The 71,656-nt window shown below is 41.8% G+C and overlaps 3 protein-coding genes across 3 annotated transcripts; 1 reads left to right on the top strand and 2 right to left on the bottom strand.

The window, feature by feature from the left end:
• Window positions 1-40,943: 40,943 nt before the first annotated feature.
• TOPORS (TOP1 binding arginine/serine rich protein, E3 ubiquitin ligase) lies at window positions 40,944-53,994 on the bottom strand. The gene is made up of 3 exons (XM_007522882.3): window positions 53,856-53,994; window positions 52,168-52,365; window positions 40,944-44,355 (listed from the first exon to the last, which is right to left on the bottom strand). Exons 1-3 carry the CDS (start codon window positions 53,856-53,858, stop codon window positions 41,446-41,448), a joined length of 3,111 nt encoding a protein of 1,036 aa, XP_007522944.1. The 5' UTR covers window positions 53,859-53,994; the 3' UTR covers window positions 40,944-41,445.
• SMIM27 (small integral membrane protein 27) lies at window positions 53,769-55,038 on the top strand. Its single transcript, XM_060199292.1, has 2 exons — window positions 53,769-53,901; window positions 54,227-55,038. The coding sequence occupies exons 1-2, from the start codon at window positions 53,857-53,859 to the stop codon at window positions 54,347-54,349; spliced, it is 168 nt and encodes a 55-aa protein (XP_060055275.1). The 5' UTR covers window positions 53,769-53,856; the 3' UTR covers window positions 54,350-55,038.
• Window positions 54,934-64,397, bottom strand: NDUFB6 (NADH:ubiquinone oxidoreductase subunit B6). Its single transcript, XM_007522879.3, has 4 exons — window positions 64,098-64,397; window positions 60,760-60,852; window positions 58,440-58,484; window positions 54,934-55,111 (listed from the first exon to the last, which is right to left on the bottom strand). Exons 1-4 carry the CDS (start codon window positions 64,275-64,277, stop codon window positions 55,043-55,045), a joined length of 387 nt encoding a protein of 128 aa, XP_007522941.1. The 5' UTR covers window positions 64,278-64,397; the 3' UTR covers window positions 54,934-55,042.
• Between the last annotated feature and the right edge of the window lie 7,259 nt (window positions 64,398-71,656).

Raw genomic sequence — 71,656 nt, 5'->3', positions numbered from 1 at the left:
TTTTGGTCTTGCTTCTCTTGATGTGGTGGGTCACGCTGGTTGACTTACCTGATTTACCCACCTTAAACCCACCTTGAATCCCTGGGATAAATCCCACTTGGTCATGGTGAACAATTTTTTTAATATGTTGCTGTATCTGGTTGGCTAGAATTTTGTTCAATATTTTAGCATCTATGTTCATCAGAGATATTGGTCTATAGTTTTCTTTTTGGTTGTGTCCCTGTCTGCTTTTGGTATCAGAGTGATATTGGCTTCACAGAAGCTGGAAGGAAGTATTCCTGTGCCTTCAAACTTCTGGCAGACTTTTAAATAAATAAAAGTATTAGCTCTTCCTTGAAGGTTTTGTAGAATTCATTTGTAAAACCATCTGGTGGAGGACTTTTATTCTTGGGAAGGTTTTTGATAGCTATTTCAATTTCGTTAGTTGTGATGGGCCTGTTCATATTATTAGTTCCTCTTTATTTAATTTTGGAAGTTCTAAGGGATCTAGGAAATTGTCCATTTCTTCTAGGTTCTCTAGCTTGGTAGCATATAGGTGTTCATAGAAGCCTCACCTGATATGTTGAATTTCTACGGTGTCTGTTGTGATATCTTCTCTTTCATTTATAATACAATTTATTGGGTCTTCTCCCTTTTTTGTTTGTGAGTCTGGCTAAAGATTTACCGATCAATTTTGTTCACTCTTTTGAAGAACCATCATTTACTTTCACTGATCTTTTGTATGGTTTTCTTATTTTCAATGTTATTTATTTCTGCCCTAACTTTAGTTATTTCTGTCCTTATGGTTGCTTTAAGGTTCCTTTGTTCTGCTTCTTCTAGATCTTTAAGGTGTGCAATCAGGTTGTTTATTTGTGCTTTTTCTTGTTTCCTAATGTGTGCTTGTATGGCTATGAACTTCCCTCTCAGAACTGGTTTAGCTGTGTCCCAAATATTTTGAAAGCTTGTGTCTTAATTTTCATTGAACTCTGGAAACATTTTGATTTCTTCCTTTATTTCCTCTTTGTCCCAGTAGTTGTTAAGTAGTGTACTGTTGAGCTTTCACATTTTGGGACTATTACTAGCCTTATGTTTATTGTTAAGTGATAGTTTAATTCCACTGTATTCTGAGAAGATGCTTGGGATGATTTCAATGCTCTTGAATTTGCTGATGCTGTCTCTGTGACCTAATACATGGCCTATCCTTGAGAATGATCAATGTAGACTTGAGTAGAATGTGTATCGCAGTTTCTTGGGGTGAATAACTCTGAAAATGTCCAATAGTTCTAGTTTATCTATCTGATTATTTAGGTCCCTCATTTCTTTTTTTTATTATTATTTAAGAAAGGATTAATTAACAAAACCATAAGATAGGAGGGGTACAACTCCACACAATTCCCACCACCCAATCTCCATAACCCACCCCCTCCCCTGATAGCTTTCCCATTCTCTATCCCTCTGGGAGCATGGGCCCAGGTTAATTGTGGGTTGCAGAAGGTAGAAGGTCTGGCTTCTGTAATTGCTTCCCTGCTGAACATGAACGTTGACTGGTCGGTCCATACTCCCAGTCTGCCTCTCTCTTTCCCTAGTAGGGTGGGTCTCTGGGGAAGCTGAGCTCCAGGACACATTGGTGGGGTCTTCAATCCAGGGAAGCCTGGCCAGCATCCTGGTGGCATCTGGAACCTGGTGATTCAAAAGAGAGTTAACATACAAAACCAAACAAATTTTTTGAGCAATCATGGACCCAAAGCTTGGAACAGTGGAGAGGAAGTGTTAGGGAGGTACTCACTGCAAACTCTAGTGTACTTCTGCTTTCAGGTATATATTTTGCAGTAGTTTATGGATACGTGTGAACATAAGCTCTCTCTCACAGAAACTGGTGTATATCTAGGTTATGGGACTTTGTTAGAAAGTGAACCACCTGAGATGAAATTAGAGTGTACTATAAAAGGAAAGGTCTCACCCAAGTAATGAAGCTGAAGGGTTGTCATTCCACACGTGAAGTCTCTGGACACAGTCTGAGGTGAAGCATGTTGAGGTGGCAATCGCTGCGTTGGTTAGGTTGTGATCGGCAAATGCAATATTATTTGATATGGATTGGGAGAGGCATACGGGAAAGTGGGCCCTATCCAAGGGTTCCAGGACTGGGGGAAGTAGGGGCTCTATAGTGGAGATGTGAGTTTCCTGCTGTCTTAGGGTTCAAAAAGACAATCGATAGTTAATGTTATCATCACATTATTTGTTAATTGGGTTAACTTTGAAAAGTCCTTTTGTTATGGTTTGCTGTACAGTGCCCATTATCTTGTATATAGCTGTGCTATTGGATGCTTCTAATCTACTTGATCTAGGCTTTTGAAAGAGTCCGCATATCAAATACACAGCCTATATATTAAAAAGATTCAGTTTGTGTTTTGAAAAACCTTGAGACATACAATTGATTTTCCCCCTCTCATATTAATTAACTACTGATTTATATGTCTACATTTTGCTAGGAGTGTACATAAACATCATTCCCACCACCAAAAGACTGTGACCCATCCCTCCCACCCACTCCCACCCCCCACTGTCCCAGGAAGCTGCATGTCTACCTCTCACCACAGGGTTTTTACTTTGGTGCCCTACTTAAAATTTGATCAGATCCTGCTTTTAGTTTCCCTTTCAGATCTTCTTACTCAACTTCTATTGATGAGTGGGATCATCCCATACTCATCTTTATCTTTCTGACTTAGTTCATTTAACATAATTCCTTCTAGCTCTGTCCAAGATGGGTCAGAGAAGGTGGGTTCATTGTTCTTGATAGCTGTACCTCATTTCTTTATTGATTTTTTTTTTTGCCTGGATGATATGTCAAGTAGAGAGAGTGGGGTGTTGAAGTCCCCTACTATTACTGTGTAGCTGTTAACAAATTGTTGTAGTCCCTTCATTAGATATTTGATGTAGTTAGATGGCTTCTCATTGGGTACATAGAAGTTACTAATTGTTAAGTCCTCTTGATTGTCCACCCCATCTTTTAAAATTTTTTTTTATTTTAAAACTATTGTGTCAGATATGAGAATATCTATTCCTGTCCTTTTTGTGGGCCACTGGCTTGTATGATAGTTTTCCATCTTTTTACTTTGAGTTTGTGTTTGTCCTGTTGAGTTAGGTGGGTTTCCTGTAGACAGCATATTGTTGGGTTGTTTTCTGATCCAGTTTCCTACTCTGTGCCTTTTAATAGGTGAATTCAGGCCATTGACATTTATTGGTATCATAGACTGAAGATATTTTAATACTATTACTGTAGTTTTTTTTTTAGAGTGTTCTGATATATGGCATATTTATGGTGGTCTGACTGTTTATAAGAGACCTTTCAGAACTTCAGGACAGGCTTGGTGATAGTTGATTCTTTCAACTGTTGCTTGTCTGAGAAGGTTTTTATGCCTCCATCTAGTCTGAATGACAGTCTAGCAGGATACAGTAGTCTTGGATGAAAGGCTTTCTCATTGAGCACTCGATAGATATCTTGCCATTCTATTCTGGCCTGTAGTGTTTGTGTCAACAAGTCTGTTGCTAATCTTATGGGTTTTCCTCTGTAGGTGACTCTTTGTTTTTCTTTTGCAGCCTTCAGAATCCTTTAAAGATTTTATTTATTTATTTATTTATTTATTTATTTATGAGAAATGTAGGAGGAGATAAAAAGAACCAGACATCACTCTGGCACATTTACTGATGGGAATCAAACCCAGGACCCCATGCTTGAGAGTCCAAATCTTTATCATTGCACCACCTCCTGGACCACCAGGATCCTTTTTTTCATTCTTATTCCTTTCCATTCTAAATATGATGTGTCTTGGTGTCTTTAAGTCTGGGTTAATTCTGTTTGAAACCCTCTGGGCTTCTTGAACCTTTATGTCTTTTATGTTGCCTAAAGTAGGAAAGTTCTCAGCTATTATGTCCTGAAGAATGTTTACTTCTCCTCCCTCTCTTTCTTCCTCTGCTAAGTCAGTAATGTGTATGTTATTTCTTTTGAAGTAATCTTGTATGTCTTTGTTGTTGTTTTCAGTATCTCTTAATATCTTTTTGAGATTTCTTGCTTCTTTTTTAATTGTCTCTAATTCGTTCTCAATCTTTCTAATTCAGCCTCATTTATTCTATTCTCTCTCCCCTCTACTGTTTTCTGAAGTTCATCTATTTTGTTACCCTGTTCAGATACTGTTTTAGCTTGTTCAGCTAGTTATGTTCTTAGCTCAACTATTTCAGCTTTCAGCTCTCTAATAACCTTGAGATAATTAGTGTTTTCTTCCAGAGTCTCATTTGTTGTTTCTGCATTTCTGATGACAATTCTTTCAAACTCTTTACTATTTCCTTAACTAGTGTTTTGATATTGACCTTATTATTCTGTGCTTCACCCTTTGGGGGGCTTTTATTCTCCTGGTTCATTTCTCCAATGTTTCTCCTTGTTGGTTTAACCATTCTATATAATATGTTACGAGGTTCCTCTCTCAGTACTTTTCAAATTACTGATCACTCTTGCCTGGATTGACTTGTGTCTAAGCAAAGTACTTAAAGAGTTCACAGTTGTGGAAATTAACAGTTGTTTCAATATTATTTCAATCCCTGAGTTGGAGCATAGAGGCTGTTAAAAGCCTCTTTTGTTCTTTTTCTTCCCTGTAGGCAATGGGAACCTCAGGGCTTTTAAACTATAACTAAGCTTCTTAGCTTAATCCCTCACTCCTGACAAAAAGATAATGCAGGGTGGGGGAGAGATAGCACAGTAGTTGTGCAAAGAGACTCTCACATCCAAGGGTCCAAAACTCCAGGCTCAATTCAGCTTCTCTGCCAAGTCAGGCAGCACTACTGGGCCCTGTGAGTTTCTAAACAAGTCCCATTCATAGTCTGTAGGTTCTGAGGCAAATATTCACCATGTTCTCATTAGGAGAACAATGTGTAAAAGCTTCCACTATCCAGCCTGCTGCTAGGCCACTGAGGTGTAGCTCTTCTCCTGAGTTTCCTGGTCAGTTCTCTGCCTCCTGATGTCAGCACAGGGCCTCCAGACTGCTGCTCCAGCCTCTGAGGGCAGTAGCAATGGAGACTCTCAGCTGCATTTGGTGAGTCTTGGGGGAGTCTTCTCCTCCCTTCAGCAGTCTTTTTGTTGGTAAAACAGACTGAAGGTGGTGCCTTAACCAGTCAACTGCTGGACTGTTACCAGCCGCTCAATCTCTCCATAGGCTCCTCGCTGTCCATGAGCCACCCGTGTTTGCACTCACCGGTGATTTGGTGGGTTCCTGAAGTCGTTCTATTCCAGTCTTGTTGCGGTCCCAGGTGGTCTTCTTTGGTATTCCTAGTTGTCCCAGGAGTGTAGAGGAGAAAAACACAGCTGCTGTTGATCCATAGCCCCGCCTCTGGAAGTCTCCACATTTATTTTTGAATGTGTGTTTGTTTCCTGGAAACATATAATGGGTTGTGTTCTTTAATCCACTTAGCTGCTCTGAGTCATTTGACAGGTGAGTTTAGGCCATTCATATTTGGAGTAATTATTGATATAAATGGTTTACTTATATCCATTCTGGTCCTTGTTTTAGGGCTATTTTACGTTGTTGATTCCTTTCTTATTTGCTTCTGTCATTTTGTGTGGATGGATTCCTATGGTGATTTCTTCACTGATTTTGCTCTTACTTTGTTATTCTCTGTTCCTTGTTTTGTGTTGTGGCTACCATAAATGTAATAACTAGCATATTTTATCCTAAAGATAATTTTTTTAAGTCTTGGACTAACTCGTATTTGATAGTACTGTTCTGTCCGTTAATTCCCTCCCCTTTTCTATTTTGTCGTTCTTTCTTTTTGTTACGTTCTTAGTTCTATTCTACTGCTATTTACCTCAGTTAAACATGTAACCCTAAATGTTACACATGTACAAACTACTGTATTTTATTTTACTGTTGATTGTAAACCATTAGTCCCCCAACAAATTTTCTTAAATTTTTTTAAATATTTATTTTATTTATTTATTCCCTTTTGTTGCCCTTGTTGTTTTATTGTTGTAGCTATTATTGTTGTTGTCGTTGTTGGATAGAACAGAGAGAAATGGAGAGAGGAGGGGAAGACAGAGAGAGGGAGAGAAAGATAGACACCTGCAGACCTGCTTCACCACCTGTGAAGCGACTCCCCTGCAGGTGGGGAGCCGGGGGCTCGAACCGGGATCCTTACGCCGGTCCTTGTGCTTTGCGCCACCTGCGCTTAGCCCGCTGCGCTACAGCCCGACTCCCACAACAAATTTAAAAAAAATGTAACCCTTTGTTTCTTCTTTTCCCATGGGACCCTTTTCAGTGATTCCTCAAAGGTGGGGTTGATGGTGGCAAATTCCTTTAGCTTTTGAATATTTGAAAAGAATTTTACATCTCCCTCATATTTGAAGGACATCTTTGCAGGATAGAATATACATGACTGAAAGTTCTTATCTTTTAGTGTTTTCAATATGCCATTCCACTCTCTCCTTGCCTCTGGAATTTGTGAAGAGAAATCTGATGAGAGCCCATAACTTTACCTTTTTATGTTACTTCTTTCCTTTCCCTAACAGCTTGCAATATTCTTTACTTGTTCTTGAGGTTTAATGGTTTTATTATGATATGTCTTGGCGTTGGTCATTTTGCATTTAGGTATGTGGTGTATGCTCTGCTTTCAGGAAGTTTATACTCTGAGGATTGCTTACATGAGGAAAATTCTGTTATAATTTCCCTGAATATATCCTCTGCTCCCTTCACCCTGTCCTTTTCTGCTAGAATTTCTATCACTCTTACATTTGACCTTTTAATAAAGTCTGCTATTTCACAAAAGGTTGCTTCATTCTTTCCAAACCTTTCTCCTCCACCATCTTTAAATTGAAAGAGCAGGCTAATTGTACGTTCTAGTTTAGATGTTCTTTCCTCTGCCTGAATGAGTCTACTTCCAAGGTCTGTTACTTGAAGTTGTACTGTACTCAGAGTGTCTTTAACACTCTGCAATTCTATTTGAAGTTTTCTTTTCATGTTTCCTAACTGCTTAGTGAATTCTGATTGAAATTCTTCTTTTGTGCTTCTAATTTCTTGGAGAACTGTTTGGAGTTCTTCTTTTGTGTTTCCTAACTCCTTAAGAAATAGTCTTTCAATTTTTGAGTATGCTTCTCAATACTGTGCTTAGACTCTTGGAGAGACTTCATAATGAGTTCTCTATAGTCTTTCTCTGATAGTCCCTCTAGATCTAAATTTTCCTGAAGTCCTTCTGTCTCATTTCTGTCTTTTTGAGATGTCATGTTCTGAAGTTTGTTTTTACTATTTCTCTGCTATTTGTGCATTTATTTTGCTCCTTATTGCTGAGCCAATAGGTGTTGCTATTATTATAATTATAAGATTCCACTTAGTTTATATACTAGGTGGTTGGTGGGTTGGGGTTGGGGTTATGTTCTGTTACTCTCTTGAGCTGTTTTATACTTGATTGTGTATATATGGCTTCTCTGTGGAATTTCAGTCTGAATTCAAGCAACAGAGGTTTGCTACGAGGTGGCAGTGATGTTTGAAGAAGCCAGACTCAGTTTACCATAGGCCCTCAGCTGCTGCATATTGCCTCTTAGCTGCTACAATTTAACTTCATGTCTGCTTTAGTTTGGGGAGCAGACCAGACTGGTCTGACAAATCCCCTGCTGCTTGGGGTGTGAACCTGCCACAGGTTCAGCAGACTCTCACCCCCATATCCCTGACCCTGAGCCAAAGCTCAGAGGTTATCTCTTCTCATAGTCAGCAATGTGTGCAGACTTGAGGGATGTTGTTCAAAGGCAAAACAGTGCCATTTGTTGCTGGAGCTCCCAAACTCCATGTACTTGGTTTCAGTTCTGTGCCCCCTCTCACTCCAAGCTCACATACCAGCACTTGCCTGATTCCTCAGCTGTGGAAGTCCCAGCTGCATTTTAGTGAGGTTTGTGGATTCCATTGTTGTCAGTATTTGTTGTTCTAAGAATCTTTGCTATTCACTGTTAGTCCATAACCATACCTCCCAGAAGTCTCTCCCTCCTTTTCTCTCTCTCTATATATCTGTTTCCCACTTTCTATAAGAAAGAGAAATAAATATAGCCACCAGAAATGGTGGAATTAGAAAGAAATTCTTCCTGGAAGGAAGAATTCAAAATCCAGGTCACACAGATTCTCCCTGAGAAGTTCAAGGACACTGGATGAACACCTTTGCATTTTAAGAAGGTCACAGCAGCTTTAATCTGAAAAAGAATTGAAACTAGAGGCAAGGAAAGCCCTGGAAAGTTTTGCAACAAGCCACAGGAAGTAATGCTGATCCAAAGGTACTTTCCTCTAATGTTAGGTAATAAAGGACAAGGAAGGTAGTGCAAAGACAGTTATCCATCAAAAGGGAAGATGGAGAGCAAGATAATGTCTGAGCCTTTGTGAGGGTCCTGAGAGATAGGCCTTAGGGAGGATGGGGAGAGAGGCAGCTTGCTTACACTCTTACTCAATGAGCAAAGACTTAGATAGAAATCAGAACCTTGGGAGCTGGGCTGTAGCGCAGTGGGTTAAGGGAAGGTGGCACAAAGCGCAAGAACCAGCGGAAGGAACCCAGTTCGAGCCCCGGCTCCCCACCTTCAGGGGAGTCACTTCACAAGCGGTGAAGCAGGTCTGTAGGTGTCTATCTTTCTCTCCCTCTCTCTGTCTTCCCCTCCTCTCTCCATTTCTCTCTGTCCTATCCAACAACAATGACAACAATAATAACTACAACAATAAAACAACAAGGGCAACAAAAGGGAATAAATAAATTAATTAATTAAATGAATATTTTTTTTTAAAAAATCAGAGCCCTGAGACCTGGGTGACAAAAATATTCCTTTGAGAATCATGTTAAATGAGATAAGCCAGAAAGAGAAGGATGAATATGGGATGATCTCACTCAGAAGTTGAGAAATAACAACAGAAGGGAAAACACAAAGCACAGCCTGGACTGGGTTTGCTGTATTGCACCAAAGACAAGGAGTGTGGAAGAGGGGTGGGTTTACAGGTCCTAGCACACAATGGTGGAGGAGGATCTAGGCGAGGGGGGAGTGTTTTGCAGAAAACTGAGAAATTTTACACATGTATAAACAACTGTATTTACTGTTGACTGTAAACTATTAATTCCCCCCATAAAAAATTAAAAAGAAAAACTATTCCTTCTGATAGCACACATGTACATGTTTGCACTTGTACGTGCATGTGCGTGTGTGCATGTGTGTACATAAATACACACACACCATAGAGTCACACACTCTTCCGGGTTTCATCTTCCTCTCATAAATTCTCCACCAAAACCAAAGTAAGCCTGTTAGAAGAGGATCCAAACGGCCATTTTCTGCCTTTCTCTAATTTACACTTGCTTAAACACCTGACCCTCCCTGCTGAGAAGGCTAAAAACAAACCCACCTGAGATCTGCTGCTTCTTAGCCTCCTAGGCATCCTGCCCTGAGTGCCTCCGCCACCTGATGGCCAACTGTGGTAACTGCAGGCCGCCGCACAGTGCAAACAGCTGGCCCTTCTGGAGGCCTTTGCCGGCATCCATCAAGCCCAGAGGCTTTCAGCCTTCTCTCTTCAGGAGCCAGTGTCCTGCACCAACAGATGTAGACACAAGAGCCCTGAGGTATCAAGTGGCCTTTATGGCAAGTCAGCGAACCATAACTGGAAGTAATTGTGTCTGGGGAGGTGAAACCCAAAGGTAAAAGCTAGAAGAGGGATTATTGACAGTTTTTTTTATTGGCTTACACAATTAAATTATATTGACACATACATAGGCCATTAGTTTTTGTTTTGTAATCAGTTTAAAAAGTATATGTCCCATAAATAAATCCCATATACAGTCATCTGTTGATGGGCATTTATTCTGCTTCCACTTTTCTTAATTTTTTAGTCACCATTATTTATTTATTGAATAGTGACAGCCAGAAATTGAGAGGGAAGGGAGTGATAGAGAAGGAAAGAGATAGAGAGATAACCTGCAGCACTGCTTCACCACATGTGAAGCCTCTCCCCTGCAGGTGGAGACCAGGGGTTTGAACCTGAGTCCTTTTGCACTGTAATATCTGTGCTCAACAAGGTGTGCCACCACCCAGCCCCTCTGCTTCCACTCTGTGGCTATTGTGAATAATGCAGCTATGAACATAGGGGTGCATATGTCCCTTTGAATTTGTGTTTCAGTGTCTTTTGGATAAATGCTTAAGAGTGGTATTGTTGGATCACGGGTAGTTCCATGTTTATTTGTTTTGTTATTACCTTCTATAGAGGATCCACAAATTTGCACTCCCAATAATATAATACAATCATCTCTGGTGAGCTCATAGTGTGGTTTCTAGGTCAAAGGAGACTTCTCTTCTCCAGAAAGAACAACTGTTGATTCTGTCAGTTAAGTGGGTCCTGGGGAATATAAGGAAAGTCAGTTATCAATCTCATCGGAGCACTTTTCTACATGCTGGAGCCCTAGGATTAGAGTAGGAGACAGAGAGAGGTTGTGTTCTTTGCAGGCCTGACAGGCTATGAAACCTTAGACTAGACTCTTAGCTCCAACTTCCTGCCAGCTGCAAGCCCTAAGACTCTCTCTCTCTCTCTCTCTCTCTCTCTCTCTCTGCCTCTCTCTCTTATTTTTAAACTTTTTTTAATTTGATAGGACAGAAAGAAACTGAGAGGGGGAGAAGAGGGGGGAGAGAGACACCAGCATCAATGCTTCAGCACTCATGAAGCTTCACCCCTGCAGGTGGGGAGTGGGACGTTGAACCCAGGTTCTTGCACATGGTAACAGGTGCATTTAAGCAGGTAGGCCACCACTCTGCCTCTGGCCACAAGAGTGCTCCTGAGGAAGCCTGCTAGCTTCTACAGCTTTCTCTGAGTTCATAGTAGAGTCGCCTCTATCTGTTGTTCTTTCCTTCAGATTTCAAGACAGCTATCTCTCTTCCTCTCTCCCTCTATCTCTCTCCCTCTCCTCTCAATTTCTCTTTGTCATATCTAATTTATTTTAACAAAATGCCCATCAGGAGTGGTAGACTCATCATGCAGGCACCACCCCAGGGATAGCCCTGGTAGAAATTTTAAAAAATTATTTATTTTAAAAAAAGAAAAGAAAGCATTAACAGCCATCCAGTTTTGCGGGGAGTTGTTAAGATTTACTCTAGACACAGATCCTGTGAGGTATTTTTAAGGTTCCTATTCAGTTCTTCTCACAGGCCAAGGAAGCCCTAGAAAAAGAGGCAGTAGAAACTTGAAGTGAATTTTTAGCAAGATTAAATATAGATACCATTTTAACTAAGATTTCAATAGTTCTATTATAGCTTACCCTTATTGTCTAAAATGTTAATTATCTTGGCACTGAACTTGAGATCTCTGAACGTTCTTCTCGTACGCATTTCATGGTTATTAAATACCACAGTAGAAACATGAGCCCACAACAGTCATTATAAATACTCCCTTCACCACTGAATATTTACACACCCACAATTACATTGAATAATACATATAGGAGGGCTTGACTATTGAAAAAAAAAACACAACCATAAGAAATGCTTAAGACTAATGAGGAATATGAAAAAGACAATAAGAGAACTTGCATATACACATAACCAATCACCACAGGCCTGCATTTTGGCCACTATAATGTTATTAGTAATGATCAGGTCAAGGTCCTGGGGAAACATGAGAACATATGGTCTCTGAGAAATGTTATGCATGTACAAACTATTTTATTTACTGTCAACTGTAAAACACTAATTGCCCCAGTAAAGAAATGAAAAAAGGAAGAAAGGAAGGAAGGAAGGAAGGAAGGAAGGAAGGAAGGAAGGAAGGAAGGAAGGAAAAAAGAAAAAAAAACATATGGTCTACTGCAATAGCTGAAATCTCAGGTTCCTTGAGATGGCAAAACAGCCCACTTGGATAGTGTACTGCTTTGCCATGTGTGCAGCCCAGGTTCAAGTCCAAGCCCCACTGTATAGAAGGAAGCTTCAGTGTTGTAGTCTCTCTATCTCTCTCTCTCGCTCTCTCTCTCTCTCTCCCTCCCTCCCTCCCTCCCTCTCTCTCCCTCTCCCTCTCCCTCTCTCTCTCTGCCTTCTCTATCTCTAAAAACTTTTTTTTTTAAATCTCAGCTTCCTCACGAAATTATTTCATTCTTCCTGCTTCTCTTGTGGTTGACACCTTATCAAGTTCTTCCTTGTCAGAGAGTCAGAGCAGTTTTGACCTTAGGCATGGAAAGTACTTTTGAAGCTGGGTGGTGGCACACTCAGTTTAGTACACATGTTATCAGGCACAAAAACCCAGGTTCAAGACCCCGCTCCCCATTTGCAGGGAGAAGTTTCACCGGATGGTGAAGCAGTGCTGCAGGTGTCTAACTCCACCCCCCCCCCGCCATCTCAATTTCTGTCTCTATCCAATATATGAATAAGTTAATAAAAAATAAAAAAAGACCGAGAATATTAAAAGAAGAAAACACTTTTTTAGTAAAGACAAGACTCAAGCTATCATTTTCTAATCCAAGTATTTCAGTGGGATGATCAGAACAGCCAAAATGTTGTTGACCTCAAGTCTGAACACAGCACTTGAGATTATTAGAGACCTGCTGTTGCTCCCAGTTTTGAATGAGGACTCTGAGAGCTTGAGAGGCAGCACTATATAAATCAAAGAGTGAAGACTAAAGTATCAAGAGCATCTAGATGTGTAGGATGACAAGCTAGCTCTCTTGGATAGTGCACCTGGTTTGCCATGGGTATGACCCAGGTTTGAGCCCAGCCCCACTGCACTGAAGTAAATGTTGGTCTATGGCCACATCACCCTGAGCATACCCAATCCTGTCTGAGGGAAACTTTGATGTTATGATGTCTTTCTCTCTGCCTCTATTCCTGTCAGTTTTCTATCTAAAAACATTGCCCCGGGTCAGGTCCAAGTCCCCACTCCCCACCTGTAGGGGAGATGCTTCACAAACAGTAAAGTAATTCTGTAGGCGACTATCTTTCTCTCTCCCTCTTTATCTCCCTCTCACCTTTCAGTTTCTCTCTGTCCTATCTAATAAAAATAGAATTTTTTAAAGGAAAAAAAAAGACTACTGGAAGTGGTAGATTCATAGTGCCAGCACTTAGCCCCAGAGATAACCCTGGCAGCAAATAAATAAATAAATAAATAACCCAGAAGCAGTAAAGGTCCAGTGACAACAACCAAAGTCTAGATTTGAATCCCAGCTCACTGAAAGTACTTATGGAAATTACTTCTACTCTCTGTCAAATGAGGAAATTAATAAGGACCATCTTTCAGGGCTGAGTTAGTTCTATTGAGCTTCTGCACACATTTGCAACTCATGGTCTCTAGAATTCTTGCCACTTCCTTGTTATGCAGCAAAATACTGAGATGATTAAGGTCCAAGCGATTGCTTTGTGTCAGAAATCAGGAGCCCATCCATCACTTTTTGCACATTAATGTAAAGTCAACTTTCTTTAAAAAAAAAATATCTCTCCCCAGGACATATCCACCCTCCCCAGTTTGATTTTAAATGTGCACAAATTAAATCCAACATGCTTGGTTTCTTCCTTACTTCAAATCTTCCTCTGCCCAGGCTGGCCTTGGGAGCAGAGGATCCAGGCCTCAAGCTCAGCTGGATCCTTGCCCAGAAACCTTTGTATCCATTGCACAACTTCGCATTGTCTTGCCTTCTCTGTCATCAAGAACTAATTACCACACCATCTGGACAGAGGATTGAGTGAGATAAGGGACATTGTCTATAGAGGCTTCAAGCATTTATCTGTTAGATGGTTCTCTTTGGTCTCTAAAACAGAACCTGAACTCCTTGACCAACAGATGGTGACCTCATCCCCTCAACCCCCAATGAATGCATTGGCTTCTTTCTTTCTTTTCATTTCCTTCCTTCCATCCTTTTTTTTTTTTTTTTTTTTTTTTTTACAAGAGCATTGATCAGTTCTGGCTTATGGTGGTGTGGGGGATTTGAACCTGAGACATTGGAACATCAGGCTTGAGTCTCTTTGCATAACCATTACTCTTTCTTTCTTTCTCTCTCTTTCTCTCTCTCTCTCTCTCTCTCTCTCTCAGAGAAGTGCTCAACTTTGCCTGATGGTGCAGCAGGAAACTGTGTAAGTTCTCGTCGTTGGCAAAAGGGACCTGACAGAAAAAGTAAGGCCATGAATATTATCAACTAGGGCTTTATTCAGGAGCTCCAGGTCAAGGTAGAGAGAGGGGGTGAGGGGCATGAAGTCGCACCCAGGGTCAGGGGAGGGAGATTCTTATAGGGCAAAGAGATCAAGGAAGTTAGGTGAAAGTTCAGTGGGGATTTTCCAAGACATTAAGTCTGGTCTGTCTGTGATTTTACGAAACAGCTAGCCTCCCGCACGTATTCCAGGGATGAGCTGGGTTTGCTGGGTTCCACATACTTATGGCTGAGTATTTTTAGCCTCAAGCACCTTCAATGGTCAGGACCTCCCAGACCTTTCATTAAACACTCCCATAGATGTAATAATTTCTCTGCATATTTCTTTGGCTATTTCAGAAAAGCAATTTATCATCTGTTTGAAAATAGCCTTTACATTATCTCAGATAAAGAGATGTAATAAAGGTGGATACCTCAAAACTAATCACATTTCACATTTCCAGCACTCTGGAACAGTCAAGTAACAGAATCTCAACTGTGAGTAAGAAGACTTGAACGAACTTGAGTGGCCAAGGGCATCCTGAAAGGCCCGGAACCATCCATCCTCCTGAAGTTCCAACAGGTACAGGTACCTGAAAAAAAGTGAAGCTGCCTCCATTGTGCTCTTGTGGTTCTTCTCAACTTGAATACACTGCACCTTATCTACAAAGATAAGCAGAGTTGACTATTCAGACTGCAACTCACTGAAAGAAAAATCTGAAAAGGGTTGTCAGACCTTCTCAAGTGACAAAGGAATCTGGAATAAATCATATTAATGGAGGAACTGTAGGCAGGGAGAATCTCTCTGCTCACCCCCATTCTTTATCCACTCACTCCCCATGCCCGTCTGTGGACGTGTGGAAGTGTTTCCTATGTTAGGAACAGGCTCAAGGACAGTTCTTTAAAAAGGCCTTTTACCTGTCCATAAACCAGAGGAAAATATATACCTGAAAGCAGAAGTACACAAAAGTCTGCAAAGAGTACCCCCCCCAACACTTCATCTGCACTATTCCAGCCTTTAGGTCCATGATTGTTGAACAATTTGTTTGGCTTTGTATGTTAACTCTCTTTTCATCCACCAGGTTCCGGATGCCAGCATGATGCCAACCAGACTTCCCTGGACTGACAACCCCACCAATGTGTCCTGGAGCTCTGCTTCCCCAGAGACCCATCCTACTAGGGAAAGAGAGAGGCAGACTGGGAGTATGGACCGACCAGTCAACGCCCATGTTCAGTGGGGAAGCAATTACAGAAGCCAGACCTTCCACCTTCTGCATCCCACAAGGACCCTGGGTCCATGCTCCCAGAGGGATAGAGAATGGGAAAGCTATCAGGGGAGGGGATATAGAGACCAGGTGGTGGGAATTATGTGGAGTTGTCCCCTCCTATCCTACGGTTTTTTTAATGTCTCCTTTCTTAAATAAATAAATAAATAAATAAATAAATAAATGCCTTTCATGGAGGCTGGGCGGTGGTGCATTGGGTTAAGCTCATATGACGTGGGTCTGCAGGTGTCGATCTTTCTCTCCCCTTCTCTGTCTTTCCTCCTCTCTCTGTCCTTTCCAACAATGACAGCAATAACAACAATGACAACAATAACAACAACAATGGGCAACAAAAGGGAAAAAAATAACCTCCAGGGAGAGAAGTCAATGGCCTGAGTGGCATTGAAGCTTCTCTGCTGGATCAAACATCAGGCTGCTTTGCAGGAAGGAGTCCCAGCTGAGGCTGCACCTGAGCAGATCTTCACAGGACACAGGTGGGCTACGGAGTAGCAGCAGCTGTGTTTCTCTCCTCTCCTCTCCTGGGTCAACTAGGAATACCAAAGGAGACCACCTGGGACCGCAACAAGACAGGACTAGAACGACTTCAGGAACCCACCAAATTACTGGGTTATTGCCGGGGCTAGATGCCTGCACTAGAAGTCCACTGTCCTAAAGAACATTTAAAAATAATAATAATAATAATAACCTCCAGGAACAGTGGATTTGTAGTGCAGGCACCAAGTCCCAGAGATAACTCTGGAGGCACAAAAAAAAAAAAAGGCCTTTCTGGGGGTCAGGTGGTGGCACACCTGACCGAGCACACGCGTTATCACGCATAAGATCTAGAAAAAGCAAGTCTGCAGGTATCTACCTTTCTCTCTCCCTCTCTGACTGTCCCTCCCTTCTCAATTTCTCTCTGTCCTACCAAGTAAAATAGAAAGGAGAAGGAGGAGAAAAAGGAAAAAAAAAAAAGCTGCCAGGAGCGGGGGGTTCAAAGTGCTGGCACCAAGTCCCAGTGATAACACAAAGTTAAACTTGGACTGGACTTGGTAGATTGCACCAAAGCAGAACACTCAGGGGAGGTGGAGTCAGGTCGTAGTGCACCTGGATGGACGCACCATGTTACCATGTGCCCCTGGTCCCCACCAGCAGGGGCTGAGCTTTGCTAGTGGTGAAGCAGTGTTTCAGGTGTCTCTCTGTCTATCACCACTTCCCTCTCAACTTCTGTCTCTATCCAACAAATAAATAAAGATAATAATAAAAAATGAAAAGACTCTGAGGAAGGAGGGGAAAGGAAGAATGGGGCAGTGGAGGAGGGGCTTGGGTCCTGGTGCATGATCATGGAAAAGGACCCATGTTGAGGGTGCTTTTATTGCTACCAGGGTTATTGTCGGGTCTTGGTGCCTGCACAAATCCACAGCTCCTAGAGACAATTTTGTCCTTTTCTTTCTTTCTTTCTTTCTTTCTTTCTTTCTTTCTTTCCTTCTTTCTTTCTTTCTTTCTCCTTCTTCTCCTCCTCCTTCTCCATCTACTTCTTCTTCATCTTCTTCTTCTTCTCCTCCTCCTCCTCTTCATCCTCCTTCTTCTCCTCCTTCTTCTTCTCCTCCTTCTTTTCCTCCTTCTTCTCCTTCTCCTCCTCCTCCTCCTCCTCCTCCTCCTCCTCCTCCTCCTCCTCCTCCTCCTCCTCCTCCTCCTTCTTCTTCTTCTTCTTCTTCTTCTTCTTCTTCTTCTTCTTCTTCTCCTACTTGATAGGACAGACAGAAATTGGAAGAGTAGGGGAGGGTAGAGAAAGATCAAAAGAGACACCTGCAGCCCTGCTTCACTACTTATGAAGCTTCCACCAGCCCACCCCCTGCAGGTGTGGAGCAGGGGCTGGAAATTGAGTTTTTAACAGGGTGTGACACCACTCAGCCCACCCCCAGGGTGAGGGTTTTGCCGACAATTCTCACAGACAGGTGAAGGGATCGACTGGTGGAGCTCCTAGTTGGGAACATATGTTGCAGGGAGGTGAGAAATAGTACCCATGTTTCAACAACTGTACTGTAGACCATTAATTCTCCAATAAAATGATAGTAAAAAAAATAAACTATGGCAGAAAAGAGGGAGCAAGAGTTGCAAAGAGAAAGAAGCACAGTGAGGTCAGGTAGCAGGATACTAGTGGTCTGAACATACTAACTTGCTCCACTATCTCCACTTATCTGGGGGTGGGCATTTAATAATTTTCCATTTTCTTTCTATTGTTGATGGAAAGTATTTTTTTTAGTTTTTTTATTTATAGAAAAGAGACATTGACAAAACCATAGGATAAGAGGGGTACAACTCCACACAGTTCCCACCACCAGAACTCTGTATCCCATCCCCTCCCCTGATAGCTTTCCTATTCTTTAACCCTCTGGGAGTATGGACCTAGGGTCATTGTGGCATGCAGAAGGTGGAAGGTCTGGCTTCTGTAATTGCTTTCCCACTGAACATGGGCACTGACAGGTCGATCCATATTCTCAGCCTGCCTCTCTCTTTCCCTAGTGGGGAGGAACTCTGGGGAGGCGGAGTTCCATGACACATTAGTCGGGACATCTGCCCAGAGAAGTCAGGCTGGTATCATGGTAGCATCTGGAACCTGGTGGCTGAAAAAAGAGTTAACACATAAAGGCAAACAAGTTGTTGACTAATCATGAACCTAAAGGCTGGAGTAGTGCAGATGAAGAGTTGGGAGGGGGGTCTCCGTTCTGTAGATAGCTAGTAGGCATATTTTAGTTATATTCCAAAGGGCCTGTGGCTATACTAGTTGTTTTTTTTTTTTTTCCTGAGCCTGAAATCTGGTATGCAGGTAGAGATCCTAGTTATTGTCTAGGGAGGTGATATTATGGCTGGAAAAAGGACCAGAAAGCTGGATCAGGAAAGAGAGTAGCTCCCAAATATGGGAGAGGTGTATGAATATTATTGACTGTAAACCTCATCGATTTGATGTGATCTGGGGCCCATATTCAGCTTAGGAGCCTATGGAAGATGGGTCCTGATGCTGGGGCATCTTGGAATGTTCCTATTGATGACCACAGAATGTGAGGTCAGAAAGTAAATTCTAAGGAACTATGTCAGTAGTCTGGCTGGCTATTGTATTCTCAGAGATTAGAAGAGGATGTAGCCCATAACAGATACCCAACAAAGATATGTTGAATTACTCCAGGAAGAATAGAAGGAATGTCACATATCTTCAATTCTCTTCCATAGTCTGCCTTAGTAACAATATAATTAACCTTACTGAAGTGTAAATTTCAATAGTTTTTTTTTAAGTTGGGAACCTATAGACTTCTCTAATTTTAGTGCATTTTGTTACCCTAAAGCAGAATCTTGTACCCATGATAATCACACCCTGTTCCTTGGCCTCAGCTGACCACTACTTAAGTCTTTATGGATTTATCTATCCTGGCTACTTCATGTGAATGAAATCATGTAAGATCTCCTCTTCTTTTGAAAAACAAGATCAGAAGAGAAAACACAAGTAGAACCTAAACTGGAATTGGCATGTTGCACCAAAGTAAAAGACTCTGGGGTAGGTGGGGGGAGAATACAGATCCAAAAAGGATGACAGAGGACCTAGTGGGGGTTGTATTGTTATATGGAAAACTGAGAAATGTTATGCATGTACAAACTATTGTATTTACTGTTAAATGTAAAATATTAATTCATCAATAAAGAAATTTAAAAAAAAGATCTCCTCTTCTTGACTGGCATCTTGGATTTAGCATGCTGTTTTCAATAGTCAGTCATGTTTAATGTATCATTCACTCCTTTTTATTATTGAATTATTCCACTACACATGGCTAGGCCACAGTTTGTCTCTTCACTCATCAGGACACTTAATTTGTTTCCACATTTAAGAAATTGTTGAACATTCATGTGCATGTTGTTTTCTTTTGCATGAACACACATATTCATGAATACATCTTTCTCTTGAATATTCACCGAAGTGTGAGGGTGCCAGGTCATATGGTAACTGCATACTTAGCGCAGGAAGAGGCTGGGCAGTTACTATGCACAAGCACCTGAGTTCAAGCTTCCAGTCTCTATCTGGAGGGGGAAACATCTAGAGTAGTGAAGTAGTGCTGCAGGTGTCTGTCTATCTATCTTCCCCTCCCCCTCAATTTCTCTCTGTCTCTGTTCAATAAAAATGGTAATTATAATAAAATTTTAAAAATAAAGTTAAAAAAACACACTGTAAGAAACCATGAAACTGTCAAACAAAATTGACAGTTGTCACGAGACTGCACCATTTTACACTACAGCCACTGATTTATGATAGCTCCAACTTCTACACATCTTTGTCAACACATTATATTGTCTTTTTAATTTTAGCTATCTATATTAGTTTCCTGTGACTACAGCTATAAATCACAAATTGATCTGAGGAAATAACTTAGCAGTAAAGCAAACACCTCACATGTGAGGTGCTGGGTATGATCTATTATAAAAAAAAGTTAAAAGGGGAGTTGGGCAATGGTGCAATGGGTTAAGCGCAGGTGGCACAAAGTGCAAGGACCAGCGGAAGGATCCTGGTTTGAGCCCCCGACTCCCCACCTGCAGGGAGGGGAGTCGCTTTACAGGCAGTAAAGCAGGTCTGCAGGTGTCTATCTTTCTCTCCCGCTCTCTATCTTCCCCTCCTCTCTCCATTTCTCTCTGTCCTATCCAACAACAACAACATCAATGGCAACAATAACGACAACAAGGGCAACAAAACGGGAAAAAGTGGCCTCTAGGAGCAGTGCAGGCACTGAGCCCCATAAATAACCCTAGAGGCAAAAAAAAAAAAGGCTTCTGTCCACCTGCACAAGACCTTTATTCACCCAGGTACCTAAACACCCTCAGCCCAACCTCCTCCTAGTCTAGAGAATCCATCCACTTCTTACTCCTCTAGATTCTTTTTTGTCCTGTCTCTAGTTTTGCCACCCTCTCAGCTGTCTTGAAATCTTTGCATCTGCTATTCCTTCTCCTCCCAGTTTTGCATCTATTTAATTTTTAAGACGTTAGTTTTCACAAGAATCTCAAGGACCTGCGTAAGGATCCCGGTTCAAGACCCTGGCTCCCCCACCTGCAGAGGAGTCGCTTCACAAGTAGTGAAGCAGGTCTGCAGGTGTTTATCTTTCTCTCCCCCTCTCTGTTTCCCCCTCCTCTCTCCATTTCTCTCAGTCCTAATAATAATGACATCAATAAAAACAACAATAATAACAGTAACAATAAAACAAGAAGGGAAACAAAAGGGAAAATAAATACATTTTTTTTTAAGTTAGTTTTCTACAACACAAATCCAATCTAGTACTTCTTCAGTATGAATTTTCAGGGAATAGGTTGGGGGTAGATAGCATAATGGTTATGCAAAGAGACTCTCAGGCCCAAGGCTCCAAAGTCCCAAGTTCAGTCCCTCACACTACCATAAACCAGAGCTGAGCAGTGTTTTGGTAAAAAAGAAGAAGAAGGAGGAGCAGGAAGAGGAGGAAGAGAAGGAGAAGAAGAAGAGGAAGAAGAATAGAAGAAAAGAAAAAGAAAGAATTTTCAGGGAATACAGTCCAAAACTGCTCATGTCCCCTGTTCCACCTGCTTCTCAACTTTCATCTCTCTCAACTCCTCTCTCCTTCTCCATACTTTCACCACACTAATATTCTTTGGCTTGTTGGAACACACTATTATCTCTCACCCTGAACCTCTGCACATGACAGGGACTTTTACCTGCAACCTCGTTTGTCTCTTTCTAGCTAATTCTCACTCCTACTTTAGATTTCAGTTCAAATACTACACATCAGGAAAGCTTTAAGTATTCAAATAGCACTAACCATCAAAGAATTCATCTTCCTGGACTCTTAATTCAGTCATCTATTTGCCTTCCTAAGTACTTCATTTCTATTAGGGTGGCACCATTTTTTTTTAACATTTATTTATTTTCCCTTTTGTTGTACTTGTTTTATTGTTGTAGTTATTATTGTTGTCGTTATTGATGTCATCGTTGTTGGATAGGACAGAGAGAAATGGAGAAAGGAGGGGAAGACAGAGAGGGAGACAGAAAGATAGGCACCTGCAGACCTGCTTCACAGACTGTGAAGCGACCTCCCCTGCAGGTGATGAGCTGGGGACTCAAACCGGAAGCTTAATCAGTCCTTGCGCTTTGCACCATGTGCGCTACTGCCCTGCTGGGGCTCACCTGGGGTGGCTCCATCTAGGAGGTAAGCCACCAATCTTCCCTCACCAGCTCAAGGGCTCAGTGATTCAGAGAGGAAGACTCGGGGAGTATTTTGGTACAAACACTCATTTATTGGAAGGTGGATTTGGGTATATATAGAAAGTTAAACAAAGAACATTTTTCAAATACGTCAGAAATTACAGGCTTCTTAAAGGTCAGCTTGCCCCTATGGTAGGGGGCTGGTATGACAAGAATTGATGCAATACATAAAGGTCAAGACAATTATTCTCCATGATGCAGGCCAGTTAATTATACAAAAGCATTTGAGAGAAGCATAGGGGTTAAACCAGTAAGGTGAGCTAGAGAGAATAAAAACAAGGCTTGATGTAAATCATAGATATCAAAGATCACAAGGAAATAAGATTTTGGGGGTTTCTCTGTCTGGTGTTGGGGAGGTGTATGATAGAGTGTGTTCTCCTTTGTGATCAAAAGGTGAAGTGGATGTGTGAACTTTGAGTGACTATCATGAACTTTGAATGAACCTTAAAGCAGGCAGCCATGTGGCCTGCTGCTAGCAGGGAGAACTAAGTGTGAGAGGCCTGTAGGATTTCTGTGAGCTTGAGAGACGAACAATGAGAAACTGAGTCCGGGAGACTTTTCCCTCTTGGCTCATCTTTATGAGGAGAGAGACTAACAAGTTGGGTGTCTTTCCAGATCTCCATCCAAGGATGGGAGAGCTTCCCTAAGCTCTACCAAGCTTTCACATAGTCCCACACTGCCCAACTCCTGTGACACCATGTCTTTTCTTTAATGCTCTGAAAACACTTTATTACACAAATTACATTCAGATTCTGAAAATAGTGTTCTAACAGTGTAACCATCTAAAAATAAGACATCCCAAAAATGGCAAACACATTTCTTCCAAATGCTTTATGTTTACTTTCTTGCACAAATTCTTTTGTGTCAGTTTTAAAACACTGGATTTGACCATTTTCTCTGTCTGCCACATATAAAAGGTCCAAATGAGGTACAAGGGCCAAGCTGTGAGGAACATAGAACTGGCCAGGTTCGGGATTGTTCCCTGAAGACTCTTCTCCCCACTGGGTGATGAATATCCCACTAGGTGAAAACTGAACAATCCGACTGTTGCAGTAACCATCTGCCACATAGATCATTCCAGTATCTGGATCCACAGCTACATCAGTGGGTTGACAGAAGTGATTCTGACCACTGCCTGGTTGCATGCTCCTTCCCAGGACTAAGAGAGGGCCTTCTTTGCTGTTTGGGTCCAATTTGAACACCTGATGGAGAGCTACATCTGTGACCCAGTAATTTCCTTCTTTATCTATACTCAAGCCATGTGGCAAGTAAAACAAATTTTTCCCACTGGAATGTAGTACTGCAGCATTATTTGGATCTATGACAAGAATAGTGTCTTCCTCTATTGGCCCAAGTCCTCTTTGCTGGTAAACAAATTTGCTGTCAAAAGAGCATTGTTGTGGTTATTATTATCATTGTTATTGATGTCATTGTTGGATAGCTCAGAGAGAAATGGAGAGAGGAGGGGAAGACAGAGAAGGGAAGAGAAAGCTAAGACACCTGCAGACCTGCTTCCTGTGACACCATTTCTAACATGCTCACCACTGGGTCCTCAGTTTCTAACAAGGTGCTTCCTTTCAGGTAACATTTGTAGGACTGTGTGTTAATTACTACCGAAGTTTGCATAATGCCTGACAACTCAAGTTGGATGTTTATTAAAATAAGAATTTAAAGCTCTGAAGATAAGATCTCATTTGAGGTTATCGTCACAGTTTTATTTATTCCAAAAATTTGTATAAGGAAAGTTTTGTGTGGACTTCTTCCTCAAAATCTCAAGCTACGTTGGTCACTAGGATATTATTAGTAATACAATGTTTTTTATTTATTATTTTTTGCTACCAGAGTTAATACTGGGGTGTGATGCCTGCATAATGAATGTGCCACTCCCATTGACTCCCCCCACACACAGTTCTCCCCTTTATTTGATAAGACAGATAAATTGAAAAGGAAGTAGGAGATAGAGGAAGAAAATCTATAGCACAGCATCACTGCTCTTGAAGCTCCCCCCTAAGAGGGGACTTAAGGATTTGAACCGTACTGAATAACGTGTGTACTGAACGGGGTGCACCACCACCCAACCTCCGTATTATTATTCTGTCACTATTCTCTGAGAACATTCCCAGGGCTGAATGGCTTGGGGCTTTTACAGCCCTGGGAATCGTGCTTCTCATTAAACTTCCGTTATTTGTTTTAAAAGTCGGAAGACTTTAAGCCTTCAGTTATTTGGAAATCCACGATTATCTCAACTTCTGCGGTGCTCTGATAGCATTTTGTAATTATCTGTGTACCAGGATCCTCGCTAGTCCCTCGCACTCCTGAAGGCTCGGGTTGTAAAGCCTTTAAAAGAAAAGTTTGTATCTTACATCTGAATCTCTGATTTGCATTCATTGCACAGCCAGACACAGCAGCAGCAGTCACTACAAGTGAAAACACACGAAATGGACAGTGATTTGTTTCACCAGCTTTTTACCCTCCTAGATTTGCACCCCTAAGCAAGTCTATTTTAACCTCTCAGGGACTCGGTTTCCCCCTTTAAGTCCTCCACAGGGTTCCTCACACTCTGACACCCTCATTTTAGAAAGCTATGGAAATCTGATCAAATCTGGGCGTCCCCAGCAGGTTACCTGCACTGGTTAAAAGTAAAGATGGGGGTGTTGCTGGGGCAGGCAGAGGGTCACTCACCCCGCTAAGCCTGGGTGTCAAGTAGCTGAGGATGCAGGTGGGGTCCCACATCTTTTTGAGAAAGTGGCCGAAGGCCTGCAGGTTCCCCAGCTGCTAGGCCGGCATCCCTGTAGCCAGGCTCCCCACGATGAGCCTCCAGCACAGCTCCTAGGCCCTTAAAAGCCACGGGAGGAGGTTTCCAAGAAACTGGCCACATTGGGGAGGTGGTGCAGCTTAGGAAACAAAACTTTAGTGCGAAATACAAACTGCAACCAGTCAGGAGCAGAGGGCGGGGTGGGGTCCGTGCCGCGGAAGGGGTAGGGTCTCCGGTCCAGGGGTGCAGAGGGCAAGGGGGCAGGGAGGCAGGGGTGAAAGGTGGGGGGTAGGGGCGGCAAAGTGAAGACAAACCAGGGTCCAGCACCTATCACTGGGCTGCGGGAAGGTTTTCCTTCCTTTCTGGCTGAAATCTAATTTATTAGTCTTTTTTGTTCACTGGCTTTTATCTCGTCTCTTAAAAAATATTTTATTCAGTAATAAAAAACTAAGAAATTGTATCCATGTGTCAACAACTAACTCCCCCCCATAAAGTAATTTAGAAAAGTCAATCAGTAAATAACGAAAGAGAGAGGGAGGGAAAAAGGCATCACCCTGGCATATGTAATGGCAGGGATTGAATTCAGGAGTTCATGTTCAAGAATCCGCTGCACCACTTTCCAGACCACTGCTGCTTCCTCTTTAGTATGGTTGAATACACTAAGGGTGTGAGGCTAGTCTGAGTCTTTGCCTTTATAACTTTTTCATTTAGGTGTTAGATTATCTCAACTTTACTGTGATTGTGTGTATCAGAAATCTAGGTATTGTTTTCTTTTTATTTTGCCACACTTTAATGCAGATTCTTTCATTTCTTAAATCTTTTATTCTTCCTTAGCTTTTTGTAATATATATATATATATATATATATATATATATATATATACACTATATATGCGTAGGTCTACTTCTAACTCTATTGTCTAACTTTTTGTTTGTTTGTTTGTTTTCTCTTTTTTCATAGAAGGCAGGAGACAGTAGATAGAAAGAGGTGGGGAGAGAGAGAGAGGAAGAGAGAGAGAAAGAAGACATCTGCTCCACTACTTGTAAAACTTCCCCCTTGCAAACAGGAACTGGGGACTTGAACCCTGCTCCCCAAGCATGGTGAAGTATGAGCCCTAACAGGTGAGCCACTACCTGACCTCCATCTCTCTTCCCTGTTTATCTCTTTGCCAATAGAATAAAAATGCCACGATCTCCTCATTTCTGGTAAGCCCTGAAATCAGGTAGTGTGAGTCCTCCAATTTTATTCCCTTTTGTAAAGACTACAAAGGGTATCTGTGATCTTTTTGCTTTCATTTGGAATAAACTTGTCAATCCATATAATAGATCTGTGTGCTAATTAAATTGTTAGTGACAAGGAATCTCCGTGCCTCTCTTCCCATCTCCTGTCCACATTTGTGGGGACTTTGGAGCTGGAAATCACCCAGATCATGTTGGGGTGCACCTCAAAGCACTTTTCAGACTTTGCAGAGCACAGATGAGCTCCTGACTGGCTCAGGGTGTCCATAGCCTACCCTGGCCGAGGACTAGGCTCCAAGTATTTCCCCACTTTTTTCCCCACTAGAAGACTCCTTAGATCTAGTTTCTTGGGTGGGGAGAAAGGGGTTTGAATCTGAGCCCTCTGGTGCCTGGGGCATGACAGTCAAACAACATTGCTCTAGACCGTGCATCTATTTTCCACAGTGGAAGAATTTCGAGTATGGTTGTCAGCTTGCCCTTACATAAGTCCTTGCCCCTTTGGAAAAATCACCCATCATCAATACAGACTGGAAAGGAGTTGCTAGAATTGACTCCCCAACATTGGAAGTCAAACTTGAAAACAGACTAGGAAGTTCATATAATAATTTCTCCACTGTTAATCCAAGGAAGTCTTAGATAATGAGCATGTGCAAACGGATGCATTGCCTCTCCATAATAAAAGTCACAGAAATAAAGAAAAGCCCCTTTAAAACAAAATGTGTTGAAGGGAAGGCTTGCAGATATGCAGTTGAGTGTTATGTCGTCATCTGGTTTCTGCGGAGTAAAAGGCACCTCAGAATACTGCACAAAATCCAAACATTACCCAGAGCTATTCTTTAATATCCACACAAATTCATTTAAAAACACATTTAAAAAAAAGAGCAGCTCAGGCCAGGGAAATGGCCTAGTGGTTCATGCAAAAGACATTAGTGCAGTGGTCCAGGAGGTGGTGCAGTGGGTAAAGCACTGGACTCTCAAGCAGGAGGTCCTGAGTTCAATCCCTGGCAGCACATGTACCAGAGTGATGTCTGGTTCTTTCTCTCTCCTCCTATCTTCCTCAAAAATAAATAAATAAAATATTCAAAATATATTAGTGTAGGCTGGGGAGACAGCATAATGGTTATGCTAAAAAACTTTTATGCCTGAGACATCAAAGGTGCCAGGTTCAATCCCCCAGCACCACCATAAGCCAGAGCTGAGCAGTGCTCTGGTAAAGAAAAAAAAAGAAGAAGAAATTAAGAAAAGAAAAAGACATTAATGCCAGAGCATCATTGGGCACCATTTTAGCACTTAGCACCAGCATTATTAAAGAGATGGGGGGCAGGAGAGAGAGGGCAAAAACACTGGAGTGAGGGACCAGAGTAGAAGTCTTTGCCTTCTCTGTGTCCTTTAAAAAAGAAAGAATAAATGGGTAATCCAGCGGTAGCTCAGCGGGTTAAGCGCAGGTAGCACAAAGTGCAAGGACCAGCATCAGGATCCCGGTTCAAGCCCCCAGCTCCCCACTTGCAGGGGAGTCGCTTCACAAGCAGTGAATCAGGTCTTCATGTGTCTTTCTTTCTCCCTGTCTTCCCCTCCTCTCTCCATTTCTCTCTGTCCTATCCAACAACAAAGACATCATCAACAACAATAACTACAACAATAAAACAACAAGGGCAACAAAAGGGAAAATAAATAATAAAAAAATTTAAAAAGAAAGAAAGAGGGAGTCGAACTGTAGCGCAGTGGGTTAAGCGCAGGTGGCGCAAAGCACAAGGACCGGCATAAGGATCCCGGTTCGAGTCCCCTCGGCTCCCTACCTGCAGGGGAGTCGCTTCACAGGCAGTGAAGCAGGTCTGCAGGTGTCTATCTTTCTCTCCTCCTCTCTGTCTTCCCCTCCTCTCTCTATTTCTCTCTGTCCTATCCAACAACGACAACAACAATAACTACAATAATAAAACAACAAGGGCAACAAAAGGGAATAAATAAATAAATATTAAAAAAAAAGAATGAATGAATGAATGAATGAATGAATGAATGAATGAATGAATGAAAGCTTACACCATTCTCCGAGTTACTATGTGGGAGAGGAGGAAAGCTAGGAAATACTTTGGTGGGAGCTCAGCGTTGGCAGGAGTGTGCCCCTCAGGCTGGCCCTGAGGCACTGTGGTCACCTCTGAGTCTGAGTAGGGTTCATCAGAGACACTGAAATTGTAAATATGGGTTCCAGTCCTCCCCAGAGCATCTCCCCTTCCTACACTACTTTCTCGGTCTCTGTTGATTTAGAGGAACTGTTCTTATAGGTGGTGGTGGGAAAGAGAGTATTAGAGAAACAGAGACAGACACAGACATAGCAAAGGAAAGAGAGAAGCCAAAGCAGGACAGCAACGCCGTGGCAGGATCCCAGAGGCTTAGGCATGCAAGTCCTGCACTCTGCTGATTGAGCTCTTTCCTTACCACTCTCTACTTCTTAAAAGGAAGGAAAGTGTTAGAAAAGCTTAAAACCAAATGCTGCCATACACCACAAAAAAAGGAAAGGAAAGGAAAGGAAAGGAAAGGAAGGGAGAAAGAAAAGAAGGAAGGGAGAAAGAAAGAGTCAGGCGGTCGTGCAGCGGGTTAAGCACACATGGTGCGAAGCGCAAGGACGGGCATTAAGGATCCCGATTTGAGCCCCTGGCTCCCCACCTGCAGGGGAGTTGCTTCACAAGCGGTGAAGCAGGTCTGCAGGTGTCTGTCTTTCTCTCCTCCTCTCTGTCTTCCCCTCCTCTCTCCATTTCTCTCTGTCCTATCCAACAATTACAACATCAATAACAACAATAATAATAACTACAACAATAAAACAACCAGGGCAACAAAAGGGAATACATATTTTTAGTTTTTTTAAAAAAAGAGAGAGAAAGAAAGAGAGAGGAAGGAAGGAAGGAAGGAAGGAAGGAAGGAAGGAAGGAAGGAAGGAAAGAAGCAATCCAACTGACCCAGGATAAAGGATGTCCTTCTTTGGCTCCATAAGAAGGGAGGTTTACAGACACCCTGGACTTGGTGTTATGTCGCCCCTTGTGGACATGACATAAAATGCAGCTCAGGATAAAATACCTGAAATCCAAATGCATTAATACAAGTTACTCATTAACGCAGGTGAAAATTCATTGAAAGCAATAAAAAACAGAGCTGTCAGGGAAGGGGACATGGCATAATGGTTCATGCAGAGGACATTACTGTCTGAGGCGCAAAGAGTCTAGGTTCAATCCTTGGTGCCAGCAAAAGCCAGAGATGAGAAGTGTTCTAGTTAAAATAAATAAGTAAATTAATAACAACGAAAATAAGATGATAACGAAGAATAAAATAACATCAACAGTGGCAAGAGAGCATAAGTGGGTGTGTACTTATTGACTGAGGTGACATGGGAGTCACACTGAGAGAAGTCAGAGCAGAGAGTCTGTGGCAGGATCCCAGAGGCTCAGGCTGGCAAGTCTTATGCAATACAGTCAAACTGTTCCCTTGCTACTTTTTGATCCTTGGAAGGAAGGAAAGCTTCGGAAAAGGTGAAGGGGGTAGGTGGTGGCACACCCACAAGAGTGCACATACTACAGTGTGCAAGGACCCAGGTTCAAGCCTTCGGTCCCCACTTGTAGTTGGGGAGCTACATGAGTGGTAAAGCAGTGCTGTAGGTGTCTCTTACTCTCCATCTCAATCTCCCTCTTCCCTTTCAACTTCTCTGTCTCCATCCAAAATAAAGAAAGAAAAATAGTTTAAAGACTACCTCTCAGAAAGAAAGAAAGAAAAAAGACAGGGAAAAGGTGTAAGTCAATTGCTGGATTTCTAATAGAAAAATGTCTAACTGACCCAGAAAAAGAGTGAGGTTCCACTTCACCAGTGTGTCCTGGAGCCCCACCTCCCCAGAGCCCTAACCCACTAGGGAAAGATAGAAACAGGCTGGAGGTATGGATCAACCCGTCAATGCCAATGTCCAGTGGAGAAGTAATAACAGAAGCCAGAACTCCCACCTTTTGCACTCCATAAAGATCTTTGGTCCATACTCCCAGAGGGATAAAGAATAGGGAACCTTCCAATGGAGGGGATGGGGTATGGAACCCTGGTGGTGAGCATTGTGTGGAATTGTACTGCTCTTATCCCACATTTTGTCAATCATTATTAAATCACTAATAAAAAAAAGAGGCTCCTCTTAACTATAGAAATCTCTAGCACAGGGGGCCGGGCCGTGGAGCAGCGGGTTAAGCGCAGGTGGCAAGAAACGCAAGGACAGGAATAAGGATCCCGGTTCGAGCCCCCAGCTCCCCACCTGCAGGGGAGTTGCTTCACAGGTAGTGAAGCAGGTCTGCAGGTGTCTGTCTTTCTCTCCCCCTCTCTGTCTTCCCCTCCTCTCTCCCTTTCTCTCTGTCCTGTCCAACAACAGCAGCAGTAGCAACAACGTGGGAAAAAATGGCCGCCAGGTGCAGTGGATTCATAGCGCAGACGCCAAGCCCCAGCGATAACCCTGGAGGCACAAATAAATAAATAGGGAAAAAAAATTTTAAAAAATCTCTAGTACTTTGACACTGTTCAGATATCATAGCTGCTTTAGGCTACTGCATTAAATATTTATCTAGAGGGGAGAGTAATTATGAGAGAGGCCCAGATCAGGGTAAAGGTTTTGCCCTGAACCACACTCTGAACATCTTGTTTATATGTGCAGTGTTGTTCCCAACGGAACATCCGTGCCTATTTCATTCTTTCTTTCCATTTCCTCCTCCTTCATTTCCTCCTCCTCTTTTCCTCTTTCTTTCTTCCTTTTATTTTTTGTTTTTGTTTTTGTTACCAGAAACCCCAAAGTCATTTGTGTGAGAGGGTGAAGCGTCAGAAAATTTCTAACTTGGTGGTGTCCCGTCCCGCGGGACCTGCAACGTGGGTTAACCTAAGAGAGGGAGTGAGGACAAGGGAAGGAGGGAGAGGGAAGGGGACAGGACACGCCAGAGAAATGAGACAAGTCAGGATTCTGATCAAGTCTGTTTGTTAGCACCAAAGGTGCTGCTTTTAAAGCCAGGGCAAGGGGGGAGTTAGCAGTCGGGGACCATTGATTGAAGTGGTGTGCTGCCATGGTGATCATCATTATCTGGAAGGTCCTGGGTGATTAATGGGGAAGTGGAGTTGGGAGACAGAAACTTATCTCTTGAGCAAGGCCAGCTGTGAACAAAGACTCTAAGGAGTAGAAAAGCAGGAAATTATCTTATAAGCAAGGCCTTCTGTGAACAGAGACTCTGTGGCTGTGCCAATAGCAACCTTGAGGGCACATGTGGCTCCCCACAGGTGGTACTTACACAGGAATCCTGTTGAGCACTGAAAATTAGCATGAATATGTCTTGGGCTAGTCCTCAGACACTATGGTCACCTTGGATCCTTCGAAATCAGTCTAAGTGGGGATCCAGTTAGAGAATACTGAAATTACACACATGAATTCCCAGTCTATCTAGAGCACTTCCTACATAGCTTCCGGCACTAACTTTGCTGTCTATGTCGACTCATTTTACTTTAAGTATTGTCGACTCATTTACTATGTCGACTCATTTACTTTAAGACACAGAGATGAGAGATCAGAGCAGGACTGAATCACTTGTGCAGGTTGGCCATGGAAGCCCTGCACCCTACAGGCTGAGCTGTTTCCTTTTTCTGGAAGAGAATGAAGTTTTTCCAAGAGGTAAATGTCAAATGCAGCCGTGCCTCAAAGAAAAATGTCCAATAGACCCGGGAAAGGGGCGTGGCTCTATGGAAGGAAAGGCTTACAGGTACCTTGGATTTTGCCATTATGTCGCCGCCTTGTGGTTACACAGTAGAATACACTTCAGGATAGACTACTTGATGAAATCCAAAGGTAATACAAGTTACTAATGATTGTGTAAATTCAATGAAAAAGCAGTGGAAAACATAACTCGGACAGAGGTCGATGGCATAATGATTATACAAAAAGGCTCTCATGTCTGATGCTTCAAAATCCCAGGTTCAATCCCATACACCACCACAAGCCAGAGTTGAGCAGTGCTTTGGTAAGAAAAAAAATTAAAAGGAAGACACACACACACACACGACAAAGACAAAAGAGCACTGCTGGATGTGTATCAGTGAGAGTCACAATGGAGAAGCCATAGCAGGACTGTAGCACTTGTGGCAGGATCCCAGAGGCTCTACACTCCACTGGTTGTACTGTTTCCTTGCTATTTTCTAATTCTTGGAAGGAAGGAAAGCTTTAGAAAAGCTGAAAGCCCCTGGCCTTGCTGCAACCACTCTCAAAGGAAAGTGTCCAACTAACCCAGGGAAAAGTGAAGAATTAACAGACACCCAGGAGTTTGGTGTTATGCCTCCGCCTTGTGGACATAATGTAGAATGCAGCGTAGGACAGAATACTTGAAATCCAAGTGTAAATACAACTTGCTCTTTATATATGTGTAAATTCACTGAAAAGCAATTAAAAAACAGAGCATCTGGCTCTTGGGTGAAGGCATAGTGGTTCACGTAAAATAAATCTTTTCCTGGGGTTCAGAAATTATTGCCTGAGGTTCTGAAGGTCCAGGTTCAATCCCTGGCACTACCATAAGCAAGAGATGAGCAGTGTTCTTGTGAAAAGTAATAATTTAAGCAAAAGTAGATAACATAATCATTATGCAAAAGATTTCTATGCCTAAGCCTCTAAAATCCCAGATGCAATCCCCAGTACCACATAAGCCTGTGTTGTGTAGTGCTGTTGTAGAAAATAAAAGGAAAGAAAAATAAAAACAGTGGCAAAAGATCACAACCTACTTGTGCAGGTTTTGACTGATTAGAGACAGAGACAGACAGAAACAGTGTGTCAAATAGGGAGTAGCCAGAGCAGGACAGCAACAGCTGACAGAGGCTCAGGCATGCAAGTCCTGCACTCTGCTGGGTGATCTCTTTCCTTGCTAATCTCTAGTTTTTGAAAGAAATAAAATGAGAAAAAGTGAAAGTCAATTTCTGTCAGATCCTAGGGGGAAAAAAATGTTCAAATGAGCCCAAAGAATGGACCCTTCGGTAGAGAAGGATTACAAACACCCTGGAATTCGGTGTTACGTCGCCGCCTTGTGGACACAGAGTAAAATGAACCTCAAGGTAGAATATCTGAAATTCTAATGCATGTGTAAATTCACTGAAAAGCAAGAAAAAAAGATCAGTCAGGGCTGGGGTGAAATAATAATGGTTCATGCAAAAGGTATTTTCTCTCAGGCATGGAAGGCTTAATCCTTGGCACCAGATTAAGCCAGGGAAGAGCCATGTTGTGGTAAATAATAATAATAATAATAATAATAATAAAATTAAAATATATATAATCATAATAACAATAATATTAATAAGACAGAGGCAAAAGAGCACATCTGGATGTGTATTATGACTGAGGATAAATCACACCAGAAATCGGAGCAGGACCTGCACCTGTGGCAGCATCCAAGGCTCAAGCATACAAACCTACCTAAACAGTTTCACTGTTTCCTTGCCATTTTCTAGGTCAGGAAAGAAAGTTCTATAAAAGATGAAAGCAAATTTCCTCTATGCCTCGGAGAAAATGTCCAATTGACCGCCCCCAAAAAAGATGTGGCTTTATGGAAGGGAATATAGACACCCTGGATTTTTGTGTTACGTCGCCGCCTTGTGGACACGGAGTAGAATGCAGCTCAGAACAATGTATGCTTGTGTCAATTAACTGAAAACCAATTCATAATAGAGAAGCTAGGACTGGGGAGATGGCAAAGTGGTTTATGCAAAGGACATTCTTTTTTTTATTTCCCCTTCAGGGGTATGGCAAACGCTAGAAGAAGAAGAAGAAGAAGAAGGAGGAGGAGGAGGAGGGGGAGGGGGAGGGGGAGGGGGAGGGGGAGGAGGAGGAGGAGAAGAAGGAGAAGGAGAAGGAGAAGGAGAAGGAGAAGGAGAAGGAGAAGGAGAAGGAGAAGGAGAAGAAGAAGAAGAAGAAGAAGAAGAAGAAGAAGAAGAAGAAGAAGAAGAAGAAGAAGAAGAAGAAGAAGAAGAAGAAGAAGAAGAAGAAGAAGAAGAAGAAGAAGAAGGGGTATGGCTGGGGCTCTGTACTGGCATTACGAATCCACTACTCCTGGCAGCCATTTTACTAGACAGAAATTGAAAGGGAAGGGGAGACAAAGAGTGAGAGAGGAAACACCTACAGATCTGCTTCACTGCCTGTGAAGCATCCCCCCGAGGGTAGGAAGCGGGGGCTTGGACACAGATCCTTGCGTGTATCCAAGCGCTTAGTACTATGTGCGCTTAACCAGGTGCGCCACCGCCCGGCCCCCTAAAGGGCATTCTTACTTGAAGGTCCCAAGGGTTTAGGTTCAATCCCTGGCACCAGCATAACAACAACAGCAACAATAATAGACACTGTCAAAAGAGTATAGCTCTTTGAGGAGACAGTCACACTGGGAGAGAAACCAGAGCAGGAGTGCCCACCTGAGGCAGCATCCCAGAGGTTCAGGCATACAATCCCTGTTTCCTCATCACGTTCTACTGCTAGTGAAGATGAAAGCTCTAGAAAGATGAAGGTCAAATGCGACCATGCCTCAGAGAAAAATTCAGGGTTACCCAGAATAGAGTGAAGCTCCTTGGGAAAACGATTACACACACCCTGGAATTTGGTGTTATATCGCCCCCTTGTGGACACGGAGTAAAATGCGCCTCACGACAGAGGCTATCTTGATTAACAAGTGAAATACAGTTTACTCTTTACATATATGCGTACCTTCACTGAAAACCAATAATAGTAATAAAATGGGGTGGCTCAGATGGTGGCGCACTGGGTTGAGCACACACATTACAATGGGCATAGGGCATGGTTCGAGCCCCCACTCCCCACCTGCAGGGGGTATACTTCACTAGTAGTAAGTCATCTGGTCTGCAGGTGTCTATCATTCTCTCTCCCCCTCTGTCTTTTCCGTTCCTCCTCGAGCCTATCTATTAAAAAAAAATAAAAATAAATAAAAAAGTCATTGGGAGTAGTAGGTTCGTTGTACTGGCACCAAGTTCCAAAGATAAACACTGGGCTGGGGGTAGGGGGGAACAACAGAGAAATGTGGCCTGGTAATTTTGTAATCGTTAGTGTAAAGTCATTCCAGCCTGGATAACTGGGTCCATGTTCAATCCCTGGCACCAGCATAAGCCAGACGTGAACAGTGTTTTAATGGAAAAAAAAAGAAAAAAGAAAGCGGAAGCTGACAAAATTGTCACAAAAGTGACAAACACTGAGGAAGGGGTTCAGTAGTGGAGAGCAAGATGTGCCTGCGGGAAGTCCCAGGTTTGTTTCCCTCCTTCCTCTGACTCACTGGCCTGATGCTGTGGCCTCTTTCTGTCTCTGCTCAAGACAGACCACCATTTTCAAAGAGTGAATGCATGCCCAGTCTAGAAAATGGAGTCTCCTGAGAAATGTGGAATGAAAGAACACAACACACCTCTCTTTGTCATGGGCTCAGGTTCACGGGAGAGAAGAGCGAAGAGAAGAGAAGTCAGTGGTCCTCACCTCTCCTGCAGCCTGACTACTAGGTATTGTTGTGGCTCAGTGCCTGTACTATGAATCCACTGCTCTTGGAGGCTATTTTTTCCCATTTTGTCATCCCTGTTGTTGTCATTATTGTTACTGTTGCCACTGATGTCATTGTTGTTGAATAGGACAGAGAGAAATAGAGAGAGGAGGGGAAGACAGAGAGGGGGAGAAAAAGATAGACACCTGCAGACCTGCTTCACCACTTGTGAAGTGATCCCCCTGCAGGTGGGGAGCCGGGGGCTCAAACCAGGATCCTTACGATGGTGCATTCGCTTTGTGCCATGTGCGCTTAACCCGCTGCGCTACCGCCTGACCACCAAGGAGCCTCTGAATTCTTGTTTGTGCCCGTCCTGAAAGCTGAATTTACCTACCCATTGCCTCTGGCACAGAGTCATTTATAATAATAACCATTCTGCTGTTTCCCCAAGCACTGGAAAGCTAATCTTAATTATATAAATACCTAGTATTTTTTGACACTGCTCAGATAGAGTGGTTGCTGCAAGTTATTTTATAAATTCTCAGCAGAGTTTATTTATTATGTAGGCGACAGAGGGACTCAGAGAAACTGCCTTTTTTCTTCTTAGTCTTGTCACTCTATTTCATTCGTGGCCCAGGAGGTGGTGCATTGGAAATGTCACTGAGCTTACAAGAATGATGTCCTGAGTTGATCGCTGGCATAGTATCTGCCCAAGTGATGCTCTGTTGTGACACAGCATGCGGGCTCGCAGTAGGAATCTGGACAGAGTTAGCATACAGATGACGTCAGCCTGACCACGGAACATACTCACAAGGGATTGTGGGTACAAGAGATTATATATCTAAGGATTAGCTAAAGGACTTTTGACTTTCACCATTTCTCTTCTCCACTTATGTTCATGGTGATTTTTATGAATAAATCTCTCATTTGTTTAACCCCAGATGAATCTGTGCATTGATTTTCAATAATGCTCTGCTTCCCTGTTTTAATTATTATTAGCAGAGCACTGCTCAGCTATGGTTTATGGCGGTAGGGTTGTATGGGTAGTTGAACCTGAGACTTTGGAGTCTCAGACATGAAATGCTTTGTATAGCAATTATGCTCTCTCCCACCTCCTCTGTCTCTCTCTCTCTCTCTCTCCTTTCTCTCATAAAGAAAGCAACTTCTGGGGCTGGGCAGTGGCGCAGCAGGATTAAGTGCACATGGCAGGAAGCTCAAGGACTGGTGTAAAGATCCCGGTTTGAGCCCTGCCCCACCTGCAGGGGGGTCACTCCACAAGCAGTGAAGCAGAGCTGCAGGTGTCTTTCTCTCCTCTCTGTCTTCCCCTCCCCTCTCCATTTCTCTCTGTCCTATCCAACAACAACAGCAGTGGCAACAGTAACAATAAGGGCAACAAAATGGGAAAAATGGCCTCCAGGAGCAATGGATTCTGAGTGCAGGTACCAAGCCCCATCGATAACCCTGGAGGCAAAAATAGGAAAATTAAATATAAAGTCTGAAAAAAAAGAAATTAACTTTTAAAAAGAAATACATTATGGGCATTTATACATTTCAAAACACATTTATTTTTTTTAATCAGAGTACTGTTCAGCTCTGGCTAATGGTGGTGCTGTGGATTGAAGCTGGTATTAAACATTTTCTTTTTTTAATATTTATTTATTCCCTTTTGCTGTCTTTGTTTCAATGTTGTTGTTATTAATGTTGTCGTTGCTGGATAGGACAGAGAGAAATGGAGAAAGGGAAGACGGGGCAGGGGTAGACACCTGCAGATTTGCTTCACCACCTGTGAAGCAACTCCCCTGCAGGTGGGGAGCTGGGGGCTCGAACCGGGATCCTTACGCCGGTCCTTACACTTCGTGCCTTGTGCGCTTAACCTGCTGCACTACCGCCCGACTCCCTCTCTTTATTTTTATCATGGCATGCTCTGGCTTATGGTGGTGTAAGGAGATGAACCTGTAACTCTGGAGCCTAGGGCATAAAAGTCTTTTTGCGTAACTATTATATTCTCTCCCTTAACTATATTCTTAACTACTTCGTGTTATTTGATGCTATCATAAAGGACTTGTCTTCAAAGGTTTTTCTTATTTCTGGCTTTTTAAAGTTAAGGTTCATTTTCAAATTGTTGATAGCACACAGAAGTACAGAGGTTTCTGTTTCTCGACCTTTTATCAGACAACACTGCTCAATTCACTACTTGTAGGAAATGTTCTTTAGATAACTGGGGTGTTTCTGGCCGAGTAATCCTGTCATCTGCAAATACCTATTTTACTTCTTTTTCAATCTGTATGCCTTATGTTTCCTGTCTTTATTGCACTGCCAGTTCTCAACTGAAACTAGAATAAAAGTGGTGAAAGTGGACACCCTTATTATCTATCAATCTCAGAGAAAGACACCTGCAGACCTGCTTCTCTACTCACGAAGCATGCCCTCACAGGTGGGGAGTGGGGCTCGAACTTAGGTCCTTGAACATGGCAATTATGTGCACTTAGCTAGGTGTGCTACTGCCTGGCCCTAGGTCATTTCTTTACCTAGACTGCCAGTTTATATAGTTATGAAGGACAGAGCTCAAGAATAGCTGGGTAAGAGAGATGCGCCAAACAAGGGACCTGGGGAGTTCCAGGTTCACCATTCTCCCCCACTGCCATGTGTGTACCAACCCGAAAACTCCCAGAACGGGTTTAAGTGATTCTAGTTTGTTCTTCCTAAATTATTACTGGGGCTTAAATGTCTGCTCAGCTCCACCTTTCCCTACAGCCATTACTTTTTCTTTTGGACAAAAGTGGGAGATAGGAGACAGAGACCTGCAGCACTGTTCCACTAGTCATGAAAGAAATTTCCCTTTAGCTGGGGAGTGGGGTAATGTGTGCTCTAAGAAGTGCACTACTAATAGGCCCCTAACCTACAGGTCTTTTGAGGCTTTTGCTACTAATTTTGTGATGAGGCGCTTTTCAACATTTTGTTTTGAAATCAATCTTACAGAAGATCTGCAGATAGTACAGTCCAATTCTCACGTTCTCTCATTCACTAGTTTGTAACCTTTTGCCACAATTTTCTTTTCTCCTTCCATATTTTAAGGGTTAACAGCTGTAAAAGAGAGAACTAGAGCATCTCTCTGGCACACATAAAGCAGGGAATCAAGTGCAGGATGTCCTGTTTATTTAAGTTCAGCACTCTGGTCACTATGACCTCCTGGGCTGCTATTTTTGAGTTAAGAGTAAGCTAGATTCCCAAAGATTGGATTTCCATTGTAGGTTTTCTTAAAACAATGGACATATCATGCAAATTCTCATCACAATGACAGCTACATCATAGTAAGCTACCAGTGAGTTCCCTGAAAGCTTATCAGTAAGAACTTTAGCACTCGTTTCCCCACCCAGTTAAGCATACATGCTCCGATGTGTAAGGACCCAGGGTTCACACCCCGAACCCCCACCTGCCAGGGAAAAGCCTCAAGCAGTGAAGCAGTGCTGCAGTTCTCTTCCTTGAGAATTTTGATTGGCAAAAAAACAATTTAGTACATGGGTCACAGTGTGCCGGCTGCACACTGTGACCCATGTCCTGAAGGACTCCAGAGCTGAGAACGCAGAGCACTAATCCGGGTGAGGCTCACACTGTGAACTGTAGTTTAGCTAAGATGGCATTCAGTTCCCAAAAGAATGCATTAAGGCTGACTTGGCGTGAAGTCGTTCAGTGTGGCTAAAGCACAAATGTGAGGACAATGCTCACAATGACCCGGTGTCTGAGATTCTGTCCAGTGTTTCATTTGCTTCTGGGGCACTTCTAGTGATAGGAAGCTACAAAAGGATTTTAAGGGAAAGTAAAAACCTGACACATTTGGAATGCTGCATCATGGACGGGTGTAGGCCAACAGTATGTAGGAAGCAGCAGTGGGTGCAGGTTATTGTGCTAGTGTAAATGTACTGAGCTTGTACTGCCAACAGTGAATCTTCCACTTTTGTTTTTGTTGTGACTTTTTAATAAGATACAGAGGACAAGAAAACTGCTCAGCTCTGAATTATGTTGGTGCTGGGGATTGAACCTGGGACTCAGAGCCTCAGACTTGAAAGTCTTTTGCATAACAATTATGCTGTTTCTCTAGCCCTCACCAGTTTGCTTTTTTTTTTCACTGAAAATAAGATGGCCAAGTCAACATGGATTATAAGTTTTTAAATTTTAGTATTGTAGCAAGTCACTTTATAATTTTAAGATATCTTTCTTCATTAGTTGTAGTAGTCATCCCACAATTCCTCAATGTTTGATCTTATTAAGAATTGCCAAAAGTCATTTTTAGGATATTTAAAGCCATTTTTTTCTTTTTTAAAATTTCATTTATATATTTTTATTTTTAGCTGGGGCACTGCTCAGTTCTGGCTTATGGTGATGTGGAGGATTGAACCTGAGACCTCAGAGCCTCAGGCATGAGAGTGTTTGCATGACCATTATGCTATCTCCCCCACCCCTTTTTAAAAAATGTCTTACCTTTATTTTTATTAGAGACAGCCAGAGATTGAGTAATGGGGAGACAGGGACAGCCCTGCTTCACTACTAGTGAAGCTTTCCCTCTGCGGGTGGGGACCAGGGGCTTGAACCCAGGTCCCTGCACACTATAAGATGTGCGCTCAACCAGGTGTGCCACCACGTGGCCCCTAAAGGCACTTTTCAACTATCCTTTGAACAAACTCCATACATGGCCTACAAAGCTGGGTTCCAGTCTTTGTCCTTTAGCTAACTGCCTGATTCTAATTCTTATATGTTGTTTCGCTTTTGTTTTTTATTTTTAAAATTATTTTCCCTTTTGTTGCCCTTGTTCTATTGTTTTAGTTATTATTGTTGTTGATGTCATCATTATTGGATAGGACAGAGAGAAATGGATAGAGGAGGGGAAGACAGAGAGGGGGAGAGAAAGAAAGATAAAGAAAGATACTTGCAGATCTGCCTCACCACCTGTGAAGCAACCCCCCTGCAGGTGGGGAGCCAGGGCTCGAACCGGGATCCTTACACCAGTCCTTGCACTTCACACCATGTGTGCTTAACCCAGTACACTACCACCCGACACCCTAAGTTTCCCCCTTTGACTTTGGACCTTTGCACAGATTTTCCTTTAGCTACCGCTTTCTCATTTTTTATTTCAATTTAATTATCCCTTCCACCTGACATAAAGTCCCTATAGTATGTATTTAGCACAGATGGGGGCCTCAGAAAAAAGTCTCACTACTGCAGGCTGCTTCCTCCAATGCCCTGGCCCATCTTGAAGCTGGACTGTGTGTATGGCAAGAAGCCTCAAATAGTAAGCAAACTGAAAGATAAATTTGATCTTAATTCAAACTCTGCTTTTCGCTAGAACTCCTACATCAGGCTAGAACAGAGCGATTCTGTCATCTCTAAAGCTGGATTAAATATAAACAGGTATTTTAATTACCAATGTAAAACAATACTGGCAAAGTCTTATGGAAAAATAAATTCTGTGTAATTTCATCTTAATAAGTAATAATACACTTCTAGTAATCAGATAAAGAACTAAGAATCTGAAATGCACTAGTTTTGATAACACAAATAGTCCTACTATTTTCAAGATTTTAGCACTGCTAAAATAATTAGATTTGAAAAGAGTCATACTGCATAGGAAAATGTGTGGCTTTCTGTTTTTTAAAGTGTGAACTGTTTTATTATTATTTCTTTCTTCGTTGAAGACAACTTCATTGAAGACACATCTATTTTACTGGCAGTCCAGATAAACAAATATATAAAGGAAAACATGTAAATTCTCTTGGCAGATGTCAAGATAAACTGTGCAGATTAAAATGCTTTAATTTAACCTGAAGAAATGGTCTTGAGTAATACAAATTTTTAAGAAAAATAAAGGCTACTCAAAGGGAATTCTCCTAGCTTGTAGCACATTTCCAAAGTAACTCTCAAAAAAAAAATTCAAAAATACTTACCAACTATTTTAAAAATAGGTCCATACCATATGGCTTTATGAAATAACTTCTTAAGTTTATACTTTGTTTTTATTTAAAAAGATTTCCAAGTTTTAAATAAACTGCTAGCAATAGCATTTCTTCACTTTAAAAGTGCATATCTGAGGGTGGAACATACTTTTTGAACAAATAGTGTTTTACAAATTTTTAACACACACACACACCAAAAAAAAAAAAAAAAGAAGAAAATTAAAATACTTTAAAGGGGGAGGGACAAGTGTTTTCACCAAAGTCATCTTCAAGTAGACTGACAGAGATGATGTTTTTTTTCCCTTTCCATTTTATTCTCAAAATCTGGAGATGCTTTGGCAGTTTTAAGACATATCATGGTCTCCAAGAGACACTGGCACTACCAATGTCCGTGGAGATGGCAATTGGCTTGGTGACTCAGTATGAGTAGAGACATTACTGGGCTGGTTCTCCAAGTCCGAGGCAAAGGCGTCTTCTCTAACATCCAGAATTTGTCCAGTTGAGCCTACCTGTGGGGGAATGTCACCTACAGTTTTGCTGGCATTACTCAGGTCATCGCTAACTGTGGTAACATCACATTCTTTGTCCAGGACACCAAATTCATCTTCTATAGTAACTATATCTTTAGTTTCAAACGGTTCCAAAGGCAGTGTCAAAAATCCATTATGTAGTGGGTCTCGAGGACCACTATGGTCACACTCTGTACCCTCCTTTACTTCAGAATCTTTATCACTATCACTGTCAATGGTAATTACAATTGGAGAACGAGAAGCACTGTCCCCATGGTGTTTCTTATGCTTTTTCTTATGTTTCTTCTTTTTCTTTTTGTGATGTCTACTTGTATCAGTGGCTTTTCCTTCATAAACTATCTCTACACTAAGGCTCCGGGTCCTTCGCTTTCTTTTCTTGTATTTTGTCTCTCTGTCTGATGATCGACTGTCTGAGAAGCTGTCACTCTCATTTTCGTAGTTTCCATCCAATTTTGATGAAGACTTTTGGTAATGGCTTTCCTTTACTTTGGAAGCAAATTCTTGAGATGGTTGAGTTACTTCATTAGTAGCCTCCAAATGCCGGGTCTTATATTTTCGTTTCCCTCCAGGCTTTTCATTTCTCCCATGCTCAGCCCCTGTAGATGCAGTCTTTGATCTATTACTAGACAGGCTCCTTGATCGGTGCCTCTCATAGTAGTAGTATTTCCTGTCACTGTGATTATTTTTTTTCCGAGCATTTGTTCTTTCAGAAAAGGACTGAATTCTAAATTCTGGACTTGAAGATTGTCTGGAATAATGAGCTCTGGACAGAGTTCTCCTCCTGTAAGATGATTCATAGCCATCTCGGTCCTTGTTTCTACTATAGTAAGTATATTCCCACTTATATCTGCTTCCATAATTATTCCTTAAGTAATAACGATCTCTATTCCTGCTCCGTGATCTTCTCTTACCATGATCACTGCTACGAGATCTTGATCTGCTTGTGCTCTCACTACTCAGAGACAGAGTTTGGCTTCTTCTTGACCAGCTGCTATCTCTAGTTCTTGATCTCTTCTTGTCTCTTCTTCCTCTCTGTCTGCTACTCTCCCTGCTTCTGGATTGTCTGCTTTTCACTCTTTTCTTCCCATGATGCTTTCTACGACTTTTCTGATCATGCCCACTTCTACTCTGTGAATGTGAATCTGAACTTCGTGACCTTCCCCTCCTCCTATGTCTATGGTTATAAGGGGAATATACCCTGTCTCCTCTGGTGGGCAGGTCTCTGGGAGACGACAATGATGAAGACAGTTTCTCCTCCCTCTTTGACTTCATCCTTGTACCAGAATCACAATGACCTTTACTTATTTGCTCATCTTTTCCAAGAACAGAGTGTGGAGATGAACATCTACTGACATCACTATCACCAGAACTGTAAGACTGTTCGGGTGCCTTCACGGTTTCCATTTTCTCGTAAGTGCCTAATTCCTCAGAATCAGAGGACAGTTCTACAAGTTCTGGTGTCCTCTCAGCTAGTGGTTTAACAAATCCAACAATGACACAATTATCTGAGGAAGAATCGCTGTCATTATTCAGGTGCTCATTGGTTTGTACTCCTTGTATCTGAGACGTGGCTCTTCTTGATACAAGTTCTTCATCTGAACTGTCAGAAGTGTTTAAAAGAGAAGACATAGCAGCGTGCACCTGCTCTGAACTTGAGTAAGATGGCCCTGGAGTTTCATCATCCCAGGGTGCCTGGCTAACAGTGGCTATGTTAATATCTAGCTCTTGGGTCTCGGTTTCATCTGGAGATATTGTTATGACTGAAGAATCAGAATGGCTACCTTCTTCATATAAAGGGGCAGGACAATCGTAATTTGCATGTTGGTCAAATGCTGCCATGTTAAAAGGAGATCGTGCAAAGCTGATAAATTCATGTATAAAATGCTCAGTCCGATTCAGCAAAAATGGTCTTAAATCAGATACAAATGCCTGGCTCTCCAAGTCATAGCGAGTCACATTACTCATGATGATGTGCTGGACTATATTCACTAAAGACCCGTGAGTTCCAAAAAGAACTGTAAGTTCTCGTTTTAACCATGGGACTAATCTGTGAAGACAAGCCGGATTTCTGCGGAAAAATTCGGCTGAAATGTCCCGGTATCGGCCACCATCTTCAATATTCCTAACACGAGCACCAGCACGATACAGAGTTCGTCTAAAATTGATGATATCCTGCTCTTGTAATTTCCGCAAGGATCTTTCATCTGAAGTAGTTGGCCTCCTTATTGCAATCCGTCTCATAAATTCAGCATCTCTAGGCCTTGAAATGCCTAGTCCTTCAAATAGTATTCCACTATCTGGTGGAGTTGTTGTTCTCCGAGTCACAATACTACTAGGTGAATAAACAGAAGCACTGCGTTCCCTTGTCATAGTCGTACGGTAGCGGAACCGTGGAACCTCAGAGGGGGCAAAAGAATCATTATATGAAGGCCTTAAGACATACTCCTTGAAGTCATCTTCAGCTCTTACAGAATGAAAAATAGAATCAAAAGGCTGTTTACATAGTGGACATTCAGCTTTGTTTTTTGACCACTCCTGAACACATCGGAAACAGAACTTATGTAAGCAGCGATCTAAGTAAGATACATTGTCAAATCTATCCAAGCAAATAGGACATTTAGAATCAGGTGATGCATCAGCTGGTACTGTTTGTTGCAACTTGCTAGTGCCAGCTTTTGGTGAAAAGTTGTCCATTTTAAATTCCTTAGCGGCTGATGCCATTATCTGGAAAGGGAAAAAGAAAAAAAGGAAAAAAAAAACATTAATAAAGCACTGAAAGAAAATGACTAATCTGGGGGGCAGGTAGTAGTGCACGTGGTTGAGTACATGATACAATATGCAAAGACTCAGGCTCAAGCCCACCCCAGCCCCATCCCCACAAGCAGGGGGAAAGCCTTTCAAGTGATGAAGCAGTATTTTTTTTAATTTCTTTATTGGGGGATTAATGTTTTACATTTGACAGCAAATACAATAGTTTGTACATGCATAACATTTCCCAGTTTTCCATATAACAATACAACCCTCACTAGGTCCAATGAAGCAGTATTAGATCTGTCTCTCTCCCTCCCTCCCTATCACCCCCTTCCCTCTCAATTTCTGGCTGTCTCTACCCAATAAAGATAATTTTTTTAAAAAATCTAAAGAAAAAAGAAAAAGAAAATGACTAATCTGGGCATAAAGGCAAATAAAGATTTACATACTTTGGTTAAAAGAGTAGTGATTTTCCTCTGTAAAATAAGGGGCAGCATCAGTCTTTCAGCTTTTTAAAGTCTCATCCAAGTGCTTTGAGAGACACAGAAGACTTGCATGTGTGTGAGCCTGGACATGACTGCCTGTGCTGGAGCTCTGACCTTCCACTATTCTCTATAAATAAATAAATAAAATAATACAAGTATCCTGAAGCCATATTTTTAGTTCTTTTCCCTTATTATAATTTCCCATAGGCTTACCAGAATTGGTTTTTTCTTTCCGTTATACTTATCAGCTTCTATCGAGCTATACCTTACAAAATGAATTTACCAGAGCTGGAATCTAGTATGTTTTGGCCTTGCTATTTTAACACTTTCACTGTATTCTATACTATCCACGTTGTATATCTTAAATATTAATTTTTATGTTTTCCTTAGCCCATTCAAGTTTCTGTACTTTCTGTTATGTTAATCAAATAATATACAAATTAATTTTCAGAACAACCGACTAGCTGGCTGTACTAAACAAATTCCACAATAAAAATCTGTTGTGATCCCTTTATGATCAAAACACTACAAAAAATGGGGACAGAAAATGCTTCAATGCAGTCCATTTACAGCAAACCTACAGCTGACATCATACTGAATGGTGAAAAACTGGAATCATTCCCCCTCAAATCAGGTACTAGACAGGGCAACCCACTATCACCATTATTATTCAACTTAGTTTGGGAAGTTTTTACCATAGAGATCAGGCAGGACCAAGGAATTAAAAGGATACAGATTAGAAAAGAAGAAGTCAAACTATCACTATTTGCAGATAATACGATAGTATATATAGAAAAACCTAAAGAATCCAGAAGGAAGTTTTTGGAAATTATCAGACAATATAGTAAGGTGGCAGGCTACAAAATTAACACAGAAAAAAGTCAGTGGCATTCCTCCATGCAAACACTAAGCAGAAGAGAAAATCCAGAAATGAATCCTACTTACTATAGCAACAAAAACAATAAAATATCTAGGAATAAACTTACAGAGGTGAGGACTTATATACTGAAAATTATGAGTATCACTATTCAAGGAAATAGAACAAGACACAAGAAGTGGAAAGATTTTTCCATGTTCGGGGGCTGTGTGGTAGTGCAGTGGGTTAAGCGCACGTGCCTAAGGATCCCAGTTAGAGGCCTAGGTTAGAGACTCTGGGCTCCCCACCTGCAGGGGAGTCACTTCACAAGCAGTGAAGCAGGTCTTTCTCTCCCCCTCTCTGTCTCCCCTCCTCTCTACATTTCTCTATGACCTATCCAACATCATCATCATCAATGGCAACAATATGGGAAAAATGGCTTCCAGGAGCAGTGGATTCGTAGTGCAGGCACTGAGCCCCAGCAATAACCCTGGAGGCATAAAGAAAAAAGAAGAAAAAAAAAAGATTTTTCATGTTCATGGGTTGGAAGAATTAACATCATTAAAATAAATATACTACCAAAAGCCATATACAAACTTAATGCAATCCCCATCAAGAATCCCGTTTTTTTTTTCTTTTTAGAATACAACAAAAGCTACAAATGTTTATCTGGAACCAGAAAAGACGTAAAATTGCCAAAACTATCTTGAGAAGAAAGAACAGAAATGAAGACATCACATTCCCAGATCTCAAATTGTATTATAGGGCCACTGTAATCAAAACTGCTGGGCTCTCAATTCTATTCTATACTAGTCAGTACGTATGTTCCTGTACCAAACAGGTTTTTGTTTTTGTTGTTGTTATTTTACCAGCGCACTGCTCAGCTCTGGCTATGAACATCTAAACTTTGACAAAGGTACCCAGACTATTAAATGGGGAAAGGTGAGTCTCTTCAACAAATGGTGTTGAAAAAAATGGGTTGCAGAAGAATGAAACTGAACCACTATATTTCACCAAACAGAAAAGTAAATTCCAAATGGATCAAGGACCTGGATAAAAGACCAGAAACTATCAGATACTTAGAGGAAAATATTGGCAGAACTGTTTTCTGCATGAATTTTAAAGACATCTTCAATGAAACGAATCCAGTTACAAAGAAGAGTAAGGCAAGAATAAACCTGTGGGACTACATCAAATTAAAAAGGTTCTGCACAGCAAAAGAAACCAATACCCAAAGTCCCCTCACAGAATGGGAGAAGATCTTTACATGCCATACATCAGACAAGAGTTTAATAACCAAAATATATAAAGAGCTTGCCAAACTCAACAAGAAAACAAATAACCTCATCCAAAAATGGGGAGAGGTCATGGACAGAATATTCACCACAGAAGAGATCCAAAAGGCCGAGAAACACAAATGCTCCAAGTCTTTGATTGTCAGAGAAATGCAAATAAAAACAATGAGATATCACGTCATTCCTGTGAGAATGTCATACATGAGAAAAGGTAGCAGCAGCAAATGCTGGAGAGGTTGTGGGGACAAAGGAACCCTCCTGCACTGCTGGTGGGAATGTAAATTGGCCCAACCCCTGTGGAGAGCAGCTAGAAGTGGATCTACCCTATGACCCTGCAATTCCCCTCCTGGGGATATATCCTAAGGAACCAAACAAACCCATCCAAAAAGTTCTGTGTACACATATGTTCTCAGCAGCACAATTTGTAATAGCCAAAACCTGGAAGCAACCCAGATGTCCCAACAACAGATGAGTGGCTGAGCAAGCTGTGGTCTAGATACACAATGGAATACTACTCAGCTATTTAAAATGGTGAATTCACCTTCTTCACCTCATCTTGGATGGAGCTTAGAGGAATCCTGTGAAGTGAGAGAAGTCAGAAAGAGAAGGATAAATATGGAATGATCTCAATCAAAGGCAGAAGCTGAAAAACAAGGTCAGAAGAGAAAACACTTGTGTATAACACCAAAGATTCTGGGGTGTGTGTGTGTGTGGGGGGGGGATTTAGGTCCTCGAACATGATGGAAGAAGAGGACCTAGTATGGGGGGGGGTTGTATTGTTATGTGGAAATATTATGCATGTACAAACTATTATATTTTACTGTTGACTGTAAACCATTAATCTCCCAATAAAGGGATTAAAAAAACTATGAACTATTAATATTTTGTTATAGGATTCAAATTAAATTAGCTCATCTAAAATAGTTTCTCAGAGTTATAATGGAATAGGTAATCAATGATGGATCAATGTTTAAAAAGCATGTTAATCAGACTTTTGCTTATTATTATTACTATTTATTTTTGCCACCAGGATGGAGCTTGGTGCTAGAAGCCATCCTCACCTTGCATATGGTCATGTGTGCCCTCAACTGGGTACGCCACCACCTGGCCCTTGCTCCCTTTTTCCTCCCCCTGCCATGTACAAATGTACATATATATATATACATATACACACACATATATATGGATTCAAACATTTCTAATCTGAGAAATTTAGTCCATTATCTAAACTAGAAATGCAAATATTGCCATTGCCATTGCACAGTATAGTAAAATCATAGTAACTTTTTCATAGGTGTACTTAAACTCTGAGATCTTTAACACTGCACAGATTTCTCAGCACACCATCCAATTTCTAGTCTATTCTCTCATTCACAGGGAAAAGATAAACCAAAAATTACAGCTCAGAAAGAAATTAAGGAATGTCACTAGGGAGTAAACTTGAAGTTCAAATAAAATAAATCTCAAGGGAATGCTATTTTTTTAGTCTTCAATTAATTTTTTGCTAGAGCACTGCTCATCAGGAATCAAACCCGGGTCTTCTTGAATCCAAGTCCTGTGCACTACTGATGCACCATATCCCTACCTTCCCAGTCATAAATATGATTAAAAAAATGAAATGCTTCCTCTTCTCTATTTTTATAAACTTGTTTACCACTTTGACAAGATAAGACTAAACAATGAGCGACTGGAGAAATGCTTCAAATGGAAAGAGTGTTGGGCTCATAGGCCTGAGGTTCCTCATTCAACCCCCAGGACTGCATGTACCAGAATGCACTTTGGCGTCTTCTATCTATGCCATGTGAAACTCTCATATGTATATAAATATTAAAGACTGATAAGGCCATTCACAATTAAAAAAAAAAAAAGCCACATGTTAATCAGACTTTTGTTTCCTATTATTATTTTATTTTTATTGCCACCAGGATGGAGCTTGGTACTACTACTGCAAATCCACTGCTCCCAGAAGCCATCCTCCCTTCCCCCTTGCACATGGTCATGTGTGCACTCAACAGAGTGCACCACCACCTGGCCCTATTTCTTTTTTCCTCCTCCCCTTCTACCTCTCTCTCTCTCTCTCTCTCTCTCTATATATATATATATATATATATATAGTTAATACTTTACAATGCAATCACTGAAGTATGCAAACAAGTTCATTCTAATAGGCCCCCAAAGTTTTTTTTTTTTTTTTCCTATCCATCCTCCCCCTACCAGGAGTCCTCTGCTTTGCTGCAATACACCATGTCCAGTCCATGCTTCACTTTGTGATCTTTCCCCGTGCCTACTTTGCTAAGCTCTACTAATAAGTGAGATCATTTGGTATTCACCCTTCTTTTTAGTTTCTCACTCAGCATGATGTCGTCAAGTTTCATGCAAGAGGATGCAAAGGAGACCTCATCATTTTTAACAGCTGAGTAGTATTTCACTGTGTAGATATACAATTTTTTTTTAACCACTCATCTAATGTTGAACATCTGGGTTCCTTCCTGGTTCTGGCAATTACAAACTGTGCTATGAACATAGATATACACAGAACTTTTTTGATACATAGTTCTCTCTCCTTTGGGCAAATCCCCAGGAAAGGAATTGCTGAGCTGCAGGGTAGTTCCATTCCTAAGCCCAGTAAGTCTCCAAATTGCTTTCTGCAATGGTTGGACCATTTTGCACTCCCACCAGCAGTACAAAAGTGCTCCTTCCTTCACATCCTCTCCAGTATTTCCTATTTGTACGAGAAGTACCTTTAGCTATCAAGAGAATTATTCAACACATCACTGATAATAAATGTAAAATTATCAAAAAGGAACTTAGGTTTTTCAAAACTATTACTAAATACTAAAATTAAAATATATGCTAAAATAGAAATGAAGTAGCATTACTAAGTGGCCCTGCAATTCTTCATCTATGGAAGAGGAAGCCAATTTATTTTCATTCAAACACTGCATGTCGTCTGGGAGATGGACCACTGTTGGACCCTCAAGTGTTATACACTGAAGCATGAGATCCTGGGTTTGATCCCCAGCATCACATGTGCTAGAATGAAGCTCTGGTTTGCTCACCCTCTTCTCATTCTCCTAAGTAAATACATCTTTAAAAAAAAAAGTTGTACATGGGGGGGCCTGGTGGTGGTACACCCAGATAAGCACACTTAGTACTGAGAGCAAGGACTCACACAAAGATCTGGCTTCAAGCCCCTGGCTCCCTACATGTGTGTGAGGGGGAGGCACTTCACAAGCAGCACAGCAAAGCAGGTCTGCAGGTGTCTTTCTTTTTCCCCCTCTCTATCTCCTGAACCCTTCTCAATTTCTCTGTCCTATCAAATAAAATGGAAAAAATGGCCACCAGGAGCAGATTAGTAGTGACAGACACCAAAATGGTAACCCTGGAGGCAAAAATAAAAAAATCTGAATAACATCCGCTACAGTAGCTCAAAAGTGGGAAAAAAAACAAAAACCAAAAGCACATCAACCAATATATATATATAAATAAAATGTGCTATATGGCTTTACAATGGAATAATTAATTTTTTCCCCTCTCTCTTCTTTTCAGATAGAGAAAAACACCTGCAGCACTGTTTCACCACTTGAAATGCCTGGGGGCTTGAGCCAGGGTCCTCGCACACTGTACTGAGTGTGCTCCACTAAGTGCATCACCACCTGGCTCCCTTACAATGGAGTATTACTTGGAAATAAAAAGGAAGCAAACACTGATACATGTTATAAACTGTACGCTCATTTTCACTATGCAAAATGAAAAATAAAGCTGTCACAAAAGATCATGTTTTATGGTACTACTTATATGAAATGTCCAAAGTAGACGAATCTTGTCATTTTGCAAAATCCCTCTTTAAAATATTAAATTAGAATTTGGTTAAATATATGAAAAACAAAACAGGAATCACAATATTGCATGGCTTAAGATTTGGAGGAGAGATTCTGGGCTTAGCAAAGGTGGACCTGGTGGTAGACTTAGTATGTGATTTACTCTTTTTTGTTCTTCATCATTTTATCTCTTAATAATCAAGGCAAAAGACAGAGAGAAAGAAAGAGAACACTCAAGTGAATGTGCACATTGATAAGTTGCGTCTGTCTACGGCATTCCAGGAATTAGGACTACAGACTAATTTCCACAGTCAGTTCTTCTGAGACCATTTCTTTAGTGTCTTCCAAGTGGTGGTATTTATATCTTCAGGAACAATTAAGCCAAACCTTCTCTTCTCCAAATTTTTAAATATGCTGACTGTAACAAGGACAAAGCCTTTTTCATATATCACATTTTGGAGCGGAATAGCAGCTTATCAACTGCAACCGACCACCAATCCCAGAAGATCCTACGGACAATCCCAGAAGATCCTACGGAAGTCAAACTACCGAACCAACCCCATCAAATTGAACTCCAGGTCCAATAATAAAAAGTCATTGTTGGGAACGAGCCATCCCCCCTCCGAACCCATTCGTCCCCCATAAGCATATCTTTGGGCTTACACTATGGTTTTGCATTTTTATTGACTAAAACCAAACCAGAACAGCACAATACTCACGGCTACCAACTCGAATCTTAGGTTCCTACGTCTTAATTCATCTTAACTGCGAAAGCTACCCAGCAAAAAGGGAGAAGAACAAAAAGAAAAAGAAAAGAAATTCCATCACTACCGGCCCCTCCTCTTCACCGCACCGTTTATAAACTTGAGGCCACAGGCAGGTGAGGTCCGGCCTCCAATGCCAAAGGTGCTGGCGGCACTTCCTGGCCTGGCCCGTCCCTGAAGCTGGGCAGCAGGTGCGTGCACGACGCCGCCGTCCCCATTTCGCAGACGGGCGGGGGGCCTGCGCGCAGCCAAGGTCACACCTGGCAGGCGGGGCATCACCGCTCAGACGTCGTGGCGCCGTCCCCCCCCCCCCCCCGGCCCCCTCCCCTAACACACAGCAGCCTCTCGCCAGGCGCCAGGCGGCCTTCTAGGAACCGCAGCCCCTCCCTCCCCCCGCACCAGCACTGACCCAGCCACAGGTGCGCCCGCCGCTGCGGGCCCTGCCTCGCGGCTCCGGAGACCCCGCATCCCTGGGCCTCGTTCCACGCGGGACTTCCAGTCCGCCCGGCCCTCCCGACCCCCGCCCCCTCCACCCCAAACCCTATTGTTCCGGATCCCACTCACCTCCGAGGAGGCCGGCGCAGGCCCGGCTGGGGCGCTCGCCGCGAGCTCTCGGCGGCCCAGGCAGCTGGGTCGGTGACTGCAGGATCCGCGAAGGCGTACCCGGCGACTTCGCCGCCGGCTCTCGGGAGCCGGAGTCGGCGGGGGCGCTTCACCCTCCTCGCGAGACAGCGGAGACCCCAACGGAGGTTGCTGCGACCCCTGTGACGTAAAGGACTCATCACCAATGGCAGTTTGGGGACGGGGGCAAAAGGCCACACCCCCTCCACACACACGCCCCTCCCCCGCCCCAGCACCAAAACACAACATTCGGCGGCGTGGCGCGTGCGCGGTGAGGGGCGGCCGGCACCGGGGGCGGGGCTTCGCGTGCTACCGCCCGAGACGGGCCCTTCCCCCACCAGCGGAGCGTCCCGACCGCCCTCCCCGGGCCCAGCTCCATCTGCACACGTCGCCCGTTACTACCCAACGGGGAGCACGGCGGAGAGCCTAACTCAAGTGTTCTCGCCGCACAAACCCGGGGAACACGATAACCACACTTCAATCTCACTTTCAGCCTGGCCCAGCTCTCAAATTACCCGAATTCTCCCGACTGTTAACAATACAGGGGCTGCGAGGCGGTGAAGTGACTTTTCACCTCTGGCTGCCCAGCTATGGAATAACCCCCCCATCGGGATTCGAGTGCATCCACAATCGATCTAACCCGTGTATCCTGGGCTTCAGTTTGGTGAACAAGATTACCTGAAACAGGCGGGGCTGAACGTTTCCCCAAGAGGGTCGAGGGCAACGTCTCCCCTTTCCTGACTACCCGAAATCTTGAGTTAAAAATCAGTCTAGATGAGTTATCTGCGCTGAATAAAGAACGAATGTCTGCGACGAGAGCAGCCCACCGCTCCACTCGGCCGTTCGAGCCTCAAATGTGAGCGTCCCAAACAGATTCTAGAACTGAACTCCGTCCCGCCCGCGCGCCAAACCGCCGTCCTCCCTCCCCACGCGCCGCCGTTCTGAGCACAGAAACGCTCCGCGCCGCACAACTGTTGATTGGCAGGCACGTTACGCCGGCCGGGCAGCGCGTGCCACCTGCTTCTTGCTAGAAGGAGTTGCACCAGCAAAACCTATTGCAGCCCCAGGCTTTTGTTTCTTACAGTGATCGATTAGCTGGGGCCCTGGCACTTAAAATAAACGCTGGGATTCTAAGACAAATATACCAACGTCTCCATAAGAACAGATGGGGGGGGGGGTGGAGAGGAGAGGCCTCCATTCTTCCAGAGCAAGACGCTAGGGCAATACTTAAGACGTGATTTATTACTTTTTTTTTTTCAAATTAAAACTTTCAATGCATATGACAGTCCTTGAGCCTGCGTTAAGGACACTGTAGCTGAAGGAAAGGTCGTTTAATAAAGCACACCTTCTCTCGGTGGAGGAAAAAAAAAAAGAGAGAAATCCCAGCTATTTTCTCCACTCATCTCCTCCCTTCCCGAAAGGCGGGCAAGGCCGCGATCACTTGAGCCCGCCTCCAGGTCCGGGCGGAAGAGGGCGTCCAGGCCAAAGGGGAAGGTGCCAGGGAGCAAGTGGGCGGGGCTCCGCGCCCGGTTTAAAGATGGCGGCCGTCACTCGCCCGCCGCCGCCCTGGAGGCTATTCTAGGGCCTGCAGCTCCGCAGGTTTCCGCGCGCCCCCAGCGCCGCCGCCTTACCATGAGTCCCGTGAGTCGTCGCACGCTGGAGTGGATTTATTCAGCGGTAGGTCCTTCGTCTGGCGGCGGGGCTCCACGGTGTCGACCCCTTAGACCCGAAGGCTGAAGGCCCTTTTTCTTCAACGTCCACAACTCCCCAGATCCATTTCGGAGTCGAGCGCTTCACTCCCCCACCTCGACTCCGCCTCTTCCTGGAGGACACGCTCTTCCGCCGCCTTTGCGTCAGGGCAGCTGCAGCGGGCTCGCCCCCGGAACTCCCTTAGACCAGCAGTTCCGATGGCGAGAATTCCGACCGTGGCGACGGGATGAAGCCGGAGGGGGTGGGGGGTGGGCGACGTTGCTTTCACTCTTTCTGCCTTTCCCTCCCCTAGCTGCTCCTCGGGGTCGTGGTGCTCTCCTGGGGCTATGTCATCTACGCCTCCACTGTGGCTGCGCGGCGCCAGCTCGGGAAGGAATACCCGGACCAGATGTTCGCCAGGAGTGAAAACTTGTGATTCTGGAATCCTGTGAGAGACACAGTGTACTCCTCACGCTTGCTTACATGATACCGACCCAGTTTTTAACATTAAAATTCATCATACGAAGATTGCGCATTTCCCTTCTTCGTCCATTGTTCTTCGTAGTTAATCATTATTTTGCCAGTTTTTCAGGGACTTACAGGCTTGTCTTTTTACGTTCTCCCATCAGAAAAAAATTTAAAAAACACAACCTAGGCCAGATGGCTTGCCTTGAGTTACCAGATTAGAGAGGTGATGACGGGCTTTTCAATCTAGTTTCTAAAAAATATTTCTTTCAGAATGCCTCAGAAAGACTTAAGGTAAAAAGGCATGGAGTTTCAGTTCTTACAATTATATTTTATTCTGTTGCATAGCTTCACATCAGACTAGACTGAAGTGCTAACTGTATTATTAAAAAACAAACACAAACTATGTGACAAATTTTCTAGATCCTGTTTCTCAAGAATGTCCAGAAAAAGTAGATGTCATTACTCAAACCATTTTATCAGCATGTTCATTTTTTACTTAGTTAAATAATTGAATCTCAAATTGTACAGTGTTTGGGAAGAAGTAGACACATACCAGACAGTAAACTTTATTAAAGTTACTTTTCCAGAAAATATATTCAGTAAATATGGTGTAGTAGTAATAAACTTGGGCTCCTAAGCCTTTGAAATTTGAAAGTACTCTTCAATGATGCTCATCAGGAAATTCTTTCAAAGGCGGAATTACTTCCCCAGTCTCCAGGATAGTATCACCCTAGAAAGTAAAGATGCATTAATAGAAAAATTTTGCCTGCAGAAGTGACAAACTTGGTTAAGACCTCACTTGGAAAATTTAACTCAGTTCTGGCACTCAAACTCATAAGAGCATGTAGACAAAGTAGAAGCTGTTTAAAGAGAAACAACCAATATTCAAAATGGTACAGTATATTGGTCCAAGAGGTGGCAAAATGTTGGACTCAAACATGAGATACTAGCTTAAACCCCCAGAAAGATTTTTTTTTTTTTTTTAAACATGATGAATGTGCCAGAATGATGCTCTGGTTCTCTCATCATGTTTAAAAAAAAAAACAAAACTATAAATAAAATAGGGGAAGTCTCAATCAAGTGACAAGAAAAGGTATGAAAATTGTCTTTAAAATTATGTAAATGGACAAGCTTTCCTATACATGACTATAAATAGCACTAGAAAGAAGTTGCAGGAAAACATCTTCCATTAGCATAAAGAGGTAATAACAAGTAGACTGGGAGATGGCACAGTAGATACAGCACTGGACTCAAGCATGAGGTCCCAAGTTCAAACCCCAACAGCACATGTACCAGAGTGATGTCTGGTTCGTTCTCTCTTTTACATTAATAAATAAATTTTTAAAAAAATTTAAAAAAGAGGTAATGATGACCCCGGGTGGTAGCGCACCTGGTTGAATGTACATGATACAATGCACAAGGACCCAGGTTCGCACCCAGTCCCCATGTGCAGGGGGGAAGGTTTGCAAGTAGTGAAGCAGTGTTGCAGGTATCTGTCTCTCTCCCTCTCTATCTCCCCTCTCTCTTGATTGCTGGCTGTTTTTATCCAATAAAAATAAAAAACATTTTAAAAACCAAACTACAATCACTGACTTTGCAATATGGCAGTATAGACACTAGCACTAGAGGCTAAGAGATGCCAACAGAAGGCTAACAAGACAAAAGCATAACATCAAATGAATTTGAAGTTCTAGGAAAAGTAGTTGAAAAGTTACAAAATGTGTTTGACCACTACTAGTTTGTTTTTGGAAGTGTACTTCAAAGAACGTGTATTCAGACAAGAAGTAGCTGCTTTGGAAAGGAAAATAAAGATGGAATAAAAAATATTAGAGCCTGGAAAGTCAGATTGTTTCTAAATTTCTAGATAGTTAACACTGAAGAAATTCTGAGAAATCCAATAAAACTAGGCAAACAGAGGAACTCTTAAGTTCTATGTCAATGATATTGCAGTGAGCTTCAAGTGGCCTCCAGATAGATGTGACTGAGTTAAGGACAAAAAAGTAAAAGAACATTTCTAGCCGTTTTCTCAACTCTGACTCTTATCTTCTCAGACAATAATCTGTCCACCTCCATGCTAGCTATCAAACGCAAGAAAAAAAATAAGAAAGTCATGGGCCCCAAGAAATATACCTGACAGACATCCTAGCTTCTTTCCATCCTAAGGTCCCTGTTCTCATTTGCTCAATTCCAACTTTTTGGTTCCTGTTCATTACTCATTTTGTCCTGCTTTATATCTTACCACCTTTCAGGCACTAAATTGCAGATACTACTAAGATTCCATCCTGACTTCCCTGGGCAGACAACCTCATTAATGTGTCCCTGAACCTCACCTTTCCAGAGCCCTACTCAACTAAGGAAAGACAGAAACAGGCTGGGGATATGGATCCACCTGCCAATGCCCATGTCTAGCAGAGAAACAATTACAGAAGCCAGAACTCCCACCTTCTGCACCCCCAAAATAATTCAGGTCCATACTCTAGGAGGGGGAAAATTGATAGGGGAAGATGACCAGAGCCTTTTGACCTCCCAACTCCAGAAAGAAGAGGTAAAAAAGAAGGACATTCAGTAGCAGTAATAGGTGAAGGTGTGACTTAGAAAGGAAAACAGAGCAAGATCATAGGGGGAAATGGGGGGCAAATGTATATACAGACAGATAAGTTACAGAAACAATAGTCAACCCAGGTCTTCAATCTTGGGAAAAACTACTGTAGCTTCCCATGAAAGGAACAGGGCTACAGAACTCTAGTAGTGGGAATGGTGCGGAATTATATCCCTCTTATAATTTTGCAAATCAACATTAAGTCACTAATAAAATTTAAAAGAGAAAAAGAAAAGGACTTGTCTACTGACTTGTGGTACTGTCTCAAACAATGAGTATTTTTCAGGTCTGCCAAATATCGTATGTAATCAAACAGATAACAGAACCTGTGAATGTTTTCAGTTAAATGATGGTCTCTTCCAGAAAACAAAATCACTGCCTGTTCAAGTAACTTCCCAGATACAGGAGTTTAGGGGGGTTTACAATGTTTGACAACTGAGATTCAGCACTGCTAATAATGACTGACTGCTATGCTCTCTCACTTCACCACTAAACAATGAGTGTGGCTGAGTTCTTACTGTTCTTGATCCTCAAATCTCCAAAAGAAATAAAATTATCTGGAGATGTTGGTTTTGGGGACAGTTGCAGTGGTGAACTCTGATTTTAAGATTTCTCCATAGGAAGGAAGCAAAAAACTATTTGGTGAAAGGACATAGATACCTGGAACAATGAGAATGAGCTACAGCCAAAAAGAAGTCATGGAGACTGCTCCTAAGTTTAGACCTGAATTTTACTCCGTCTTCCCCCAAAATAATCTTGCAAACTTCAGATTCCAGCATAACTTTAAGATCGTAGAGGATAACCTGATCAACAGTAAACTATGATTTTAATATCTAATAAGCCTTTGTTTTGTTAAGTGAGTTTTTGGGAACTACTCTTTATGGCCCCTCCTATTCTAACTAATATATGTACCGGTAAGCATTCTTCAAGTCCTCAAAGAGAAAACTTCTCAAAATGTGTCTGTCCTAAGGCCTTGGCTTTATATGAAATAGGGCACCACTGAAAAGTTTTACTTCATTTTTTGACTACAAAATTTACAGGAAAAAAAAAATTTAGTTAGGTTGAAAAGAAATGTGCCCACCTCATTTCAACTATAATTGCTACCTCACTCTACTTCTTCTATTTCTTTTTTTTTTAATATGTATTTTATTTATTTTTGAGAGAGATGCAGAGAAGGAAAGACACAGAGAGAAACACCAGAGCACTGCACAGCTCTGGCTTAATGTGGTGTGGGGGACTAAACCTGGGACTTTGGAGCCTCAGACATGAGGGTCTCTTTGCATAACCATTATGCTATCTACCCCCACCTTATTTCCTCTATTTTCTTTTTAATATATATATATATATATATTAGACACATTAAAGGCAAGAATAAAAGGACACTTCAACTGATTACTTGGGGCAGCAAAGGAAAAACAATGAACAAAAGAAAAATGAGAGATGTTTTAAGATGACTTACTGGGAATATTTTAGGCTTCTTTTCCACAATACCGTATGGTTTTGTCTGCAATGAAAATAATGACTCAGTTAATTACCATCTCAGAGCTTTTTCCATAAAACAGCATATACCATATCTCAAATTTTAACTTTATCATTATCATTTATTTTTATTATCTTTATTTATTTGTTGGATAGAGACAGCCAGAAACCAAGAGGGACAGGGAAAATAGAGAGGGACAGAGAGAGAGAGAGACCTGCAGCACTGCTTCACCACTTGCAAAGCTTCCCCCTTGCAGGTGGGGACTGAAGGGCTCGAACCTGGGTCCTTGTGCATTATAACATGTACACTCAACCACGTGCGCCACCACCCAGCCCCTTCAATTTTTAACTTCACACCCATATTTTCACCAGCTGTTTACTCAAGATCTCTACTTGCTTATCAAATGGACATTTCAAATTTAACCCGGTCCAACATTTAATGTCCCTCAGTCCCAAAGTGTTGCTCTGCATATTTCCTTTTCATTGCAAGGTTGTGCTTCCTCCCTCTTACTTACAAAGGTCAAAAACCTGAACTCCTTAGATCTTCGTGACTCTACCTTGAACACAAATGTCCTGGGTAAGTGCTGCTCATCAGCTCTAGGACTCCTGTACTCAATCAAACCTCACCTTCTAGTCTTCTGCTTTCCATCTGCAGCCGCCTACCTCTGTTCTCTCAAGTCAGAACAGATTGATTCTTTGAAGATGTATCAGCCCTGGGCCAGCAAAATAGCTTACCTGGATAGTAGACCTGCAGTGTCATGTTCATGAGGCAGGTTAGAGCCCAGCCTCCACCACAGTGGAGGAAGTTTTGGTGCTACGGTCTATCTCTCGCTCTCTTTGAAAAAGTTAAGCAGTGAAGTTCAGTGTGATGACATTAAAAAAAAAAAAAATCATTCCTTTGCTCAGTTTCTTAATTCTTAAAGAAAAAAAGCCAAAGTCTTTTCTATGATTTCCAAGATCCTGTTTTACTGTGTCTTTTTGTTGTTGCTTTTCAAAATTTGTCATACTGCCTTTTAAAAAAGGAAAGCTTCCCACTGTCTATCACATAAAGTTCGACCTCCTCTGGTTAGCTTTCAAGGTATTCTCCATTGTTTGGTCTCGGGTTTTCAAGACAATGTTGACCTGCCATTCTAGTCATATCCTCGGTCTTGGCTACACATGGACATTATTACTGACTCTTTACCTTTTAATCTTAGTGGAATGATTTTTATCCTCCATTAGTGCTAGCCCAAATAATATCTATAATTATTAAGTAGTAACTTTCCTATTATTCTTTGTTGTTCATTTATTACTTAGTAACCCACTGTACAAAAAGTTTTTTCTTCCATTCATTCATTCATTCATCTACTTTTTTTTATGAACTTAGATGGATTTGTATTTTAATTATTACATTTCTTTAATTATTTTAATTATTATCTTTCTTTTAGCTTATTCATTTATCATTATTTATTTTAATGCTCAAATTGCTCCAGTGGGAGTCCTTTCAAGCTTACAATGCCCTTATATCTCCATTATCACTTATTAATTATTTTTTAATTTGATAGGACAGAAAAAATTGAGAGAGAAGCTATGAAGGGAAAGAGAAAGACACTGGCAGCACTACTTAAGCACTTATGAAGCTTCTCCTGCAGGAGTGGAACGGGGGCTTAAGCCTGGGTCCTTATGTATTGTAATATTTACACACAACCAGGTGAGCCACTGCCCAGCGCCTCTTTGAACACTTCCTTATTTTCTGGATCCACAAGGTCATCTTCTATTATACTTTCTGAGCCCTACCCATGGAATCAGTCATTTCTCCAAGGAACTGTGAATTCTTTCAGTGGAGAAAATAAACCCCAACTGTGAGATCTACTAGTTACCATGAGGTAACACTGTGTCGTAGTCCTGTCAATGGGCAGAGGAAGGGAAGAGCCACGGCTGCATCTATATTTAAGTGTCAATCACTGTATTTTAAACCGTAAGATACTGTGCTCACCTTGCTCAGATGAGAATATCCTATACCAGTGGCTGCCAATGCTCTTCAAACAGTTTTATTCACCAGTGTCTCTCTGCCTCCTATCGTGCAAGTCATCTACTCAGTCTCTAACATTCCTCACTGGGTACGAGAAGGCCCACCTCACTGAGTTACAATGTCCCATGACTGGTAGCCAGCACTGCTCCCCTCCTGTGCCACTCGCTGAAATGCACATAGGAAACAGATATACCCACAGAAGAAACAGTTTCACACAATAGTCAATGTAAATCACTTGTAGTTACATCATGGAATTATGTAATTTATAATGTAAAAAAAGCATACTTACATTCACATGGTATTTGACATAATAATGAACAATCCAGGCCGGTATAAGTACATTAGTGAAAGCAAAGATACTGTTTCTGTATACCTTGTAGATCTGGGGGGGAAAGTAATACACAAAAATAAACAGATAAGCCAAGCCCATTTTATATCTGTGGCAGATATCTCAAAATGCCAATATTTCTTTATACACTATAGCTAATCTTACCTATTCAACTATTTTTACTAAACACAAGGCCTGACAGTTCATAGCAAATGAGTCTTTAAGTAGCACTGTGCTGGACTACAGTGTGACATTTATAGATGCTTTTAAAAAAAACAAGACATCCATATTATTACTTTTCTAAAAATAAAAAATATAGTCTTAAAAAATGAAAGAAAAATTTCAACAGATACCAGAATAATCAATCCACAGAATTTTTTCAGGAAAAGTCGCCTCCTTTATTTATCAATGCTGGAGAAAGAATGCCTTATGTAACAGTGTGGAATGTCCACCCTCACTTTAAGACACACTATTTTAAAAGTGAAAGATGATCAGGTGACTCAATAGAGCACATACTTTACCATGTGTAAGGATCTGACCACATGGGAGCACAATGAAAGCTTCAGTACCAGGAGTGTGCTGTGGTCTTGACCCTCCTCTCTCCAAAAAAAAAAAAAAAAATTCATCCATAGTGGTGGAAGCATGCAGGCACAAAGCCCCAGTATAAGCTCTATGGGGGGAAAAGAAAAAAGAACTAAAACAGGAAATTTCCTGTGATAGCCAATATGAAGGCAACACCTACCCTTTTCAGAGAAAGGGTGATCTGGGTTATAAATGCTGTACATGACTACAGAAAACAAAGATTTAACGAATGATTAATTGCTTCCTTGGATTATTGGCTGGACTGGTGGGATGCCAACATTTTAACCAGAGGCTGCCCAAAACAACATGTCAGGAATATAAAGGCTGAAAGGCGGGTTGAGCCAAAGTTTAACAACACCATCATAAACAAGTATCACCATTTTCTCAAAAAAGTACTCACTGATTCCACTGAAGGCTTTAGAAGGGGGGGAAAAAAGATACATAGGCTTCAATGTGAACACCTTCACTCCTTATGCAGCCTCATTTAGAAGACTTCAGTTCCCACATGTGTAAAAGGGTTAGAAATGGTTTTTATCAACAAGATCAGAAGGGAAAACACTAAGCAGAACTTGGACTGGAGTTAGTGTCTTGCACCAAAGTAAAAGACTCTGGGATGGGGGGAGGGTTCAGGTCCTGGAACATGATGGCAGAGGAGGACCTAGTGGGAGTTGAATTGTTATGTGGAAATGTTATACATGTACAAACTATTGTATTTTACTGTCAATTGTAAACCATTAACCCCCCAATAAAGAAATTAAAGCAAAACAAAGAAATGGTTTTATCTTAGAGGTACAGACTTAAATGAAGTACTATGAAAGCCCCTAATAAAGTGCCAGGACAAATCACACCAAGTGTTATTTATTAACATTACCAGTTTATTAACTAGTGTGGCAGGTCACTGAAAGCCATTCTAAGCTATTGCATTTATCACTCAGAATCAATGGGACTTAATTAACAGTCTAAAGAGCATGTCGCAGGGCCAAGTGGTGGCACACCTGCTTAATCACACACATTACAGTGCACAAGGAAGGACTCAGGTTCAAGCCCCTGGTTCCCACCTGCAGGGGGAAGACTGGAGGTCTTTCCTTCTCTACTTCCTCCTCCCCTCTCCATTTGTGTGTGTGTGTGTATGTGTGTGTGTGTGTGTGTGTGTGTATACACACACACACACACACACATACACACACACACCATCTGGCCCTGTGACATGCTCTTTCATATATATATGGTTTTTAAAAGAGGACTTGGTGGTGGTGCATCTGGTTAAGCAAACATATTACCATTCACAAGGACCTGGGTTCAAGCCCTAGTCCCCATCTGAAGGGGAAAAGCTTCATGAGAGATGAAGCAGTACACAGGTGTTTCAGTCTCCCTCTCTACCTACTCCCTTCCCTCTCAATTTCTCTCAGTTCAATCAAATAAAATAAAGTTTACTATATATATATATATATATATATATATATATATATATATATATATATAATAACATGGCTCAAACACCTGAAAACAAATGCAGCTCTTGAAGGAGTGATACATAATTTATTTATTATTTCTTTATTGGGGGATTAATGTTTTACAGTCGACAGTAAATACAATAGTTTGTACATGCATAACATTTCCCAGTTTTTCACATAACAATACAACCCCCACTAGGTCCTTTACCATCATGTTCCAGGACTTGAACTCTCTGCCTCACCCACCCCAGTCTTTGGTGCAATGAAATGACCATTTTAAAAAAATATTTTATTTATTTATTTTCCCTTTTGTTGCCCTTGTTTTATTGTTGTAGTTATTACTGTTGTTGTTGTTGTTGTTGTCATCGTTATTGGACAGGACAAAGAGAAATGGAGAGAGATGGGGAAGACAGAGAGAAGGAGAGAAAGATAGACACCTGCAGACCTACTTCACCACTTGTGAAGTGACTCCCCTGCAGGTGGGGGAGCCTGGGGCTCGAACCCGGATCCTTACACTAGTCCTTGCGCTTAACCCTCTGCGCTACCGCCCGACTCCCTGACATCACCATTTTTAATAGCTGTGAATGAATGATATTCTGTCAAGTACAGAAATAGTATTTTTGTGTTAAAAGCACATACAGTAGTTTAGAAAAGTGATTCTTGAATATGACTCACTAAGCATACCAATAAGATCTTGTAGAAGGTGAGCGAAGAATTCACTGTGCCTTCAGGTAAGTAGCTGAATGTAGTATTAATTGGTCTTTACAGCCTTAGCCATAAAAATCAGGCAACTGTCTTCATGTATTAAAAGTCATAAAGTGTTAACTCTAGTAATTCTTGGCTATCATCCTAAGGGAAGATTTCTACACTCAAAAGAGTGTCAGTAGCCAGGATGATTTGTAGTGCTAGGGTGCAGGATGTGCATTCGAGAAGTCTCCAGTTCGAATCCTGTCACCACCAATATCCAGAGCTCTATAGTACTCTGGAAAAATCAAATGTGCACGTGAAACTTCAGGGAAGATCATTCTTCTCGTCACATCACAACATAAGAAAGTGACCCTTCCAAAGCCTAACATGAGCCGGCACTCCTAACTCCCAGCCCAAGTCTCCCGGGACAAAGTAAATGTCCCAGCTAAAACTAAGTCTCGGACGATGATTCTTCCCGATTCCCTCTAAGGGGACCACGGGGACTGAGTCATGTCATTCTTTGCTGTACTGCAACCAGCAGGCCGAGTGTGTATGTTGGGAAGAACTGTCACTCACCATGTTCTTCCAGGGGGCCTGGTCACGCAAAAATCTATTCCAGAAAGCTTCCATAGGCCGTAACTTCTGCGGGGGCAGCACCGGCTCGCGGGCGCTCAGTTCCTGGTCCTTTAGCCATCGCCTTCTCAGTTCCCGAAGCTGCTGCAGTCGCAGTTTCTCGTCTGGAGTGTACCCCGTCATGGTGGCACAGGGACCCGGGGAAGAAGGACACGGCGAGCCCCTGTAGCCCGGTTTGTCACCTACCAGAGATCCAGCTTCTGAAAAGCGACCTTGCGAGGACACCTGGGAGTGGCGCGTGCTTATGACGTCAACTTGGAGCCTCCGCAGCTGCTCCAATCACCGTGCAGTGTCCGAGCACGCGCAAAGCGCTGGCCTCGGTTTACCCGGAGATTTGGGGTGTGGGGAGGCAGGTGGGATCGAATAAGGAGGTGGGTGGTAGGAGTTATGGCCAAAGTGGGGACTTGACGGATAGGAAATCGTGAGAAGTGGAAAGACTAGAGGTTCTGGTGAGAAGAAAGAATTGAGAGGTGTACTGAGAGGTGGAAGAAAGATTAGATGATTTTGTGATGTCCCTATGCAAAATCCCCCCACTTGCCTCTTTCCCTGGTTCTCTTCAATTAGTGAGGACCATAACATCCAAGATTAAATCGTAGCCGTGTCAGTGGCTGGTAAAGTAACTCTAAGCAGCTGTCTTAGTCTGTTCTTTCTTATTAGGTCATTATAAAAACTAGCTTAGTATCAGAATTAAGTGGACACACTCGCATTTTGGTCCAGCAATTCCACTACTAGAACTCTATCCTAAAGATACAGCGGGGAACCAAGTGCTGGCGCACCTGGTTGAGCGCACTTGTTGCAATGCGCAAGGACCTGGATTCCAGCACCCTGTTTCCACCTGCAGGGGGAAAGCTTTGTGTGTGGTGAAGCAGGGCTGCAAGTATCTTTCTGTCTCTCTCCTTCTCTATCACCCCTGCCCTCTCGATTTATGGCTGTCTTTAATATATAAATAAAGATAAAAAATAATTTTAAAAAGAACATTAATTTAAAAATGCAGTGGTAAAAATATGAAAGGAATGTTTACGACTATTCACTACAGCACTTTTTTTTTCTTATTTATTGGATAGAAAAATTGAGGGGCCGAGCGGTGGCGCACTGGGTTAAGCGCACATAGTACAAAGCGCAAGGACCCTTACAATGATCCTGGTTGGAGCCCCAGGCTCCCCACCTGCAGGGAGGTCGCTTCACAAGTAGTGAAGCAGGTCTGCAAGTGCCTATCTTTCTCTCTCCCTCTCTACCTTCCCCTCCCCCTCTCAATTTCTCTGGCCTATTAAAAGAAAAATCAAAAATGGCCACAAGAGCAATGGGTTAGTATTGCAGGCACTGAACTCAGCGATAACCCTGAAGGGAGGGACCTGCAGCACTGCTTGTGAAGCTTCTCCCACCCCTCCACCCAAAGGTGGAGACCCAGGGCTTGAACCCCATCCTGGTGCTTAGTAACATGAGTGCTCTACTGGGTTCGCCACCGCCCACTCCCCAGCACTGTTTCTAACAGCATTCTGGAAGTTAAACCATAGTTCGTCAACTGGTTGAATGAATCGTGCTACAATGATGAAGTGGAATACTGCATGTGTAATTGTTAAAAGTAGACTGTTTTAAAAGCATGGGATTCATGTTGTATTTTTTTAAGATTTTATTTATTTATTCATGAAGATAGAAGAAGAGAAAGAATCAGACATCACTCTGGTACATGTGCTGCTGGGAATTGAACTCAGGACCCCCTGCTTGAGAGTCCAATGTTTCATCCAATGCGCCACCTCCCGGACCACCATATTGGATTCTTACCACAACCAAAAGGGTTAACTCTAAGGGAATTTTGGAGGTAGTATGGTGGTGGTATTAGGAGTGTATGCTAAGCCCAACTCCATCAAATATACAGTAAATATGTGAACTTTTTCAATTACATGACAATAAAGCTGTTTCTTAAAGGGTTTTTTTTTTTTTTAAGATTCACTTGGTTATACATGAAAGAGAATTTCACATAAGATGGAGAGAAAAAATCAGAGAGAAGTTAGATCACCAGTCTGGTGCAGGCAATTCTGGGAATGGAACAGGGAACCTCGGGAATATGAATGAGTTCTATGCTCTACCAGTTGAGTTATTTGCTCAGTGGCAATAAAACTGCTATTTAAATAAAAGGTAATTAGGAAGTGTTCTATATACAACTGTGGAGTCATCTCTAGAAAATACTGTTAAGTGAAAAAAGTTAAGTGGAAAGTAGTGAACACATTATATTAGCTCTAATCCAAACAGAATAGGATGATAGTGATACCGTGTGTGTGTGTGTGTGTGTGTGTGTGTGTGCAGATTTTTTTTAAATAATGGAAAAGAAAATCTGATACTCCTTTGGGCATTAAAAAATTACTTGTGGAAATGGAAAGGAATAGGATAAAGGAGCCAAAGATAGGAGCTAAATTTTCTTGAATATATCTAACTTAATAGACTCGACTCTTAAGAGTACATAGACATTTCATATCATTATAAAAGAAAACTATGGGCCAACCTATGCCGTCAGACCTACACTCCCTAGTTCCATGTCTCCCTCCTCGAAGTTTCTATACCTTTCCCATACTCACTCAACCCCCAACCACATGGACCATCCACCAATTCCTCATAGAGACCACCATGCATAACTTTGTTTCAGGGCCTTTGTATATGGCATATTTGATATAGCCACCTTGGCTACTCATCAAATAGCAAACTACCAACCTCTAGGTTTTTCTTATCTATTTTCTGCTTAAAACACATCACCTCACTGATGATAATGAATATTTTAAAATATTTATTATTGTGAATATTTTCTATGTATTGTTTCTGTTTATTTTCTATATACTTCCAATAAATTTGCAACTTTATATTATTTTTTTCTGGTGAATTCTATACAATGTGTGACACGAAACCAGTTGTCAATGTATACTTGTGTAAAGGAAAAAGGCCTCCTCCTTCTGCCTTTTCCCAAAATGAAGGCGATAACAAGAGAATTCCACACTTAAAGAATCAAGAAGGGACCAGATGGTAATGCACCTGGTTGAACGCACTTGTTACAGTGCACAAGGATCTGAGTTTGAGCGCCTCCTCCCATCTGCAGAGGGAAAGCTTCACGAGTGGTGAAGCAGGGCTGCAGGTGTCTCTTCGTCTCTCTCCCTCTCTATCTCCCATTCCTCTCAATTTCTGGCTGTCTTTATCCAATAACAATAAAGAAAATTAAAAAGTTAAAAATAAAATTAAATAATTTTTTTAAAGGATCAAGAATGCAGGTGGGAGTAGATAGCATAACGGCTCTACAAAGAGACTCTTGCCTGAGGCTCCGAAATCCCAGCTTCAATCCCCTGAAATGCTATAAACCAGAACTGAACAGGGTTCTGGTAAAAAAAAAAAATGCCCTCAGTAAGGATATTTGGATTTTACAATGGCATTTTGTAACAGGGACCCTAAAGGAGCTACATATAACATTTAGTTATAATTTTCACTCAGGATATTTTATTTTAACTCAGATGGCTAATATCGTTTACGAATTGAAATCAGATTGAGGGAGCCAGGCAGTGGCACACCTGGTCAAGCACACACATTACAGTGCACAAGGACCCAGGTTCAAGCCCCTGGTCTCCACCTGCAGAAGGAAAGTTTCACGAATGGTGAAGCAGGGCTGCAAGTGTCTCTCTGTCTCTCTCCCTCTCTATTTCTTCCTCTCCTCTCAATGTCTCTATGTCTCTATTTATTATAAATAAATAAAATCAGATTAATATAGCAGAAATGTACTAAAGATAACAAAAAAAAATTGATTGTAGTGTTCTTCCAAATAAGTTATCCCATTTAGCCTTCACAAAAGCCTTGTAAGTTAGATATTATTGTCACCAATTATCAGATGAGAAAAGAAGCCAAGAAATGAAAATAACTTTCCCAATGCCATGTCCCTAAGAAAAGGCAGAGCCAGGATTTGAAATGAGGTCTGAGTCAAAGTTTGTTTTATCATCCAGACCACAGAGCTTCTTCACTGGTCCCTTTAAAAAAAATTTTTTTTAAATATTTTTAATGAGAGATAGAGAAAGATTCAGGGAAAGAGAGCAGATCACTTCTCAGCTCTGGTTTACTATAGTGCTGAGGACTGAACCTGGGACCTCAAAGCCTCAGGCATAAAAGGCTTTTTTGCATAACCATTGTACTGTCTCCAAGGCCCTTCATTGATCCTTTTCAGCCATACTTTACCTGGACCTCCCAGCTCACCTAACCATAATAAAAATAAATCAAAAAAATAAAATTTATAAAAACCAGCTTCTTAAAATAGCAGACAAAATGCATGGATCTAACTGATTTGCTTGGCACATAATATCAAAAGTATATGCCACTTCCGGTAACTTTAAACTAACACGTTACTTTATCTCCATAAAAGGCTTAACTCAAAGACAAAAAAAAAAAAAAAAGAAGTTAAGCATGATGGCTTTCAATAGCTAAATGTTTTCAGAATTAGTTGGAATTTTCTGTAGATGTTCAGTGCCAAATATGGATGATGCACCTTGGCATCCATCAGTATAAACTCACACCCTGAGAAGTATCTGAATACATGAATTGTTTGCTTTGCAGTCATTTATGGACATTTGAGATGAACACAATTGTTAACTTTTGTGGTTTGTAAAAAGAAAAAAAGTTGGAAGTATATGCTTTAGTTCTTAGTAGAGGAGGTAGAGGAGGAAAAGGGGAGGAAGAGGGGGGAGAGAGGAAGAGGAGGAGACAAGAAGGGGGAAGGGAGGACAGCAGGAGCACTAGGGAAAAAATTCTGGGCCCAGTGAGATAGTCTACCTGGAGTGTACCTGTATTTCATTGCATGTGGCCCAAGGTCCAGTCCAGGATACATCGCAGGGGAATCTGACGGCACTGGGGTAAGCTCTGGTGCGGCTCTGTGTTTTCTTCTCTTCCCTCTGAGTCTTTACCTGAAAAGGTCAGCCTGGAAATTGTGAAGCCATGAGGGCAGCTACAACAACAACAACAAAAAGAGAAAAGAGATAGAGATAAAGGAAGAAAGGGAAAGGGAAAGAAAAGGTTGTGTTTCCTGCAATCAAGCAGGATCAAGGAATTAAAGGGATAACAGATTGGAAGAGAAGTCGAATTCTCCCTATTTGCAGATGACATGATAACATACATAGAAAAAAACTAAAGAAGTCAGCAAGAAGCTTTTGTAAATCATCAGTCAATACAGTAAGCTGTCAAACTACAAAATTAACATTCAAAGGTCAGTGGCATTCCTCTATGCAAACACTTAGAAGAAGATGAAATCCAGAAATCAATTCCTTTTCCTATAGCAACAAAAACAATAAAATATCTAGGAATAAACCTAACCAAAGAAATGAAAGACTTGTATACCGAAAATTATGAGTCACTACTTTAGGAAATAGAAAAAGACACAAAGAAGTTGGAAAGACAGTCCATGTTCATGGGTTGGAAGAATTAACATCATTAAAATTAATATACTACCCAGCGCCATCTACAAATATAATGCTATCCCCATCGAGATCCCAACCACATTTTTTAGGGGACTAGAACACATGTTACAAATGTTTATCTGGAATCAGAAAAGACCTAAAATTGTCTTATATATATATATATATATATATATATATATATACACATATATATGTATATATATGTATAATACATAAACACCATTCCCACCACCAAAAGACTGTGTCCCATGCCACCCCCCCTCACATCAGGAAGCCCAATGTCCACCCTCCCCTTCACCACAGGGTTTTTACATTGGTGCCCTGCTCTCAATTTAATCAGATTCTGCTTTTAGTTTCCCTTTCTGGTCTTCTTTCTCAACTTCTGTTGATGAGTGGGGACATCCCATACTCATCTTTATCTTTCTGAATTAGCTGACTTAACATAATTCCTTCTAGCTCTGTCCAAGATGGGTCAGACCTAAAATCGTCAAAACAATCTGGAGAAGAAAGAACAGAACTGGAGGCATCACACTCCCAGATCTCAAATTGTATTATAGGGCCACTGTCATCAAAACTGCTTGCTACTGGAACATGAATAGACACACTGACCAGTGGAATAGAATTGAGAAGCCCAGAAGTAAGTCCGCACACCTATGGGCATCTAATCTTTGATAAAGGTGCCCAGACTATTAAATGAGGAAAGCAGAGTCTCTTCAACAAATGGTGTTGAAAAAAATGGGTTGAAACATGCAGAAGAATGAAACTGAACTACTATATTTCACCAAACAGAAAAGTAAATTCCAAATGGATCAAGGACCTGGATGTTAGACCAGAAACTATCAGATACTTAGAGGAAAATATTGGCAGAACGTTTTTCTGCATAAATTTTAAAGACATCTCCAATGAAAGGAATCCAATTACAAAGAAGACTAAGGCGAGTATAAACCTATGAGACTACATCAAATTAAAAAGCTTCTGCACAGCAAAAGAAACCAATACCCAAACCAAGAAACCCCTCACAGGATGGGAGAAGATCTTTACATGCCATGCATCAGACAAGAGGCTAATAACCAAAATATATAAAGAACTTGCCAAACTCAACAACAAAAAAATAAATAACACCATCCAAAAATGGGGAGAGGACATGGACAGAATATTCACCACAGAAGAGATCCAAAAGGCTGAGAAACACATGAAAAAAAAGGTTCCAAGTCTTTGATTGTCAGAGAAATGTAAATCAAGACAAAAATCAGATACCACTTCACTCCTGTGAGAATGTCACACATCAGAAAGGTAGCAGCAACAAATGCTGGAGAGGTTGCGGGGTCAAAGGAATCCTCCTGCACTGCTGGTGGGAATGTAAATTGGCCCAACCCCTGTGGAGAACAGTCTGGAGAACTCTCAGAAGGCTAGAAATGGACCGACCCTATGATCCTGCAATTCCTCTCCTGGGGATAGATCCCAAGGAAGCCAACACACCCATCCAAAAAGATATGTGTACACCTATGTTCATAGCAGCACAATTTGTAATAGCCAAAACCTGGAAGCAACCCAGGTGTCCAACAACAGATGAGTGGCTGAGCAAGTTGTGGTCTATATACACAATGGAATACTTCTCAGCTATTAAATATGGTGATTTCACCATTTTCAGCCCATTCTGGATGGAGCTTGAAGAAATCATGTTAAATGAAATAAGTCAGAAACAAAAGGATGACTATAGGATGACCTCACTTTCAAGCAGAAGTTGATAAACAAGATCAGAAGGAGAAACACAGTTAGAACCTGAACTGGAGTTGGTGTATTGCGCCAACGTAATAAAATCTGGGGTGGGTGGGGGAAGAGTACAGGTCCAAAAAGGATGACAGAGGAGCTAGTGGGGGTTGTATTGTTATGTGGGAAACTGAGAAATGTTATGTACAAACTATTGTATTTACTGTCGAATGTAAAACATTAATCCCCCAATTTAAAAAAAAAAAAGGAAGAAAATGAAGGAAAGAAGGAAGGAGGGAGGGAAGGAAGGAAGGAAGGAGAGAAAGACGGAAGGAAAGAAGGAAGAAAGAAGGAAGA

The sequence above is a fragment of the Erinaceus europaeus genome, chromosome 10 (assembly GCF_950295315.1).
Source record: "Erinaceus europaeus chromosome 10, mEriEur2.1, whole genome shotgun sequence".
In the NCBI taxonomy this organism is placed as follows: Eukaryota; Metazoa; Chordata; class Mammalia; order Eulipotyphla; family Erinaceidae; genus Erinaceus; species Erinaceus europaeus.
This window is presented reverse-complemented; position numbering and strand designations above follow the sequence as displayed.

Bases quoted from the DNA above. Each gene is read 5' to 3' on its own strand.
- NDUFB6 (XM_007522879.3), bottom strand. From the start codon at position 64,277: ATGACGGGGTACACTCCAGACGAGAAACTGCGACTGCAGCAGCTTCGG. The intron at 60,853-64,097 runs GTGAGTGACAGT...TTTCCCCCCCAG, and splicing joins AGGCCCCCTGGAAGAACATG to ATCTACAAGGTATACAGAAA. The intron at 58,485-60,759 runs GTAAGTATGCTT...TTTTCATTGCAG, and splicing joins ATGTCAAATACCATGTGAAT to ACAAAACCATACGGTATTGT.
- SMIM27 (XM_060199292.1), top strand. From the start codon at position 53,857: ATGAGTCCCGTGAGTCGTCGCACGCTGGAGTGGATTTATTCAGCG. The intron at 53,902-54,226 runs GTAGGTCCTTCG...TCCCTCCCCTAG, and splicing joins TGGAGTGGATTTATTCAGCG to CTGCTCCTCGGGGTCGTGGT.
- TOPORS (XM_007522882.3), bottom strand. The intron at 44,356-52,167 runs GTGAGTGGGATC...TTCCCTTTCCAG, and splicing joins CTGCGCCGGCCTCCTCGGAG to ATAATGGCATCAGCCGCTAA.